The sequence below is a fragment of the Alosa pseudoharengus genome, unplaced genomic scaffold (genome assembly GCF_046254945.1).
Source record: "Alosa pseudoharengus isolate Yale_2024_CS ecotype anadromous, Long Island Sound unplaced genomic scaffold, YU_APseudo_1.1 YU_APseudo_1.1_scf_1, whole genome shotgun sequence".
Lineage (NCBI taxonomy): Eukaryota > Metazoa > Chordata > Actinopteri > Clupeiformes > Clupeidae > Alosa > Alosa pseudoharengus.
The window spans coordinates 39,120,642-39,178,095 of NW_027468564.1; the positions used below are offsets into that span (position 1 = coordinate 39,120,642).

A 57,454-nucleotide genomic window follows, 5' to 3' on the forward strand; every position below is an offset into this window, starting at 1 on the left:
TTCTGAATTACACAATCATTTTAGAAATAGCTATTCACTGGCCCTCTGCTGTGACTCACAATTGAGTAACAAAGGGAAGAACTAGCCTCTACTACTCCTCACTGTCCTCATCCGTTGTCCTGTCGCCATCTTCTCCAGACTCTTCATCCCTGTCCTTCTGCTGTTTTTGCTGTGTAAATATATTGCCACATGTAACATTACTGCCTTTGCAGAAACAATAATTAGTACAGGCCAGGCCTTCAGCTGCACAGCTGCACTTTCAGATACATGTATACACAGTTTTAACCCAGCTTTGCAGTTACAGCTGATAACATCTAACAAATCAGGAGGAGCAACAGGACAGGACAGAATCAAGGGTGGGCAAATTCCTCTCCTTTCTTCATACCTTTCTTCTTACTCCCTCCAAACGCGGTTATATCCACAGCCGGTGGATCAGTACGGTCTGCTTCTTTCCAAAGCAGCACCTGTAGATGGGCACGTTTTCCATGGAGGAGCAAGACCTCACCGCCAGGGATGAATTACTGCACGGGCCTACCGGGCCAGGCCCAGGGGCCCAAGGGGTCAGAGGACCCTGAAGCCCAAGCCTTTGCATGAAATCATTGCCTCAATATCAACACATCAGGATGTAGGCTATGAATCTGATTGAATTTAGAATTGGCCACCCCCAAAATGCACCAGAATACAGGAAATCACATCAAACAGATTAAAACATTTCTGAGGAAGGACCCCCAAAGCCCCTTTCAAATATGCGACAATTATGGGGGGCCCTTAATACATCTGGGCCCAGGGGCCCGAAAGTTCATAATCCGTCCATGCTCACCGCTAGGTGGAGGCCCAAGCAAAAGGATCCGAAGAGAACCCTTGTAAGGGGTACTGAAAAGCTTACAGAGGCCTTCAGACCTTGAGCCCCTGCCCCCGCCGGACAGCTTTAGGCTGGAGTTGGCGGTGGCCCTGGCTGCGGAGCAGAGCAGAGGTGGAGCGGCAAGGAGGTGGTGCCTTGAGGACGGACGGTTGGCGGAGCCTGTTCGAGTTGGCCTGTTCGCCGGTGCTTTTTAGAAAAATAAGGGGGAAAAAAGTTTGTTGTGTGAAATCCGATGGCACGAGCCAGAGAGAAGGTCTAGGCCTTGGCGCGATCGTGGCGGTGTGGAGCGGCCGGAACAGCGGAGGACAGCTCTGCGACAAGGCAGCAGAGGAGGGACGCCAACGTCGGTAGCTGTAGCCTGATTGCGCAGCGTGGTCCGGCTGCGATGGAACTGGAGTCTGCTGCCCCGACTGGCGAGACGACGGAGTGGAGCATCGGAGGTGCAGTGCCAGTTACGGTGCTCAGCGCCGGGGAGTCTGTGGCAGTGGAGGCTAGGCCCCGCCAGGTGTTGGAGGAACGTTGCGGTGGTGCACACTGCGAAAGTGCGACCTGAGGGCGTTCTCTGAAGGGAGCTGGGGACGAGAGGCGATAGACCAGGTGACTGCTAGCACGCCCCGCATTGGGCCGCTGGTGGTTGTGGTTCCCCAGGGTGAGTAGGGCTCTTGCGGTGTGTGCACCTCACCTGCTGTGTGACATTGAGCCCAGCCCCGATCTGCAAGCTGCAGCCAGGGGTACTTGTTTCTATGGAGTATTTTTTGAGTGCTGTGTCTCCTCATTAGAAAGTCTCTGGCACAGCCTACACGTTAAAATGAATATATGGGGGCCTGTGGTTGCCCTTTATAACTTTTGCAACGAACTGAGAACGTCGGACATCTAGGTGGAGAGGTTGCAGTCAGTCTTAGTTTTGTGAGGAAAACATGCAGACAATCATAGTAAAACCGTGCAATGCGTCGACAAAGAAGTGCCTTAGACCAAAACATGAGTCTCTGTCACTGCTTTAACGTGTTACAATGTGGTTTTTGCGAATGTGTACTTTCCAATCGGGAGCTTTTTGGACACTGCGAAACACAATTGACCAACACGAAACACACGGATACATACCACATTAAATACCACTAAATTATAGTACAAAGTTATGGGAGCATAAGTGGTGTGGCAATATTAGCTAAGGCTGCTTATGCAGACATATGACCAAGAATGAATTATAATATAATATATGTTTCTAACACACTGGCTGGCATAGACTATTCTTTGGACTGCCCATATGCTGTAAGTGATTGTGGGGAGGACATTACGCAGTTGCATTTTGCCTGCTCATTATGAGTAGGCAATCTATTTATCGGGTTTAGATAACATCTTGTACCATCTCTACTGGACCCAAAGTAACTCTTTCATTACTGAAGAACTCCTGATACAATATATGTGTGTGTGGGTGTGAGAGAGAGAATGTGTGTGAATGTACAGAAGCACAGATACTGTCCATCTGATCAATAGGTATGTGACTGGAGTCAATTATATACACTGACCAATTTCTCACCCATTAATTTCTAATGGCTGGCCATTTTTGGCCAGGAATATACATGGGTGTTCTGAACTTAAACAAAACACCAACATTGTTATTAAAATGATCAAAATTGTGTTGTGTGTTCAGATGCCCTGTGTTAACAGAGTCATGGAGCCTCATGATAGTCAGAATAAATTAACAATATTTCTGAGTATGAGTCTCTGGTCATTATGAGTAGGCAATCTATTTATCGGGTTTAGATAACATCTTGTACCATCTCTCCTGGACCCAAAGTAACTCTTTCATTACCGAAGAACTCCTAGCTGGTACAATATTTTCAATTTCAATTTCAATTTAATTTCACTTATAGAGCGCCAAAACATTACACATGTTTATGGCGCTTTACAGAGAGACTTTAGAGATACATATAGAAAGAAACCTCGAGGAGATCCACGACTCAAGGGCCTGACCCATCTGCCTATAGGTCAGTTACAGAACAGTAAGGTCTGTACACATGATAAATGCAAAAGTTAGTCAGATGTAGAGAATAGAACATGGTGTTTAAAGCCACCTGAGGTGTATGTTACAAGAGGTGGGATGGTTGCATATCCGGTATGATAATGCATGAATCCTATTTAGTGTCAAAGTTCAAATAGTCCATTGTAGGAAATGGAATTGTTCAGGGGGATTAGGAGTTGTTATAGGGCAAGTGGTGGGTCGCTAGGCTGTACAAGCCAGGAATCCGGGCAGGGTGGTCATAGGGCAAGTGGTGGGTCGTAAAAGTCATAAATGAGAGACTATGAACTCATTCCTGATGATTCATAAGATATAAAAGAATGAAGTAATGCACAAATCAAATTAATTCATGCATGAATTCATGATAATTCATGTACCGTTACCGTAAAGTGTTACCGAAGTCTGTTTAGAGGTTTCATTGTAATGTAAAGAACATAAAGAACAGTTGAATGAGTCTCACCTCCTGAGAACAACATACAACTATTTGGTGTTTGCATATTACATTTTGTTGTTATATATTCAGGTAAGATTGAGTTATGACTGAGATCTATGAAATATATCAGAAAAAAAGAAACTTGCAGCATACCTCTGTAATTGTTCACAGTTGCTCCAAAGATCACCATAGCATCAATCATTCCCACTTCTGAAGTGTCGGAGGGAAGTTTGGTGATTTTGACCTGCAGCAGTGATGCCAACCCACCTGTGCCTGTGAGGAATGAAGCTGGCTCTCAGAAATCGACGACAGTGGAATTAACTTGAGCAGGTTGGTCTAAATGGGAAGATGAGGTGGTTCTTACACCTTCCCATGTTTCCCTAATAGAACCATCCCGGTGGACCACAGGAGAACTCGCAGCGATTATAATTGTACCCGTATGGGCTCTCCTGGTTTTGGCAACTGTGGTCGTTATGTGCTGGTTGTGAGTGACAATCAGAATCACTTAATGCATTTGTCCACCTCAACAAAAATGAAAGTAACACATCCAAAATAAGTAGATTGTCTTCTATATCGAGTGATTTTAATGTCACCACCTCACACATTATTGCTGTCTTTTTGTGGGTTTCCTTAAACAGGAGGAAGAAGGCGATTGTAAATGAGGACCGTGTGATTAAAGAGGATGTCAAGGTATTTGAAATCATTTAGCATGTAACATGACAAATATGTATTTGATATGTCATATATTTCTATTATTCCTTTTATACATAAGCCTGTAAACCAGAGTTACTTATCTGTTCTATTGACATGTAGTGGTGGCTTTTATAGAGGTTATTCTAGTTCTATTTATTTGACTAGCCACTGTAATACTACTTTTTAAAGGTTTCACAGGATAGATGGCATGTTTTTTTTCCCTTTAATAATACTTTTAATAAAACAAAATTATAAGTGGTTGTCAACTCTTTATAAGGGAATCCACATTGTAAAGTAGTAGGCTACAATACCAATGAATTAATAAAAAAAGCATACACAGATATCAGAGTAACATATCCAAGGTAGAACCAGCAACAAATCAATCGAGTACAGGCCACACCTCACTTCAGACATATGTGATCTCCCCTCACCATCAATGCACTAGTAATGTTTACTGCAGCACTGTAGCAACCATCTCTGACCCTGCATGCTTCAAGATGACCCCTGACCCCCATGTCAGCGTTCAACATGACGAACACTACGCCACCCTTCACTTCACTCCCAGCTGGCAAGAGGCGTCTCTGAGCAGCAGCATAGTGAAGGAGCATCAGTTCAAATAGCCATAGGAGGAGTGGTTCGACACCTTTTCCAAACAACAATCATATCACTAGCAAAAAAATGAGCACTAATCACAAGCACGAGTGTGAATGTTTATTTGAAGTATATTTTATTAATGTGCAAGCAAATGCTACATGTACACCACCCGAGAAAAACACATGAAGAGTAGTCAACCAATTTTTAGTTTGTATGTATTTTTTTTATATAATGATACTGTAACATTGGTGTGTTGGACTAGCGCTATTGGTTCCCACAATGCATTGCGGCTGGGGTTCAGGGGGGGGTTATTGTGTGTGTGTCTTTACCTTTGTTTACTGATTATGGATGTGTTTTAGTGTAGCGTGTATCCCTCTTTAGTTTTGCCTCTTGTGTGACCCTTCTTGCTCGAGTCATTGCAATACATTTTCTGACACAATGGGGGGCAACATTCTAATTTCAAAGCCTTTCAGTAGAACAGACTGTTTTTCACTCACCCTGTCATGTAGTATTGTGTGAACTAAGTGTGAATCCTCTGTTTTTTTATTTTCTTTTTTCATATGCATGTACACGATAAACATGCTTGAATAAGTATATCACGATTATAAACATGCAATTAAAGTAAATGAGATACAGTATGCTTAACCCACCTTGGTCTCCATAAAAACATGCTTATCATTTTATATTCTCAGAGAGTATGTCTGGCTCCAAATAATCAAAATGAAAACAAAGAGGGATCCATTAAGGCAGTGATTCTTAAACTAGGGGTCGCGACCCCAAATGGGGTCGCCAAAAACTTCCGTGGGGTCGCCAATTATTTTCTGTATTCAGTCTGAAATTATTATTAGGTGAAACAAAGGAAAATAATATTGCCCTTTTCTGCCTTTTTCTTATTTACACGCAGTTAAGAGAAGAGAGAGATTTTTTTTCGTCTTTCAACGAGATCTGGTTCAGCCTATGGGCTACTGGTCCGCTGATAGAAACAATGTAACTATCTGCTCCCACTATGCAAACTCAACTTTTTTAAGTAAAACAAAACAAAAGACATAGGTAGCCTACTAGCCAAAATGGACAGGTGGCTGCTTAAAAAATTGAACAAAAGCTCGGAAGTGCCATCTACCAGTGCGTCTACTCCTCCGTGATCCTCAGATGGGACAAGTCTAACGGCCGGTGAGAATAAAAAAGAACAAACGGCGCGTCGGCTTTATCAGAAAGAATTTCTGAAATATGCATTCACTTGCCAAGTTAAAGATAACCTCAACCACCCACAATGTGTGATTTGCGTCGATGTTCTGGCGAATGAGATCTTAAAACCTGTCAAAATGAAACAACATCTCAAAATACAGATGTCGGCTCAGCACCGTGGAGGAAAATCTCCGCCCACCCTTCCCATTGAAATTGTTAAAGATAGTAAACCAGAAAAGGGAAATAAAAAAAATATTGTTATTGTTATCGCCATAAATATAATTAATGTAACGTGGTGGGCCTAATGCTGTATGTGTATGTGTGTGTGCGTGCTTGTGTGTGCGCGCGCTACGCACATAGCGCTCTGATCTGATATGGCGGCAGCCTACACTTGTTTAATCGTGATTGTTTGGTTTTCTCGGTTCTTGTTCACATGGAGTAAATAAAACAAATGACTTTGCTTTTTAGTTTTTGCTTGATTTAGTTGTTAACGTTTGAGGGGGGTATTTGAGTAAGGACTTAGAATGGGTTTGGGGAAAGTGGGGTCGCCAGACCTCGCCATACTTTTTTGTGGGGTCGCCAGACAAAAAGTTTAAGAACCACTGCATTAAGGGACAGGAGTGTTCGTCCTCGTGTTCGTCCTCGTCTTCGTGGACTCTCTCTCTCTCTAACGCCCGACGCAAAGCCGACAGGAGTGTGTCGCGGTTGTTCAGGATGTTGTAGTGCATGAGATCCATCAGCTTCTGGAAGTCCTCCGGCTGATAGGCCAGGTTGCTAGTGACGTACGGCGAGTCTTTGGTGCTGACATCCACGTCCCCTTGTTTCAGTTCCTCCACCCCCTCGCGCCTGACACCTTAGTGCAACAACAAACAGGAAGTATAGGGTTGATAACAATATGCGATTTTCACGGCAGGATTGTTGAGGCAAAAATAATTAAAATGAAATCACCACAATGTCTGTAAAACTTGATACTATATAATATATAATATCATTATAATTTGATTTATTATTAATAGTGAAATTAATTTATATTTGATTGCTTTGTGCTTTTTAACTAATTTGGGAAAATAAATTACACTCAAAATACGAGTAAAGTGGTGGTGAGTATGTAACCACACCCAAAAGCATTCAAATGGAACAATGGATGACTGAAAAGATGGTTAATATGTTTTATCAATATGACATTAATTATTGCATTTATAAACATCACAATATTGACAGTTAATGCCTGTATTCTGTGACACATCCTGGCCCCTGGGATTTGAAACGATGAAAGGACTGAGCTGAAATAATCACAAGCATGGCGTATTGTGGAGAATGAAAGATTTCTGAGGGGTCGGGGCTTGCACCTACTCACCTGGGGCTTTGAACTCCCTGAAGGTGAGATTGACCATGGGGAAGTGAACCACGATGGGTGCTTTGGGGTTCTCCTCGTCCTCGAAGACGTACACCTCTTTCATGGGCTCGTTCTCCACGTGGCAGAAATCGATGTGGGGGAACGGGATCGATCCTGTGGTCAGCACAGTGCTGCTGGGTTTCCTTTAACACCTGAGGAGTACATTGACAGGGCAAACAGGTCAAACGTGCCTCAGAGAAGATGAGTAATGTACCTGGCTTAGTGCTCAAGCTCAAGCATGACCATGATAAATGGATAGGTCGTGGTTTAGTGTCGTTAGGTAGGTCATTGTTTATCCACAACTACATTTATTGGGGTCAGAAGAGTGTCAAGAGAAAAGGCAGTTTGCTCTATTTTAATCAATAAGAAATGGTGTCAGGCATGACAGGTGCACGGTCCCTTCAAATTAAGAGCCTCAGATATGAGCACCATGCTGGCCAGGGTGTCACAACATGGCTGATTTGAGAATAACATACATTGCTCACACTGATGTACTACCTCATGTAAAACAATTATTAATACATAGCATAACATAACATAACATAACATAGTAAACCTTAAACTGATCCAAATCCCAGGAGTAGTTGAGGGACAGGACGAGGTCCATGCACCTGTGGGCTTGCAGCACTGGGATGAAACCTGTGTTACAGGCGAAGCCCGCGTCCACCAGGTTCAGGGTGGCGTCCGCTGGGGTCAGCTGGTTTGGGAACGCATCGGGGTGAGTGTCTGGACAGGAAGCCCAAAGGTTGGATTTATTATAACAATGGCAGCTGGTTCCAAATCGTGTCATATTTCACACACACACAGACACACACACACTCATACGGTTTTTCAGTATATAACCCATACTGTATATGACACACGTGTGTGACATATGTAATAAGCAGAACATATACAACATATATAATTGATTATGTAAATATATTAAGATATATAATACACATGTGATACAACAGCATAATATACAACAGCTGTAATAGGTAATATGTGACATGAAGTGGCATTATTCTTACCATTTCCCGCAATGAATCCACTTGTCTTGTTGTAGTCCCAGTGTAAATTTAGGCCTCGCATGAAGTTGTAAATGTGGCTGGAGATCGGTCGGCTGGTGAAGAAGTCGGTAATCCTTTGTGCCATGTCGGTGGCCGGCTTGATGATGACGGTGTCGAGCGTGGACGGCCTGTTGTCCGAGTCTGTGGGGGACAGAACACCTCACGAATCTCACAGGGTCCAACATGACAACACACACCAACAGCACAGTCATCAGACAGCTGGTTGAAGCTGCTGGGGCAAACTACTGGACTGATACTGTAGTTTGTCAAAATTGCTAAGAATGTGCCTACCCACTTTTAAGATGCTTGACTTCCACATTTCCCTGTGCTACCAATTACATACACGTTAGAAATCATAGGAAGAGTTTGGTTCCAAAAGGCTATATCCTCCATTTTAATGAATTTTCATTAATCTTACTTTTATTATTATTTTGTTTTACATGTAATTTTAGTAGAACTGTATTGGGTTATTGTTATTCAATTAATCTGTACTCAATCAAAACGACACATTTGCAATTTTGTTGATATTATCTGAAATACACAATGACGTAACATGACTTATTAATGTTTTTAAAAATGGAGATATAGTGTTTTGGAACCAAACTCTTCATATGCATGTACTGTATACAACATGTATGGATGCATTTATGTGTACAATATATAGCCTACATATTTATCATGTATGGATGCATTTATGTGTACAATATATAGCCTACATATTTAATCATGTATGGATGCATTTATGTGTACAATATATAGCCTACATATTTATCATGTATGGATGCATTTATGTGTACAATATATAGCCTACATATTTAATCATGTATGGATGCATTTATGTGTACAATATACAACCAGCCAGGTATTGAAAGCACAACTTTTAGGCTCCTGCAGTGTAGTGGTAACTTTCCTTACCACTACACTTACACAGTGCTGTCTTCAGAGCACCAATACCTGTCTTGATGACATCACCAGGAAGCCAGGCTGGTTTGTTGCCAGTGACATAGTTCCACACATCGTTAAGGCTGATGGACATGGCACTGCTCCAGATTCCTACAGAACACACACGATGGATGGATGGATGGATGGATGGATGGAAAGGTGGCTGTACTGCATGATCAGGGATCGCCTCACACATTCCCCCCCCCCCACACACACACACACTCACACACACACACACACACACACACAATCCTTCTCCCTTGCTTCCTTCATCTCTTACCTATCAGGAATGGCAGCCGAGCCTCTGGAAGGTTCTTGACCATGCACCCCAGGAAGTACTCGCTACCAAAGTTCTCCGTGGGGATGGACGCACCGTATTTTGGAATGCCCACCTCATAGGGGCTGAACTCACACCACTCTGCAAACACAACAAAGGAACAATCTGAAGCTATGACCCAAACATGCTTTAGTCTGTAGAATCACAACATCTTAGCTACACCGGATACAGTAACATTCACTGACTACAATTAGCAAATTCCACTTCAATCAGTAGAGCTGGACGAATGTGTATGCACTGCAGTGTGTATGCTCTATTTTTTTTTTTTTTTGCACAGCACTTGCCATGTGCTCCATTTTGTACGGGATTTGAGTTTAATATCTTAATTTAATTAATAGAAGAAGAAAGGGTTGTTTGGAATAAAACTGAAAACTCTTACCTGCATCAGTGACGTTGCCCTTCTGTCTGGTCTTCATGTTCACTGCTGTGTAGATGGGCAGAGGATTTTGTCCCTCAGATACTGCCCTCCTCTGGTCAGACAGGGTACTGTCCCATTTCTGCACAGGCAAAAGTGCACATTCAGCAATTGGCTCTGCAGAATCTATTGCTTACGTGTAATATGCAATCTGATTGCAGTTTGCAAATACATTTTGAACAAAGTTATGGGTGTGTGTATATGTATGGGTGTGTGTATATGTCTGTGTGTGTTGTATTGCTTGTGTGAGAGATGAACAAGAGAGAGATTAAGAGAAAGAGAGATGTGTGTGTGTGTGTGCGTGCGTGCGTGCGTGCATGTGTGTGTGTCTGTGTGTGTATGCATGTGTGTGTATGCATGTGTGTGTGTGTGTGTGTAATGTAAAACCGTGCCTTTTATGGTTTTGTTGCTTTCTGTTTCTGTGTCCATTTCTGTGCTTTTATGTACTATTTCTCTGGGCCATTGCTTATGCAGCACACTGAATGACCCCTGTGCTATTTAAATAAACTTGACTTGAATTGACTTGACTGTATTCAGCACCTTGCCATAGATGAGGTGTTCGATGGCCAGACCCCACTTGTCGATGTAGGTGACTGGGACCCCCTCCTTTTCCCTCAGATCCATCTCCTCCCTGTAGCCACGGAGCTGCTCAGTGGACATGATGTCCTGGTACCTCTTAATCATCTCAACCTTCATGGGCTCGGCGACCACACTTATGTCCTTTTGCGACCAATCGGAAGTATCGTAGAGTGTGGACATGGCCCTGTAACATGCAATAATGCCATGTTATATGAGACAGAACATTATATGGAAATATTACAGGTAAGACTGGTTATGATGTGGTATATTCACACTATATATTCTCTCTCTCTCTCTCTCTCTCTCTCTCTCTCTCTCTCACACACACACACACACAGAGCATTTCAGAAAAGGTCACACTGCACTGAAAGTCAGATGTGTGAGTGAGGTGTGTGTGTGTGTGTGTGTGTGTGTGTGTGTGTGTGTGTGTGTGTCGTCTAATCTTGTCTGAGGGGCTGGTCTCTCACCATGTGGCTCCTGAGACTCCCGTGATGTAGCTGACAGCATCCAGGATGCCCAGAGCTTGGAGACCCTTCAGACTCCCAAAGGTGCCAGTCATCGCCCTGGTCCCGCCCCCCGAGCAAACCACACCCACCAGCGGGACCTGGAAGGAGATGTGTCAATAGCAAAGATCCTAGAGCGGAGCTCTGTTCTAGAATCTTTGGTCAATAAGCTTCCAAAACGGTTCTAAATAGTACAGCCATTACCATGAAATAGGAACAGTGCAGCAAAATTACTTTTGTACTGTTCACACATTTTTGTCAGCATATTTGTACATCTGCCATTGTCAGTCCTGGAGACAAGTGTAATAACTACACACCTGTTGTTCTCTATCATCTCTCTATCTCTCTCTCTTTCTAGACCCTTTCAATCAGTTCCTAGATTGTTTCCGGTTTCTGTATTGAAACATTCAAAACCACATATACTTTGAAATTAAAATGTAAAATCTATTGGACTTTAGCGTAATGCTCTACAAATTGTTGATTTTAACTTTTTTGTGTCCCCAAGTTACTATAAAAACTACTAAATGTTGTTTTATGTGCCACCAGAAATGCCTTATGTTAGTTTATGCAGTTGAAATGGTCAATAATGAGTACAACTGTTTATGAACATTATGCCTTCAATAGGGAGTGATTCAGAATGTAGCATCATGTACGAGCATTCTGAGAAATGTAGGCAGTGGAGGTACTGTATGTATTGTGTTACTGTATGTCTGAGTGTGTCTGGCCCAGGCCTTCACTCTCTCTATTTGCATCCCAGGTCATTAGCCAAGGAGCTGGCCAATGTAGTGGAACACATATTTGGACCAAATTTGTACATTGAGGTGAGTCATCTCTCCGTGGGCATGTTTGTGTGTGTGCGTGTGTGTGTGTGCGTGCGTGCATGTGTGCGTGCGTGCCTTTCCCCCTTCCTTAGCCCCCAAAAGAGCATTCTTGTTTTTAATGTTCCACTTGGTTTGTAGAGTTGGAAAAATTAAAGCCTCTATCCACTGATGAACAAAAGGGATTATCAAGCAAAATGAAATACCATCTCTGGCTAATTTGATCTACACAAACAAGACAAATTCCTTGTATGCAAAAAACCTGCTTGGTAAGAAACCAAACTCTGATCTGTATCTTCCCTTCAATGCACCCCCCACCCCCCTATCCCTCTGGTTTACTCCCTTATCTATCTATTTCTCTCTCTCTCACACACACACACACACACACACACACACACACACCACACATACACACCACACATACACACCACACACACACACACACACACACACACACACACATACACACACACACACTACCTTATCTGTCTGAGGAGGTGAGCTGAGTCCTAGCAGCTTTTGCAGAGCATGCCCCACCACCGCCTTCCTCTTCTCCAGGAAGTCCCTCTCAGCCAACGGGATGTTAAAGTCCAGACGCAACGCCAGATTCTCCTCTGAGCTGCAGTGTCACAGTCACCAAACAACAGTGAAGAGGGCAACAGTAACAGCATATTTATGTCAGTTACACTTTGATCACGAAAAGGACCTCAAGAAATGTAATCGATCAAATAAAATAATAGAAACTATTACACAGAGCCTTACTCACCGTGGCGATATGGCTCATTTAAAATCATAATGTCGTACTGTGATGAATAGCTGGTGGTAATGGCACATGTGTTCATGTCTCCTTCACGTAACCATACACCATAGACATAATAGAAATCGTACACTACCAGAATTTGAAAATGATGACCAAAACATCTGTTGTCTCGTGTTATTACGATTTACGTCAGAGGTTGGATTTAGCCTAAATCATTTAGGTCAGAGGTCATGATGGTGTGTGTATGCGTTACCCCAACCAGAGTGTGCTTTGCAGTTCTAGTTTAAAACAAGACTATGAAACAATTTGCTACTCTCTTTGAGGTTTTTTTTTTATCAAGGAAGACATTTTGGTTATCATCTTCAAATTCTGGTTGTGTACGTTTACATGAAGGACAGATGAACACATGTGCCATTACCACCAGCCATTCATCACAGTACGACATTCCTGTCTTCAAAGGACACAGTTAGCATGTTAGCAAGCTTCTAGCAGTGCCAACAAGGCTCTGAATCAGGGCTGTATGTTAACTTTTTTTGCTGAGGTTGACTTTGTAACATCGGTATCTAGTTACAAACACCTCATTAAAATAATGTGTCACCGGTGCTAAGCTGGTAAATCATCCAAAACTGTTTTTTTTGTAGCATGTGCTACATTATATGTTGCACTGTGCACTCCTGCTCTGGGTGGTGACTGCAAGGTTTTGTATGTCTTTGGTTAGCTCACTAGGAAATGTTGAATAAGGAGTGGACCTACAATGTATGTCATGTTGTGACATGTTGTACATGTTGTGTATACAATGAAGCACATTACCAAGGTATGCCTGTGTGGAGAATTGAGAGTGTATTAAGTTTTTAGGTAGAGGGATGTTTTACCTTTCCCCTGTTTTCAGTTCCAGGTTAACAAAATCCTGTGGGAAATAAAATGGTGTTGTTTGATAACTGGGCATTTTCTTTTTTATTATTCAAATGTGTTCAAATTGAGCAATAGATGAATGTTAGAGTTTGTGTACTACCTCTCCAAGAGGCACTTTCATTTCCTGATTAGCAATAACTGGCCGCAAAGAATCTGGTGAAAGATTGATTGACTGAATGGCATCGTCAACCTGTTGACAGCAGATTATGAAATAATAAAATGAATGAAAAATAAATAGAAATAAAATGTATGGCATAGTCTCAAATTCTCAATAGTATAGTCTATTGGTTTGCAATGAGTATCTTCCTTTTTGTTACCTGAAAATTATTGTATTTTCTAAATGAATCAGTAGGTTTTAAAATGTCAAAAAAGGTGGAGGATGTCAATCTGTGCTTTTCCTGAGACAACAATGACATCTTCCAATGCTTTGCTTTGTCTACACCCAAAAGATTATTCAGAATGTGGTTTGACAATACTGAAGATTATAACAATTTCCTATCAAAATAGTTCACAATTAATTAATATATAAATTGCTGCAGTTCTAGTTGAGTCCACCACACCTAAAATGAGAACATGTTCCTTCAGGACTAAGTGTGTGTGTGTGTGTGTGTGTGTGTGTGTGTGTGTGTGTGTGTGTGTGTGTGTGTGTGTGTGTGTGCCTGCGTGTATGCATGCATGCATTTATGTGTGTGTGTGTGTGTGTGTGTGTGTGTGTGTGTGTGTGTGTGTGTGTTTATGTGTTGATGTGTGTGTGTGTACCTGCACAGAGAGTTCTGTCTCCAAGTCTCTGTTGATGTAGTAACGTAAAGAGTCCATCAGGTCCGAGGTGAGAACATGTTCCTCTCTATAAGCTCCTTTCAGCTTCAGTATTAAGCTCTGTATTTCTGCAACACACACACACACACACACACACACACACACACACACACACACACACACACACACACACAGAGAGAGAGAACATATACCTAAGTGAACTGAAAAAGTGTTTCCCCCCTGAACAAAAATTGACAGCTGTACTAAAGCTGGTGATTTATTTTCTTTCTTTGATCCTTCAATGTGTTCTACTGCTTACCTGGGTGTTTTACCGTGATGTCAAGAGTTGAGAATGGTGGTGCCTAGAAGCAGAAGAATCAGGACGAATGTGAGCCATAATTCATAATTTATCCTTTATCTCGACTGAAAGTGTTACGCTTTACTTGACGGTATCGATATAAGAGTGACATGACACTGTCATGAACGTGTCATAAACATTATAAACAACCCATAAAAGTTTATGACATAACGCTTCTGTTATTAAGTGTCATTAGGTTTTTGTCACGACAAGTTAGGGTTAGGTTTAGGGTAAGGGTTAGGGTCAGAGTTATGGTTCATGTGTCATGACAGTGTCATGTCACTCCTATGTAGATACCGTCAAGTATTACCAAAGTGATATTTTATTACATGTTTATGCTAACATTTTTTATAGAATTGACACTGCATATTTATAAATTGCAATTATTACGTATACTACATATTAATATCACTGCAATATGCACACTGCAAACAGAATTCTGTAACATCATACTCATATCAACAAATATTATTCTGAATCATTTAAGTAGACTACACAAAGTGACACCTACCACCAAGATTCCATTGGACAGGTAAGAACCTGGTGCTTCAGCGCTAAAAACAAGAAGGACAAGTGTGAGGCGTTTAATAGGCATCTGATGGTTATGCAGTCTATAGAGCTACTGTAACACTCTAAAAAACACAGATGAAAAAAAGGAGCATATGATAAAATATGCAGGGCAGCAATCAGCCTATTATAAATAATTGAAGCCAATGCTTTTTTCAACCTACAGTTGCTTTCACAGTCCTAACAGTTCAATGTTTCCAGGACAACAGTTTATCTTTTCCATTTCAGTGTTTTAATGCAATAAAAGTGTATGTATGTATGTACGTATGTATTCAGTTATGTATTTATTTATTAACTTGTCTGTTCTCTTACCTCTCAACCATCTCAAATTCGACCCATAACTTATCATTTGTCTGAGCATAGACAAAAAACAAAACAAAAAAAAGATGTCAGTTGACCACATTTTGTTATTAACATGGTAAAATGTCATAATGTCTCTTCAAGAGAGCTTTACCTGTGCATTTGTTATGAACACTTTGGTCTGTTTTTGGCCCATGGTGAGGTTACTTAGATCAAACAAGATAGCCGTGCAAATATCATCTCCAAAGAATGTGTCCTCATCGAACATTTGCAATTCTAGAACATTCTGTAAGAGAAGGATAGTTGTGTAAAAAAGGATAGATTGAGAAAGGAAAGCACTTTTAAAAGTTATTCAACTTTCAGTAGGTGGACCCTCAAACTGATGAATTTGAGACACACCAACCTGGTATCTTAACCAAGGGGGAGGCAATAAGTATAGTTGATAACATCAACAGTTAATAACAATTTGTCTGTAAAGTTTTACATCAGATGTTTGTAAATATGGTTTTAAAGGGTCTATAAGCAGGATCAGCACAACATTGAGACGTCTGTGTGGGTCAGACCTTGACATGGCTGTTCACGCGGAAGTGGAACGTTTCGTTCCACTCAGGGCTGTCGCTGTTGGAAACTGTCCTGGTGCGGTGCAGGCGGGCGGAAGACGTGGGGAGCTTCAGAGTCACATAGCAGTCCGACTTCGACCCTGAAGAGAACCACCAAGAGGGGGTTAGGGTAAGTACTAGCAATCAGGGGCCGGTTCCCCAAAACGTTCTTATCGCTAAGTAGTTCTTAACCTATTCCTTAACCTCTCTCTTAACGTTATGGCATGATTCCCGACACGTTCGTACGCTAAGTATATCTTCTGTAAGTCACACTTTCGTAAGGTTGGTCTGGACCATTCGTAGCTCTCTCTTAGCGTTGTTTGAGCTCTCAAGGCGCTAGTCGCCGCCACTGTGCAGCAGTCTTTAATCAGCGCAGCGCAGTACAAGTCAAACTATGGTACAGTATGTTGATGATGTTGTGGCTCAACGATGATTTTATGTTATGGACATTTAAGACTAATAATAAAATATGTTCGCAATGGATGCAGGCCTATTTATGAAGTTTACTTTATTTGGTATCAGAACTAATATGGTGGTAAGCCTAGGCTATTTCGTAACGTCATTAAAGCGTTCAAATTGGCAATCACTTTTGATAATTAAAAGCTGGCAAAGAATTTGCCTCTAAATGGCTAAGATCTATAAATGGGTAAGCATGGTGGTGTCCAGTAAGCGACCAACTAGGCCTATGGCAGCGATCCAACGTGTCCTTGTATTGAATCAAAAGCTCTTTTTTGTTGCTGTTGCACAAGTTATTCCGAAAGCTGGAAAACAGTGTCACCTTGTGCAAGCTCACCTCGTCCAGCACAATTTCAAGTTCCTCTGACGAGAAGCTTGGTGCCCTTTTTTTACGTTGCTTCCCCACCATACTGTAGGCTATCTAACTCTCTCTGTTCATTGTAGATAGGTTGCTTTTTATTGAAAACATTAACCAATGGCAATCAATACCGCATTAAACAGAAGTAACTGCAGCTGCTTGCCAATCAATTCTAATTGTAAGGTACCTTACCATTAATATAAAAGTGTATCACATAATTTTTAGAAGTCGTTAAACCCATCAAGAAGCGGCACAACGGGATAAGGGGGGGTGGATGATTAGTGAGGGATACCCGGTTAGTCTACCCGTCACAACATAGCCTATCGTGTGAACATATTAGGCTGCCAATTTGATAATTTAGTTAATAGTTTATATTTTACTGATAACTTAAACTATGTTCAAATAAATGTTACTGGAATAATTTGAGGAATGTTTTATTTGCATAGAACATGTTGTCTTTCTTAACGCCGTCATGCACCTTCGCGTGAAGTAGAAAATCGATTCCTGAGCAATCGATGCCAACTAATTCAGCACCTTCACTTGGGACAGCGCCTTTGTAACGTCGAACGTAAGAGGCAGCGTGTTAAGAAGCTTCCTAAGGGACACTTCAGGGAACACACTTAGGAACATAAACAACTTTGGAAAGGTATATCTTTTGAGTCTTCTTAGCGGGCTAAGAGTGAGCGTTATCGGGGAACCGGCCCCAGTTCAGTTCAATTCATTTCAGTTTCTCTGCCGCTATCTGGGAAAAAAGTTGTTTTATCTTCAAGAACAACTGTGTACACATTGAATTCATGCACATATTGTACAAAACTCCGCACATTATTTAATTAGTTAGAGGATTTCAATTCCATCCACATATTTTCTGCTATACCTAACAATAGTTGAAGCATGGCAATAGAAGACACTGAAATATCTTCCATATCTGGCAATCTATTGCGTTAGTAAAAAAAAACAGAAAAAAAAACAGGAAAAAAAACAGTGAAAAGAGACAATTAACAGTCAAGCGGACAGAACACAGATTGATTGACGGGACTTACAGTAGTCATGGGAGTGCTGAAGTTCTGCTCGCAGGACGGTAACAGAGAGCTTCCAATAGGGGACCAATTCCAGCTGAGAAAGATAAATAAACAAATAACGTTAATCACAGCAGCACCAGTCTCATCACCATTATTGTCAAATTATCTTCTCAGTATCTTCACATTATCTCCACAATATCTTCTCATTATCTTCACATTGTCTTCTCAAAATCTTCTCAATGTTTGATCAATATCTTCACATTATCTTCTCAATATCTTCTCAATGTTTTATCAATATCTTCACATTATCTTCACATTATCTTTAACCATCCTGCATATAACAGCTTGCTATAGTACACCATCCAGAGTGAGGTCTGTTTTTTTTCTGCTTTCATTTGAGCTTTGAGGTGTTTTCATAAAACAGAACATGGAATTCACCATGTAATTTATTCACACATTGTCCTGTAATATAAGGCACGCAATCTGATGAGACACAAGCATGAGTTGTAAACTTTTGACAGTTTTAAAATTGTGATGACCTAGAAAACAAGACTGGACAAAATTATGTTTTCAGAAAAAAATGGGTTAAAATAAGGACCAGCTGCATTAAAACTGAAGTAATACATTGCCCATATCGGACCAGACTGACCAGTGGTCCTGAGGAAATTATTTATACAACCCAACACATTTAGAACGTAACAGTTTGCTTACCTTGGCCATGGTTGTTTCTGCAGTGAGCTCAGCTCAGTCAACTTGAAGGCAAATATCTTGAGTGACTGAGGGCGGAGCAGTTTTTGCTTTTGTGGACTTTAGAATGGGTTCTGTTTTCATGCTGACCCATGGAACTGGACAGCACCAGGTAGGCCATTCCACTGTTCCAGTTCAACTGGTTATTGTAGGTCAGTTGGTTATTGGAGGAGTATCATGAAATCATTTGGTCTCACTTAGCACATGTCCTGCCAATTGCCTGAATGCTCCACCAAAGACAAACAAAAATAAAAATCACCAACAGCTTTCGTGCACCAATAACATCACCAACAAAACAGCCTTTGAGAGCATTTCATTATCACTGGTTAGCAGGCATCCGTCATGTCCCCCCACCCTACACACGCACACACACACAGACGCCACGTCGTCTTCAATGCGATGCAATCAAAAACATAATCAGACACACCACAAGCCCTTGATAAAGGCACCAACAAATACCAAGAACCAGCAACAAATTATTTGGTCATTCTTCTTAGTTTATGATCCGATCAGCAAAATATAACAATAGCAGTGCATGTGAGACATGCTAAGATTCTCACAGAGCTACAAACATGGGATGTTCGATATAAGCTCCACCATTGGTCCACAGAGCCATCTGAGTGGGATAACCGGAAGCAGTTGGACGTCTAATTATCCTCAAAACGGTTTTGACAAGACCAACAAGGGGCCTGCAGGGTATGGAACTGCCAGACTATAAAACCATGCAAATAAAGATTCTTTATACAAACGAACATCCTCTGTGCTCCTTCCAGCAAATTGCAAAATTCCTGTTGCACTTCCCTAATGACACATTTGAAAACAATCTTTTTGAGACTTCATTAAAACTGATGTTAAGGCAACTGGCCGATAATCATTTAAAACTGGGACGCCAGATACCTGTTGAGGTTTCTGGAGAAGCCGTGGGCCTATGAAACACCTGAAGGAAGGTGCCTGCCTGATAACTCCAGTGAAATGGTCTTAGAGGCTGTTCTGTTGGTGGGTTAGCTTGTTAAGTGCTTTGTGATTTGTTAGTGATTTTGGCTTTGATAGTAAATAGGCTTGGTTGTTGATTGGCCGCTGTGTGAAATCCCCTACCTATAGCACTTGGATTTAATATCTCTCCTGTGTATATGAAAAAAAAATAAAACAGTAGGCTACCCATACTGGTACTACGAGTGAGGGGTTTCAATGCCCTGGAAATATAATGTGTAGACTGCAGTGACATGAAACAAACAAACAAACAAACAAAAAAACTTTGCAACACAAAGACAAATCCTGGTATTGTTGCTTGGCCCTGGCTCTGTATAAGGGGCCGTGCACACGACGCCGGTTTTTGTGAAACCGGTGAGGTTTTGTTTACGGTTACGCCTTGCGTGTACAGGACGCCGGCAGTTTAGGAGACTGAAACCAAAGTCCTTTTAGTGCACACGACGCCGGTTTTTGTGAAACCGGTGAGGTTTTGTTTACGGTTACGCCTTGCATGTACACGACGCCGGCAGTTTAGGAGACTGAAACCGATAGGTTTTGAAACCAGCTTCCGAAGTGGGAACTTCTGAAACCGCCAGCTAGACCGTGCCGTGTAGACGTGTGAAGCCGGCAATCCTATGACGACATAGCCAGCCCCACCCCTAACCCAGCCAGGGCACTCGACCTGACATGTTGCTTGTCAAAACAAACCGAACCATTTATTTATCATATTAAAATGTTTTTCTTTCCCCTGTCATGATTTATATGCCTATCAGCCTTAAGTGGCTAAGTTAGAAGCACACGTTAGCTTAACCTTGTTAAACATTAGCTTACTGCATGTTAGTGTTTTCTCCAGTGGTGCTCAGACCTAATGCAATGCGTAGGCTAAGCATTTGAAATTTCACATAGCAGTCACATACCTTGAAAATTAACTTTATTAGTTTAACTTAATTAGTCTCCTTATTTCATGCAACTGCTTAACCAGAGCACTTATTAGACATTCTCTGGCTTAACAAACTGTTTCAACAATGTTTTCTTCTACGCGATTCAGCGAAACTATCGTGAAGCTTCTGCACAGCGGCGCCATCGACTGGTCTGGCATATGCACTACAGCACACTTAGCCGGTTACACCTCTGTGTGTACACGCAAGGTTTTTTCTTGCCGGAGTCGTTAAAGGTGTGAAAGCGGTAAGATAAAATCCACCCGGCGGTTTCGTGTAAACGGCCCCTAAGTATATTAACATAATGAGGGGGGTCTGGCTTGGCAAGATGGTACAAAGGCTCAATCCTGTTCAACCGGTTGAAGAACTGTCATGAAGTTGTATATTACGCAATCGTTGAGAGGTAGTTAGGCAGGTAGGTATGTGTGGCATCTGAGTATTTAAGAAGGAAAGCTACATGTGATTGTGCAGAGCTCTTCTCAGACGGCATCTCTTCCTCTTGGTCTGTGTGTACTCCACAACAGCACACATTATTTTTTAAAGGTAGGTGAGTCTTCCTCTGTCTCTGTCTGTCCACCTGCCTGCCTGTACTGAAACAAAGTCAAGACATGTAATTGCTTATCAAAATGCACACTAACATGAAGATAGTAACGTGAGTAGCCTACACTCTAAAATGAGATGTATTAATCACATCCACTTTGGATATGGGAGCTTACCGACTGTGCATATTCAGTTTTAAATTGACGTGAAGTCATAATCCCATAGCCTACTTCGAATCTGTCCATTTCTTGTCCGAAGTCATCCATACATTTGCAGAGACGTCTGCACTATTGTCGAGCAGCATGTATCATTCACCTTTTATCATATCAGTCTCTTGATTCATTTGTAACGGAGGCATTGTTATGCCAGTCCCTCTACTATATTAGAAACTGCAGGTGTCAATCTACAGCTTCGTTACCATAGATAAATTGATATTATGAGAAACTGCCTTTGAATCTTTCTTTCTCAACAGTGAGTTTTTAAATTATGAATCTACACACCTCAAGCACGTCTTGACTCTTTATAAACAAATACCGTAAACCTCAAAGCAAAAGTTACAAATTAACATTACAGTATCAAATTTGGTGGTTAATATGCTGATACGGGTTACGCGCGATTTATGCACGTATTTCCCCCAATGCCCATAATTCTGTGTGTGAATGCCGGTATGAGTGTAAACGTTGTAGTTATGTGTTGCTTAAAGAGTTTTCACTATTTCACAATATAGCCTCATATTGGGAAATATGCCACCGTGTGACACTGTAATGGGGAAAAAACATGAAGCCGTATCAGCATATTAAGCACCAAATTTGATACTGTAATTTGTGTAACCTAAATGTATTTAGAACTAGGCCTACTGCCGACATCAAGCAATATGCTGTTTCACCCAGTGCTCGCCTCGAAGTCGGCCGGTAGGCTACTCACCGGCACGCAGTACCCCGGCACTTCTACCTGCACTTTCCCTTGCGTACTTCATCTCGTACAGGAGTACACCAGAATGCTTTATTTACATGTTAAAATCACAAAATTTTCTTCTGGGGGAGATGCCCCCAGACCCCTCTACAGAGGTTTGTTTTGCAAATAGGTAACCTTTTTCAGCACTTCTCAATTTGCAGGTCTGCAATAGCACACTGTGATTCCTTACCAATATCTATTAGTATATTTTATTCACTGTAAAATTAAGAATATAATAGCCTATTTGATGTCTCGATACCAGTGTTCTTCGACATCAGAAAAAAATGCTGATATCGATACACCGTGGTATGATGCAAGTGAATGATGAGTACCGGCACCATTTTTCCCACTTCAAGCACTAGTTTCACTTTCACCTTGTAGTGGCGCTCGACCAACCTTAATACAGCCCTCTGGAGCGCGTAGCTGAAAAGGTGCTTAGTCCAGTGCTTAAGCCAGTGGCAGAATGCGCGCAAGAGTTGTATAGCCTACATAAGAATCAGCTAGATTGGGTTTGCACCTCCCAAAACGTGTAACTCCCTCTATCGAGCAAAAAATGCGTGAAGTTTGAAAAGCGCTTAGTTACACGTTTTTTTTTTTTTTACTTACATAGCTTACGCACATGGGAGAATTCCCCCCATTGTGCACACACAGCACAATACCGTCAGGATATCCATGGTGGGAAATCCTCCCATCCCATTGCAAATGTATTTTGTGAATGTGAGAAAATATTTGTTTTGGCAACCACAGATTACTCTTTCTTTACTGCTCAATTTAGCAACAAAGATCATCATGCATCTTACAACAGCAACATTGTGAAAGAATGAGAATAGACTCTCACACCAACACACAAACACAAATACTCACTCTCTCTCTCTCTCTCTATCTCTCTCTCTAATTCTCTTTGGACTTTAATGTGGGGTTCTGTTTGGTGTTTCCATCACATCTGTATTTTCTCTAAGTAGGCTAATCTGTGTCCACTCCTTTGCAGAATAGCCATGGCGAGCTACACAGTGACGACACACACAGGAACCCGCCTCTTTTCTGGCACCACAAGCTACATTTACATCCAGCTGCGTGGTGCTGATGCTGAGAGCCAGGAGGAGAATCTACACAAGCGCTTTTTCTCTCATGACTTTTGCAATGGATCGGTAAGTGCATTTAAAGCAACAGAAAAACAGAAAATCCAGAGGCATGATTTTAAAGATGTCCACATATAGTGTCACACTGTAGCTATCTGGATGCTAGCTGTTAGCCGCAACAACTAACTGGGTAGCACAGATTTTGTTTGTTCATTTTGAGAGAATGAAATAAATACATTTTCTGAAATATTTTTTTTTAAATTGTGAATTTCAAGCAATATCAACCAATGTGAAGTTATTATGACCGCCGTGCAGCGAAGCGGCGGTCATATAGGTTTAGTCAGAATTTTTTTATTTTTTTTTCGCATTCCCAAATTTCCGTCAATGATTCCCGGGACACTGAAAGACCGGGGTACACGAAACTTGGTGGGCATGTAACCCCACATGGATAGCATGGAACCATCGTTTTTCGTTTTGATCTGTAGCCCCCACCCCGCTGGACTGGACCCCCCAGAGGAGGGTAGGGAAGACATAGTTTTCTGTGAATATCTCGAGAACCGTAGGGTTTAGGAGGACCATTTTTTTTGTATGTTGATCTCAAGGGGCCATGTCAACCCATTCCATAACCACTCATTTCATGTATAGCGCCACCTAGTTAAACACAAAAAAGTAAAAATGAGGTGTTGTAATCGCAGGTATCTGTGACCTAACATAGTCAAAACTGCACGAAATTGGAAGTGTAGGATCATTATGACAAGTTTCGTGGAATTCCGTTCATGGGGGGCCAAATGTTACTATACACCAACTGGCCTGTAGGTGGCCGGAGACAGTTTTCTGTGAATATCTCGAGAACCGTAGGGCCTAGGAGGTCCACCTTTTTTATGTATGTTGGTCTTAAGGGGGCATGTCAACCCATCCCATTACCACTTATTTCATGTATAGCGCCACCTAGTTAAAAATGAAAAAGCAAAAAATTAGGTGTTTTCATCACAATATCTCTGGCTGACAAGGTCAAAACTGCACAAAATTAAAAGTGTAGGATCATTATGACACCCTCCGAATGCATGCCAAGTTTTGTGTACTTTCGTTCATGGGGGGCCTTACAATAAAATAATGTATGTGTACATTTAGTGACGTACACCAACAAGGATTCCCGGGACACTGAAAGACCGGGGTACACAAAACTGGGTGGGCATGCAACCCCACATGAATAGCATGGAACCGTAATTTTTCGTTTTGATCTGTAGCCCCCCCCCCCTGGACTGGACCCCCCGAAAGGAGGGTAGGGCAGACACAGTTCTCTGTGAATATCTTGAGAACTGTAGGGACTAGGATGACCATTTTTTTCCGTATGTTTGCCTCCAGGGGTCATGTTAACCCATTTCATGTGCACACATGTGCACAAACAGATCCACACACACACACATACATTCACAGTAATCATACGTATGACACATACTCACACAGTAGACATAGGTACGCTTGCATGCACAGGCACATACGCAGGCACACACACAAGCAGACACACACACACACACACACACACACACACACACACACACACACACACACATAACATAAACATGTACATGCACACATGCACACAATTCAAGAATTTCTCAGAATTATGAACAGGCAAGATGGAGGGGGGGTTGTATAAAATGAATTTTACATGTGAAATCTATGAACTAATCATGTTTTGGTGCTTGTTGTCTAGCAGATATCAGTGAGAATTGAGTGTGGATAATGCAATTTAGTGAGACAGTTAGAACCATATAGGCCTTTCAGCGTGATTTATTTTTGTGGAAAAAATGTGCTGGACTGGGCGGCGGTCATATTTTGATTTTGATCTAGTTTTGATTAGATTAATTCTGCCTAATCAAAAAATCCATGGTTTATTGTTTATCTGTATCTGTGTATGTGTTTTTGCAAGCAAACTCATAAATCAAACTTAATATATTTACTTCAAAACTCCATCTCCATATGTTTATACAGGAGCGGACATTTACATTGGAGTGTGAAGCGTCCCTAGGCGAACTCATCTATTTAAAGCTCCGCACCCAGGCATTTTTGGGCCTTGACAACCAATGGTTTTGTGATAAGATCACTGTGAAGACCCCTGAGGGGGATGCCATTTTGTTTCCTTGTTACCGCTGGCTTGGCAGCGGTGAGACTGTTGTGTTAAGACCTGCCAAAGGTAGGCACTCCTGTTTCAGGGCATGGCCTCAATTCACATATTACTGGTGCACCTGAAAGTTCAGTGGTGAAATCTTGGAAATGTTCTGTGTAAACACATTTTATATACTTTATTTGATTCCACTTTACTAGTCAAGTTACATTAGGAATCAAATCTTCGGAATAATCCAGTAGATTAAAGCAGTTCTATCTATCTATCATGAGTTTACAGATTCAGGGGTACACACACACACACACACACACACACACACACACACACACACACACAGACACACATTTTGTGTGTTACACACGTTGGTGTATTGTTTGGAAGAAAACAGACTTCTGTATAAAAACAAAAAGAAGGGGGGAAAAGCACAATAGTGAGTACTTACTCTTTCTGGCTCTAGTCTATGTCATTCACACACATGTAACACCTTCATTCAGTCAAAATTTGGACAAAGCAGTCAGTCAGTTAATATTGACCTGTATACTGAGATTACATTTCTATTTCAGCTTCGCTTGTGTTCCAGGACACCAACCCAGTTGCCCAAAAGACAAGGGAGAGTCAGCTAGAAGGACGACAGAAGTTAATTAGGTATGTGGGCAACACACCAAAACTAACTGTGTGTGACAGCAAAGTGTCTAAGTTAAAATACCCTTTGCATTTCTCCTGTATATTCTTTTTACAGGTGGAGTGTGTATGCTGAAAGCCTGCCCCGGATTAGCAATTATGAATCTGCCCTTCTTCTGCCAGAGGAACTCCAATTCTCTTTCTCGAAGGAAACAGAGTTATCTTATACAGCAGGAAAGCAGTAAGTGTCTAAGTGTTTTTTTTTACCTTTTCTATATTTTTATATTTTTCTTACATTCTGATTGTGGATGGGTGTGCTGCCTCCTTCAACATTAGTAATAATATATATTTTATAACTACAAAGACGCTCACAATTGTCAATTGTAATTATGGATCATTATTGTTTGTGTGTGTGTGTGTGTGTGTGTGTGTGTGTGTGTATGTATAGGTTAATTTATCTGAAGCTCAATGGATTAGCTGACAACAGAGAATCCTGGGAAAGCATCGACCAGCTGCATATGGTCCTTTGTGACATCACAAACAAAACCATTGGTACTCGTCGTTATTCAGAATTGCATAATGAGAACATAGCACTGGCTGTAGGCCTACCTGTTTCAAATGTTCTGACATGGAATGCATTGCAGAATACGTTGAGGACCACTGGGACGAGGACGAGTTCTTTGGCTACCAGTTCCTGAATGGCCTAAACCCCATGCTGATCGATCCAGCGCTGCTCAAAGCTACCCGAGAATTTCCTCGTCACAGAGGAGATGGTCAAAGGCCTTCTAGGAGAAACCACCTTGGAGGCGGAGATAGCGGTAGGCAACGCATTGGTCAACAGTCTTGCTTAGGAAAGAATCAGTAGATTTGAGCACAGTATAGCCTTGTGCAAATTAACTGAGAATACTATCTAATTACATTTAATTTGCTGAAAAGCCCATTGATAGGAAACATTTCTCTTTCTTTAAAATGTACAGGCCATGAATAAAAAGAACATTGGTCCAATATTCATTAAAGTTGGTGGAAAGGTAGCATGGCCCAATAAAGACCCCATTATACTTTGGACTGGACTGATTGAAGTGTAGCTTCAATCATGAATTGAAGATCAACACAAATATGTTTTTTTTTCATCTGTGTGAAGTTAGTTCATGTTATGTCTGATGCTAAACTCTTTTCTGTCTATGTATTGTTTGCCCTCCACTTCACCTAAACCACTCAGAAAGGGAACATCTTCCTGTGTGACTACAAGATCTTGGATGGGCTTGTGGGAAATGTAGTTGCTGGCAGGCAGCAGTACCTCACCGCTCCCCTGGTCCTGCTCTACTGCAACCCTCAGGGTCTGATGCTGCCCATAGCCATACAGGTAAACACATTACACTTTTGAAATGTAGCAAAATAAAAAGAAAATGTATCATTTAAAAATGTTGTGATGTTTTTCTAGTGACCAAAATGGAGGAATGCATACATGCACTAGAAATAGAAGTGGACACTGATTTAAATTGTTTAGGAGAAACTGAGCTCAGTTATATTTAGGCAAGACCAACAAAACATCTTATTTTTCAATTTATCTTTTCCTCTGGGACACACTTATGCTAGGGGGCCTGTCTCACACTTCAGGAGCCTAAATAACTAAACATGCCACAGTGATTATCATACACATCTGGCTTCATGACCTGAGGGGTATTTCACAAAGGCAGAAATCCAAGATAAGTGATAAAGCAAGGCTTGACATATACGTTGTCTAGTCATCCTATAGCTCAACTAATTTCATTAACACCAATCCAGGATGAGTAGGAGCGACTATGTTAAGCCAGGTGCCAAATAATTCAGATGCTAATTCAAGCGTCATTCAGACAAAGTGAACAACCGCTTTTGATATAGACTAACAAGTAAAGTTCTCCTTTTTTGAATGGGGAAACATGGCTTCATATTGTCATATTAAGGCATAATATTATCATATTAATTCATATTGTCTTAATAACCGAGTTTGTTGAAAAAATTGCCCTGCATTTGCAATCATCTACTACAGTAGGCTATATATCAAACGTATATCAACAAAAGAAGCAAACAATGAGTATGTTAATAATTATAAGGCTATCACAATTAAAGTAACTAGATGTACCGCAGAGCGGTACAAAATATGACCGCCGCCCAGTCCAGCACATTTTTTCCACAAAAATAAATCACGCTGAAAGGCCTATATGATTCTAACTGTCTCACTAAATTGCATTATCCACACTCAATTCTCACTCAAGTACCAAAACATGATTAGTTCATAGATTTCACATGTAAAATTCATTTTATACAACCCCACCTCCATCTTGCCTGTTCATAATTCTGAGAAATTCTTGAATTGTGTGCATGTGTGCATGTACATGTTTATGTTATGTGTGTGTGTGTGTGTGTGTGTGTGTGTGTGTGTGTGTGTGTGTGTGTGTGTGTGTGTGTGTGTGCTTGTGTGTGTGCCTGCGTATGTGCCTGTGCATGCAAGCGTACATATGTCTACTGTGTGAGTATGTGTCATACGTATGATTACTGTGAATGTATGTGTGTGTGTGTGTGTATCTGTTTGTGCACATGTGTGCACATGAAATGGGTTAACATGACCCCTTGAGATCAACATACAAAAAAAAAAATGGTCCTCCTAAACCCTACGGTTTTCGAGATATTCCCAGAAAACTGTGTCTGCCCTACCCTCCTTTCGGGGGGTCCAGTCCAGCGGGGGGGCTACAGATCAAAACGAAAAACGATGGTTCCATGCTATCCATGTGGGGTTACATGCCCACCAAGTTTCGTGTACCCCGGTCTTTCAGTGTCCCGGGACTCATTGACGGAAATTTGGGCATGCGAAAAAAAAAAAAAAAAAAAAAAAAAAATCTGACTAAACCTATATGACCGCCGCTTCGCTGCGCGGCGGTCATAATTACCATTAGAATTAACTTGCTGAACAGCTTGGCTGTTAGCCTAGTCGGGAGCAGGCTAGGTGCAGAGAATAAATCCCCATGGTAACTTATGTGCCACCTCTTGTCTTTTGTGAAACCAAGTCAATGCTAAATTCATCCAGGATAGTCAAAAATCCCAGCTTAATCCCTTTTCTAGGTTTTGTGAAATACCCCTGTTAGTTTAGAGTTTAAAACAGTTTTTTGCACTGTGTATAAATGTCAACCTGTTCTAGTTTCATGGATTTGTCATTTCTCCACAGTTAGGGCAAAACGCTGGACCCCATCAAAACCCCATCTTCCTGCCCACCGACCCCAAGCATGACTGGCTGCTGGCTAAGATCTTTGTGCGGGCCGCAGAGTTCAGCATGCAAGCGCTCGACTCTCACCTGCTGAGAACTCACATGCTGTCTGAGGTGTTTGCCATGGCAACGTTGCGGAACCTCCCATCCCCGCACCCTCTTTTCAAGGTATTGAATCTGCGGGTGTAATCTCACATGCATTAGCTGGTGTGAGGCCTATTACCAAACAATTCAGTGTTCCAGGAAGAACAAAAAATATCCAAGAATGATTAGAAAAATAGAGCATCACATGGGCTGATCATTTCAATTTGGAGATGCTGTCTATACTGTCTGAATCTATCTATCTAATTAGTTCCAAGTATATTATTATTTTAATTTGTCTTTAGGAACTGTCCGTATACCACATGCTGAATTTTCTCTTTACTGTTTTCCTTGTAGCTCCTCATTCCCCACACCCGCTACACACTCCACATCAACATCCTGGCAAGAAGTGGCTTGATTTCCGACGATGGATCCATTACCTTGGTACTCATACAGCTTTACATAATAAAACCGTAAAAAATGGATGTTGATATGGTCCCTACTGTCAGGTAATGAGTAAGGAGTTACTAGGTTTCCATCCGACAGCAGCAATATTATAGAGATATACTATACAAGTATATTTGTATACAAGGACCATTTTAATTTGATTATGATTTCAGATAAACTGTGGTATTTTATACTTTATCCTTATGAATTCATTATGTATAATCCTAGTATGCCGGCATTGGTGGAGAGTCATTGCCTGAGTTGCTGAAGCGTGGAACCTCCTCCCTGACCTACAGCTCCCTCTGTCTGCCTGAGAACATCTCTGAGAGAGGCCTGGAGGACGTCCCCAACTACTACTACAGAGATGATGGCACACAACTGTGGAACATCATCAACAAGTATGCTTACCGTTTGAGTCAGAGTAGGGTTGCCAATTGTACCCCCCCCCCCTCTTTATTTGTGTGTGTGTGTGCGTGTTTAACCCCACATATTTAAATATGATTTCACTGTTCACTTTCACAATGACTTCATGTATACAGACAACTATATAAGACACTGAATCATGTGGTCATTTGCAGGTATGTAACAGGAGTCTTGCAACATTACTACACATCTGATGAGCATGTGCAGAAGGACACAGAACTGCAGAGCTGGATCAGAGAGATCTTCACCAATGGATTCCTGGAAAGGAGCAGCACAGGTGTGTGCAGTAATACTGTCTTTTAGGAATAAAAAAAATAATTACCAATAAAAAAGACCAAACTCTAAAATATATTTTCAAATATATTTTAGTAAATGTCACCCAACACTTTCATGGGAAAAACTGGGGAATTTTTATGGTATTTCATGAGGAATTTAGAATGTCAGAACACACACGGATCAATGGCCGCCAGTTCCTTGTGCTGTCATGACTGCATGGTGTTCAGTTCATTTTGTCGTCATCTGATGTTTCACAGATGTGAATGCACTTTTATGCTGATGGAGTTGTTTTGTGTTTTGTGCAGATTTTTTATTTACATGTCGATGTCTTATTCCTCCACAGGCGTACCTGAGTCTTTTCAGACAGTGAGCGATCTCATCAAGTTTGTTACCATGGTGATCTTCACTGCATCCGCTCAACATGCTGCTGTCAACAATGGACAGGTAAACTTTTAAAAAAGGGTCTGTGTATCTATTTGGTTCAGATTCTAAAAAGAGATCCAGGGCAGGATTGTGACATTTAATGAATCAACATTATGCGAAGATGCTCTACACATAAGCTCAGAGGCCACAATGGAAATACTAAAACGGATTGTTCCGGTCCTTGATTATGATTGGCTGAATCGCGTTTGATGCCGTTGTAAAATCCAGCACCAACATACACCATGACCGAATTTTGTTCTATTCTTTCACACAAACTCGCGTCACAGACCTACGTCACCGTCCATTTGGAGGTGCAAACAATTTTTGGTTATTTAGCCATCAGTTAACTTTAGGAGTGATTAACGTCAAATAATGTAGACTGGAGTAACTCAACATTTGACATGTTTAGTGTTCTAAAGACGTCAAATAGCCCGTTATCGTTACCAAATTGATAGCCAAGGAGCCAAAAGTGAACACGCATGTATGGCTATAAAAACTGTGCCTTCATTTTCATTAGATAGATAGATAGATACTTTTTTGATCCCCAAGGGGAAATTCTAGAACAGCTTTATTAGAATATAATATATTAATTAGAACAGCTAAGGGGGGTTTTAGGCACTCTGCTTGCGTGTCGTGACTAACAACGCTACTACAGTAAGCTTTTCTAAAGTCAGTGTAACCTACGGCCTCTAGGGGCTTACTGCTGAAATGGAAAACCTCCCTTTATGCTTCCTGACCACTCTCCAAACCAAGCAATGTTATTTTATGAATCAACATTATGCAAAGATGATCGATCAACACCTTAGTCCATAACACATGAGCTCAGAGACCCCAATGGGCAAAGGAAAACCTTCCTACCATAAACACAGGCCATACACACTGTCCATGTTATAACTTAGGATAGTGGTGCACTGGACTTCCTTGTATAAATATCCTTAAATATCTGACCCAAATGTGACATGTACGCCTCATTTGGACTTTGGCGGACAGGTAATTTAACAACGTCCACATTCCATTTTTCTTTTTTTAACTCGTGTCTAAACGCTCTTGCGTCCAATTGCCCCATGCAGTTTGACTTTGGCGGCTGGATGCCCAACTACCCCACTGCCCTCAGAAAGCCCCCTCCCAAGGAGAAAGGCCAGACCACAATGGACACCATTCTGGAGACTTTACCTGATATAGGTACGACAGTGAATGCCATGGCTGGCCAGAGCCTGCTGAGCCAAACATTTTCAGATCAGGTGAGTTTTTGTTCATAATCAAACTGCATGTTTTCACTGAAACTGCAAATTCAATTTAACAAAAGTGAAAAAAATCCATCTTTTTAAAATTCTGAATATCTTTCTTGTGTGTTCCATTTTATTATACTGCTTGACGGTGTTTTCCATTGTCTTATTGTTACATGATAACAAAAACAAACTATGTTAATTATGTTCCAAGAAAATCTTTATTCATGTCAGACATTTTGCAAACTGTTGCCTTAGTGCCATATAGTGTTGCTGCTGGGACTGATATAATATTAACTATTGCCTACATTTTTATGTCTGTTGCTTTTTATGTCATACATGTCATTATCAACTTTTTTATTAGTAACTTTTTTTTTGTTTTACACCACACTCAGCACATATTGGGAAGTTTCCCAGAAGATCTGTTTGATGAAGAAGTCCCTTGCAAGATCATTGCAGATTTTCAGAAGGATCTGAGAGAGCTCTCTGATCTTATTGAGGAGCGGAACAAGAAGCAGGAGTTTCCGTACACCTCTCTGAGCCCCCGAAATGTGGAAAATAGTGTTGCCATTTAAAAAGATGTATTTTTTATAACTGTAATAGCCTTATCAATACATAGTAAGTGAATACCAAATCATAAGTACATATAACTGAAGACCAAAGTAAATATAACTGAAAGTGAGGTCATGGATAAAGCCGTTCAATGCCTTTCAAAATGAAAAGCTTGTATGCATAATATGCCTTATCATATAATGTGGTTACACATGAATATTGTGAAGAATTTTGGGAAGATGTCCTAGAGTGACTATGATTTGTCTTTGTGCTGCTTGTGTTGATACAAGTCACTGCGTAAGGATTGTGTAAAGTGATGCAAGTGGTGTGTGTGTAATGTACACCGTTGAAGTTGGTCAAGTAAAGGCGTGTGTGTGTGTGCTAACCTGAGAGTGGACATTCTTTATTATCCATGAGAAGGATTACTAATATGTGTGGAGAGATTATACTGAGATTCCGATGTATACTGTAAACTGTAAACTAGATGTACCGCAGAGCGGTACAAAATATGACCGCCGCCCAGTCCAGCACATTTTTTCCACAAAAAGAAATCACGCTGAAAGGCCTATATGATTCTAACTGTCTCACTAAATTGCATTATCCACACTCAATTCTCACTGGTATCTGCTAGACAACAAGTACCAAAACATGATTAGTTCATAGATTTCACATGTAAAATTCATTTTATACAACCCCACCTCCATCTTGCCTGTTCATAATTATGAGAAATTCTTGATTGTTTGTGTTATGTTTATGTTATGTGTGTGGGTGTGTGTGTGTGTGTGTGAGTGTGTGTGTGTGTGTGTGTGTGTGTGTGTGTGTGTGCGTGCCTGCGTATGTGCCTGTGCATGGAAGCGTACATATGTCTACTGTGTGAGTATGTGTCATGATTACTGTGAATGTGTGTGTGTGTATCTGTTTGTGCACATGTGTGCACATGAACTGGGCTAACATGACCCCTGGAGGCAAATATACGGAAAAAATGGTCATCCTAGGCCCTACAGTTCTCAAGATATTCACAGAGAACTGTGTCTGGCCTACCCTCCTTTCGGGGGGTCCAGTCCAGCGGGGGGGCTACAGATCAAAACGAAAAATGACAGTTCCATGCTATCCATGTGGGGGTACATGCCCACCAAGTTTTGTGTACCCCGGTCTTTCAGTGTCCCGGGAATCCTTGTTGGTGTACGTCACTAAATGTACACATAAATTGTTTTATTGTAAGGCCCCCCATGAACGAAAGTACACAAAACTTGGCATGCATTCGGAGGGTGTCATAATGATCCTACACTTTCAATTTCGTGCAGTTTTGACCATGTCAGCCAGAGATATTGTGATGAAAACACCTAATTTTTTGCTTTTTAATTTTTAACTAGGTGGCGCTATACATGAAATAAGTGGTAATGGGATGGGTTGACATGGCCCCTTGAGATCAACATACAAAAAAAAGGTGGACCTCCTAGGCCCTACGGTTCTCGAGATATTCACAGAAAACTGTCTCCGGCCACCTACAGGCCAGTTGGTGTATAGTAACATAAATGAATTTATTGTGTGGCCCCCCATGAACGGAATTCCACGAAACTTGGCGTGCATTCAGAGGGTGTCATAATGATCCTACACTTCCAATTTCGTGCAGTTTTGACTATGTTAGGTCACAGATACCTGCGATTACAACACCTCATTTTTACTTTTTTGTGTTTAACTAGGTGGCGCTATACATGAAATGAGTGGTTATGGAATGGGTTGACATGGCCCCTTGAGATCAACATACAAAAAAAAAATGGTCCTCCTAAACCTTACGGTTCTCGAGATATTCACAGAAAACTGTGTCTGCCCTACCCTCCTTTTAGGGGGTGCAGTCCAGCGGGGGGGCTACAGATCAAAACGAAAAACGATGGTTCCATGCTATCCATATGGGGTTACATGCCCACCAAGTTTCGTCTACCCCGGTCTTTCAGTGTCCCGGGAATCATTGACAGAAATTTGGACATGCGAAAAAGAAAAAAAAAAAAAAAAACAACAAATCTGACTAAACCTATATGACCGCCGCTTCGCTGCGCGGCGGTCATAATTATTCATATGCGATTGTAGCCGGGGGCTACGCCCCCAACTAGATTACGCAGCACTACTCAATCAACGTAATGCACTTCCGCATTTGAGCTTGGCTTTAAATAGCAGCCATTGTCGGCTTCTTTGCGGCCTGACTTCTTGGAGTGTACCCCCCCTATAGATCACTGGTTGTTGGCAGGTAAGCTTGGGTTTTTGGCCATATAATGGGTCCTTATTTAGCAGAATGTAATGTTTCATTGGTTTATGTAATAGGTTCCTATTGTCGGCGCTGAACCCCAGGCAAACATTCCGCCGCTTCCCCCTGTTTAAGCCTTGGTTGTCCTGATCAGGTGCGTTTTATCTTGCATGCACGCACTGCTTTCTTGTGTTTTGATGGTTTTAGTATTTTAATATGCCGGTCGTTAACAGGAAGGCTTGGTGCGACGATGACTGGGTGAAAGACGAGCTTTCTTAGAGTTGGTAGCCTACAAGGTAATATTCATCCATTGTTATGAAACGCACTGAATGACTGTTCTATGTATTTACTGCATGTCATGTTAATATTGGCTCCGTTTGCTTTTAGGAAGAACTCCTGTTAATGCCACTGCTGTTTTGCCATACGTATTTTGTTTTCTGTGATTGGTGTAACTTGTTTGTGTTGTCTGCGATAACCTGGCTGCCTGGTTAACGCTGTCGCTAGTTAGGCTACACGGTGTAGGCTACGCTTGGCTTGTCCTGTGGCCTATGAATGTATGTCCGTGTCCTTGGTTTTTTTGGGTACATGTGCTGTTTCTTTGTTTTGTTTGTCAAACCAACTGTGTTCGTTCAATCCCTCCTAAAAATAGTATTTAACAAGTCTCTTTCTCTCGTAGCCTATTAGTCCTGTTGTTGGAGAGGTTATACGCATCAGGCCCACGGATGGTGCAAGCCCTTCTTCCTCCCTTATGTTCACTGCATGCTTAGCGAGGCTTTCTGGTGTTCACCCATAAACGTGTGCCTGCACTATTTGCTTGCTGTGAGTGTAGATAACCGTGTGTTTGGTGTGTGTGTGAATATTTTCTCTTGCACAGGTGAGGGGTGTCTTGGGGTCCTCCTTCGCCCTCCAGTGGCTCACCTGATGCTCTCTCTCTCCACAGCGGTATTGACTAGAACATACATATTTACAACTAAGCTATCTAGTTTATTAGGTGTGATTGATATGATATCAGTAGCTCCATTTATTGTTACGTATTTATTGGACCTGTAATAAAATATATATTTTTACTTATTGGCTTCCTTCCCCAGCTTATTGTCCCACTAAAGGTCAATAAAGTACTGAACTTGAGAATCTGATCTCTGCTCTTTTCTGTTTTACTTACGAACTTGTTAAACTAGCTTAGAACTGTCAGGTGGGATTTCCTTCCCTCTTTTTGTCCCTCTGGGTGGCGTAGTCGGGTCATTGTAATTTCGGGGCTGGTGTTGGCCCCGGTCACAATCTGGCGTAGTCGGCAGGATCGTGTAAAGCAGAGATTTGATTCTTGAGTCTGGACTTTCACAGTTGGTTGGTTTTGGTTATTTTCTATGTGTGTTTATTGTAAAATTGTATTGCATTGTTTGTTTCTAAGGCAAAACAGCAGTTGGCAGCACAGCATCCCTGACGGATCCATCCTCCCTGCCAGGACTTTGCAAGCTGCGCCATTGGTTGAAGTGACTTTTAAACCTGTCTTGTAGATATGGAAACTGAACTGCAGGAGTTACAAGACCTGGTGACAAGGTTGCGAGCTGAAAATGAACAGTTTAAACGAGACCAAACGAGGGCAACACACCCCTCTGGTTCTGCATCTGTTAATCTCCCTGGTGGTCCTAGGTTAGTGACTGACAACCTAACGACCCCTGAACGTATTTTATATGTACCCAGGGAACGGAAATGTCCTGTGTTTCGGGGTAAGGGTGGCATGGGTGTTTTGGAGTGGATTGAGGAAGTCCAAGCCAGTATGAGGGTTCGACATTTGGCTCCTATAGATCAGGCTTATTTCATTTTTGACCATCTTGAAGGAGAAGCGAAGGATGAAATAAAGTATAGGCCTAGGGAGGATAGGGAAAATCCAACTAAAGTGCTATCTATTTTACAGGAGCTGTATGGCTGTGCTGAGTCCTATGTTGCCCTCCAAAAAGATTTCTTCTCTAGGAGACAGTTGGAGGGCGAGTCTCTCCAAGAATACTCACATGCGTTATTTGACTTGATGGAAAGAGTGCTGAAGGCTGCTCCTGATAATGTACCTAATTCTGCTATTTTATTAAGAGATCAGTTTGTGGAACATGTTTATGACCCAGATCTCCGCAGAGCATTGAAACAGTGGGGCCGCACCCAGCCAGATGCCACCCTGCTAGGCGTAAGGAGCGAAGCCATCAGGTGGGAGAGGGAAGGTAGGCCAGCTGAAGGTAGGGTAAGGAGTTTCTCAGTTCCATCTATTTGTGCTACCCAGATATCAAACGTCCCTAGAGAAGCAGGGGTCTTACCTAAACAAACTTCAGAGCTTACTGAGCTGAAAGTAATGCTAAAGAGGCAACAAGAACAGCTTGACAAACTTACGGAGAGTGTATCACTTTTGCAAAACCCTTCTAGACGACCTCAATCCATTCGTCCTGGTCCTGTTATCTGTAGGAGATGTCAACAACCTGGGCATTATGCACGCAACTGTGACAATGCACGGGTAACCCAGAGTACTGGTTCTCTGCCATATGATAGGTTGGGGGAGGGTGCCCAAAGGCAGCGTCCGGAAAACTAGCTCCCTCTGTGTTGATGAGCCACGACTCAGAAGGGGGCAGTATTGGCTCAGGTAATGGGGCTGAGGTGCTTAGACAAGAATTTTCACAAATTGTGGGGTCATGTCCTAACATCACTGTAAACATGGGAGGGGTAAATGTGAAATGTTTACTGGATACAGGGTCAATGGTTTCCACAGTCAGAGAGGACTTTTTCAATGCAAATTTTTGTGATTCTCCAAGAGAATGCCAATGGTTACAGCTCCGTGCAGCAAATGGGCTAGATATCCCATATTTAGGTTATGTGGAACTTGATGTTGATGTTTTGGGTACCTCTATCCCCAAGAGGGGTATCTTGGTGGTGAAGGGGTCGGGGTCTGGGGCTATGGCAGGGGTCCCTGGGGTGTTAGGCATGAATATCATACGTGCATGTTACGATAATTTGTTCCGACAGCACGGCCCCGCCCTTTTTGATCAGCCCTCTGTGCAACAGGCCCCGAGGGCTTTCCAGCATGCTCTACAATCATGCCATCAAGCTCAGCCAGGAGACCAGAGTCACCGACATGGTATTGCTAAGGTGAGGGGCAGGTATCCTGTCTACATACCAGGGGGAACTATTAAGCTGGTGGCTGCTACTTGCTCTCAGAAAATCCTCTCTCCATTTGGTACGGTAATGTTTGAACCATTTGCCAATCATGACTCCTTGCCTGCAGGCTTATTAGCCTCCCCATCCATGGTTAAAATATTTCGGGGTACGGTTTATGTCCCCATGGTAAATGTGGGGCAAGTAGATGTTAAATTGTACCCTCACTGTGCTCTAGGCACTCTGACGCCTGCTCAACTTATAACCTTGCCATCTGGGGTCACTGAGGTTCGAGGGGTTTTGGGGAGACCGGAAGCAGCCACCACCACTATTAATGTCCAGTCTGTTCAGGCCAGTACAGTGGTAGATCCGTTCAGGTCTTTGAATCTGGGTGCCCTTTCAGAGTCAGAACAAGCTAGCATTAAAAGTCTGTTACAGAAACACCAGGATGTTTTTTCAACTCACGAAGGGGACTTGGGGTGCACTGACCTCCTAGCACACGAGATTCCTTTAGTTGATGAGACCCCAGTAAGACAACGGTTTCGCCGTATTCCCCCATCCGACTATGAAGCCGTAAAAGCCCACATTAATCAACTTTTGGAGGCCCAGGTGATTCGCGAGAGCTGTAGCCCTTACGCATCCCCCATTGTCCTTGTACGCAAAAAGGATGGCAGCCTTCGAATGTGCGTCGACTATCGCCAGCTTAATGCAAAGACACGGCGCGATGCATTCCCACTACCCCGTATAGAAGAGTCATTGGATGCGTTATCGGGGGCTCACTGGTTTTCAACACTTGACTTGGCAAGTGGCTACAACCAGGTGCCGGTGGCCGAGAAGGATAAAGCGAAGACTGCTTTTTGTACTCCCTTTGGCCTTTTTGAGTTCAATCGTATGCCCTTTGGGCTCTGCAACGCGCCCAGTACCTTCCAGCGACTAATGGAGAGAATTTTTGGCGCTCAACACTTTCAGACCTTGCTGTTGTACTTGGATGATGTAATTGTTTTTTCATCCACAGTAGAAGACCACCTACAGCGGCTGGATTCGGTACTGGCCAGGTTGCATTATGAGGGCCTGAAGGTGAAACTTGAAAAGTGCTGTTTTTTTAGAACTGAGGTAAAGTACTTGGGCCATGTTATCTCCAAGGATGGGGTAGCTACAGACCCTGACAAAATAAACGCTGTTGCAAAGTGGGTTCGTCCTTCGACTGTGTCAGAACTACGGTCCTTCTTAGGCTTTGCAAGCTATTATCGGAGATTTGTGGGAGGGTTTTCCCAGATGGCTGCCCCCCTTCATCGCGTAGTGGCCGAACTGACAAAGACTCAGACTAAAAAGGGAGCAGGGAAGTTACTCGGAGATGCATGGACCAAGCAGTGTGAACAAAGCTTTCAGGATCTTAAATCTAGGCTTGTTACGGCTCCAGTGTTGGCATATGCTGATTTCTCTTTACCTTTTATTTTAGAAATTGACGCCAGCTTGAGCGGCTTGGGGGCCGTTTTGTCCCAAGATCAAGGAGGACAGGTGAGACCAGTGGCCTATGCTAGCCGGACATTGAGCAGGACAGAAAAGAACATGCCCAATTACAGCTCCATGAAATTGGAATTCTTGGCCCTGAAATGGGCCATGAGCGAAAAATTCAGAGAGTACCTGCTTGGCCAGAAGTGTATAGTGTGGACTGATAATAACCCCCTGAGTCACTTAAATACCGCAAAGTTGGGGGCAACAGAACAACGTTGGGCCGCTCAGTTAGCAGCATTTGATTTCACTATCAAGTATAGATCTGGCCGCTCCAATATTAACGCGGATGCCCTTTCGAGGCCACCTAGCATCAGACACCCTGTACTTGAATCTGCACTGCCGGGAACTTTGCTCCCTGAAGGTATACAACAACCAGCCGCCCTCTTGTCCTTTGAGGCAACTCAGTCCATTATTACTGCTCTGCCTACTTACTCCATGAATCAGCTTGCCACGTTGCAAAAGGAGGATGCTGTCATAGGTCCCTTCCTGTCATTCTGGCGACAGAAAAGAATCCCCACTCGCCCAGAGCGGGCTGCTCTTTCACGGCCCACACTCGAATTGGTCCGACAGTGGGGGCGGATCCTAGAACAGGATGGCCTCCTATACAGAAGGATGTTCCGATCGGATGGAGGGGAGGAAGTGATCGATCCAACTACTTCTCCCAACGGTATTACAGGAAGAGGTCCTTCAGCAGCTTCACCAAGGCCACGGGCATCAAGGTGTGGAAAGGACAACCGAATTGGTCAGACAACGTTGCTACTGGCCAGGGTTGTACGCAGATGTAAAAAGGTGGTGTCAGAAATGTGAGCGCTGTGTACTAGCCAAATCTGTGCAGCCTGCAGTGAAAACTGCTATGGGTCATCTGATTAGTTCCAGGCCCAATCATATTTTGGCTATTGACTTTACCTTACTAGAGCGCTCCCGAGGTGGTTTGGAAAATGTGTTAATTATGACTGATGTTTTTTCCAAGTTTACCCAGGCTGTACCAACAAGAGACCAACGGGCATCCACTGTTGCAGGCGTTCTGGTGAAGGAATGGTTCTACCGGTTTGGGGTCCCAGCGCGGATCCACTCCGATCAAGGACGGAACTTTGAAAGTGTTCTGATCCAGCAACTTTGCACGCTTTATGGAGTCCAGAAAACGCACACCACCCCTTACCATCCACAGGGAAATGGACAGTGTGAAAGATTCAATCGGACCCTACACAGCCTGCTTCAGACTCTTCCCCCTAATAAGAAATGTGATTGGCCAGCTTACTTGCCACAGGTCCTCTTCTCATACAATACCACAATCCACCAGACCACAGGGGAGTCCCCCTACCTCTTGATGTTCGGCCAGGAACCACGCCTGCCCATTGACTTCCTTCTCGGCAGAGTCCACGAACCACCTTCGGGCTCCGTTAATGACTGGTTGCGGGAACATCAGCAGCGACTCCAGACTGCCTTTGATGGTGCCAAAGAGCGGCTACGGGAAGCTGCCCGCATCCGGAAGGAACGGAACGATCAGCACCTGACCAGTGAGGACCTTCAAGAGGGGGACCTGGTGTATCTTCAGAATAAGGCATTTCAGGGGCGGGCCAAGATTCAAGATACATGGGGCCCCAGGAAGTATCAGATAATCAAGGCTCCGTCCAATGGTAGTGCAGTGTATTCCATTGCCCCAGTGGACGATGAGGGTAACCTAGGTCCTGTAAAGACTGTCCATCGAATGCTGCTTAGACCTGTCCCTATTAATCATGTTTGTTCTTCTAGGCCAAGGCGGGACCCACCCGTGGACATCCCTCCTGATGCAGACGACCCAGAGAGTGAGTTGTGGGTCATACTTCCGCCCCAACCTGAAGTATCCACCACTTCTTCACATGACTTATCAGATCTACCTCATTCGCTTGAACCTGTGGTGCCTGGTACATCTGCCGCCTCCTCTTTAAGGGGAATGGTTTCTACTAGTGACCAAGTGGACAACAGTACCACTACCTCCTGTGGTCAACCAACTCTCCTCCCTCCCTTGTTTGAGCCTATGGTACCTGATACGGCGGGAACCTCCTCACTACGGGAAATGGATTCTAGTAGTGAGGATTCGCAGGACAGTGAGATCTCCCTCCGAAGGACTCAACGGAAGACTGCTGGAAAGCATACCAATCCACATCATCTCCCCAAGCCAACGGGGACTGGGGGAGGTGGGGGTGCTGCAGCGTCTCAGTCACCTGGGTCCAGTAACGTAATTATTGCACTGTTTAGGCCCTGGAATTAATAGATTTCACTGTGTATCGTCGGGACGCCGATATCAAGTGGGGGGGGTAGATTGTAGCCGGGGGCTACGCCCCCAACTAGATTACGCAGCACTACTCAATCAACGTAATGCACTTCCGCATTTGAGCTTGGCTTTAAATAGCAGCCATTGTCGGCTTCTTTGCGGCCTGACTTCTTGGAGTGTACCCCCCCTATAGATCACTGGTTGTTGGCAGGTAAGCTTGGGTTTTTGGCCATATAATGGGTCCTTATTTAGCAGAATGTAATGTTTCATTGGTTTATGTAATAGGTTCCTATTGTCGGCGCTGAACCCCAGGCAAACATTCCGCCGCTTCCCCCTGTTTAAGCCTTGGTTGTCCTGATCAGGTGCGTTTTATCTTGCATGCACGCACTGCTTTCTTGTGTTTTGATGGTTTTAGTATTTTAATATGCCGGTCGTTAACAGGAAGGCTTGGTGCGACGATGACTGGGTGAAAGACGAGCTTTCTTAGAGTTGGTAGCCTACAAGGTAATATTCACCCATTGTTATGAAACGCACTGAATGACTGTTCTATGTATTTACTGCATGTCATGTTAATATTGGCTCCGTTTGCTTTTAGGAAGAACTCCTGTTAATGCCACTGCTGTTTTGCCATACGTATTTTGTTTTCTGTGATTGGTGTAACTTGTTTGTGTTGTCTGCGATAACCTGGCTGCCTGGTTAACGCTGTCGCTAGTTAGGCTACACGGTGTAGGCTACGCTTGGCTTGTCCTGTGGCCTATGAATGTATGTCCGTGTCCTTGGTTTTTTTGGGTACATGTGCTGTTTCTTTGTTTTGTTTGTCAAACCAACTGTGTTCGTTCAATCCCTCCTAAAAATAGTATTTAACAAGTCTCTTTCTCTCGTAGCCTATTAGTCCTGTTGTTGGAGAGGTTATACGCATCAGGCCCACGGATGGTGCAAGCCCTTCTTCCTCCCTTATGTTCACTGCATGCTTAGCGAGGCTTTCTGGTGTTCACCCATAAACGTGTGCCTGCACTATTTGCTTGCTGTGAGTGTAGATAACCGTGTGTTTGGTGTGTGTGTGAATATTTTCTCTTGCACAGGTGAGGGGTGTCTTGGGGTCCTCCTTCGCCCTCCAGTGGCTCACCTGATGCTCTCTCTCTCCACAGCGGTATTGACTAGAACATACATATTTACAACTAAGCTATCTAGTTTATTAGGTGTGATTGATATGATATCAGTAGCTCCATTTATTGTTACGTATTTATTGGACCTTTAATAAAATATATATTTTTACTAATTGGCTTCCTTCCCCAGCTTATTGTCCCACTAAAGGTCAATAAAGTACTGAACTTGAGAATCTGATCTCTGCTCTTTTCTGTTTTACTTACGAACTTGTTAAACTAGCTTAGAACTGTCAGGTGGGATTTCCTTCCCTCTTTTTGTCCCTCTGGGTGGCGTAGTCGGGTCATTGTAATTTCGGGGCTGGTGTTGGCCCCGGTCACAATCTGGCGTAGTCGGCAGGATTTACTGTTAAAAGCAGACGTGTGTTTACATTCTTTCGTTTTTTTTCCCTCATATTTGTTTGGTGTTTTGTACTGTTAATTGTTATTTTGCTTGCAGTGTGTAACATGTTTAAAAAGGCAAAGCAGCAGCGGGCGACTGGATGTTTAACAATTGGGTGAGCAGTTTTATTTTTATTTTTCTCCTGATCCCGAAGGATGAAAGGCAGCTCTCGTAGGAACCAGTAACCAGTCATGAAGAGGGCAGCGTTATTACCTGTGTTTGTTAACTGTTTTTATGTTCAGGCGAGATAGGGCCTTCCTTTTACAGTTGTTTGGGGCCATGATCAGACTCAGTCCCGTCAAGGACCTCAGCTACTGGGTTTACTACCCATACATCTGCTGCTGGCGGTGGATGTGGAGGTGATCTCCCATCAAGGGACCCAGAGAGTGAGGGACCCTTCATGTGTTTTCTTTCCCTGGCAACTTTGTGGCAAGTGTAATTCTTATGAGAAGACTGTTAAACACTGGATCCATGGTGTTCATCAGTAAGTGAGGGCTGTTTAGAAATGTCTGACCCCCTTTTCCTGTGGCTTGCCTCTGCAGGCTTCAGGCAGCAGAGTCTGGCCTACTGACCACTCTGCTGGTAGTCGTCCATCTGGCCTGTTCCACTGGCCAGGCTGTCAACCTCCTTGTGTTTGTCCTGGTAGCAGCGTTGGTATAGAGACCAAACTGCACGCCCTCCCTGTGTTTGTCCTGGTAGCAGCGTTGGTATAGAGACCAAACTGCACGCCCTCCCTGTGTTTGTCCTGGTAGCAGCGTTGGTATAGAGACCAAACTGCACGCCCTCCCTGTGTTTGTCTTAGTAGCAGCGTTGGTATAGAGACCAAACTGCACGCCCTCCTTGTGTTTGTCCTGGTAGCAGCGTTGGTATAGAGACCAAACTGCACGCCCTCCCTGTGTTTGTCTTGGTAGCAGCGTTGGTATAGAGACCAAACTGCACGCCCTCCTTGTGTTTGTCCTGGTAGCAGCGTTGGTATAGAGACCAAACTGCACGCCCTCCCTGTGTTTGTCCTGGTAGCAGCGTTGGTATAGAGACCAAACTGCACGCCCTCCCTGTGTTTGTCCTGGTAGCAGCGTTGGTATAGAGACCAAACTGCACGCCCTCCCTGTGTTTGTCTTAGTAGCAGCGTTGGTATAGAGACCAAACTGCACGCCCTCCTTGTGTTTGTCCTGGTAGCAGCGTTGGTATAGAGACCAAACTGCACGCCCTCCCTGTGTTTGTCTTGGTAGCAGCGTTGGTATAGAGACCAAACTGCACGCCCTCCTTGTGTTTGTCCTGGTAGCAGCGTTGGTATAGAGACCAAACTGCACGCCCTCCCTGTGTTTGTCCTGGTAGCAGTGTAGGCCTATTAGCCAAACTGCAAGCCCTTGTGAGGCCTGGCCCATTGGCAGGGTTGGGTGCCTAAACCCACCTCTGCTCTTTTGGGTAGTAGAGTTTATGTATGCCTAGTCCAGTTAAATCCATCGTCGGGGCGACGATGCAAGAAGCCTGGGTAGAATGTAGCAGAATGGAATATTTCCGCCCACTTAGGGCTCCCACCAAAGCCAGCAGATAATTGGCCAGCCAATTAATGGTTTTTGTACATAAGCTTGGTGACCGCCTTTCTGACTAGCTGGTTCCTGCTCACCTGATTTCCGCCACTCACGCAGCTTGCCTGTGGATTTTCCCCCTTTGTCTGCCCAACGCTTGTTGATGGTAGCAGCTGCTATGTCCTCAGCGTTTGTCTGGATAGTAGGAGGCAACTTCTATCTACTGAGACTGTAGTTGATTGCAGCTAACAGCTGGACGGGGAACAACTACAGCTTCTGTGTGAACGCTGCTGCTTTGCCTACCGAAGTTTGCCTGTATTGGGCCTGTAACTGCCCTCACGTCTCACCAACACAAGTTCCTTATTGCTGCTAGTCTTTTATTGTTTCGCCTGTAGCGCTAGCTTACTGCTTGTACTGTTTGAGTTGCTTTAACGGCGCATATGAAGATGATCGATCTGAACGGATATAAAGTGACCATAAAAGCTAGCCAGCTGTACTCCTAGCTGGCTAACCTGTACAAGCAAAAGGTCTGTGACGAGCGCTCTTGTTTTTGTCTGTGTCGGATGAATGAGAGTCGAGTGATTCATTTCTTTTCAGCTGTTTACCCATCCCCTGTTAGTCGTGTTTTGTCGATTTCTGTCCTGATTTGTCACTGGCAGGAGGCCCTTCTTAGGGCTGTGGATAACCAGTGCCCTGTATTTGTTACTGTCATTTGTTATTTGTTTAGTTTGACTGTGGTGTTGTTAACCCTCCCTGTACAAATTTCCTTGTCCCTTCCAGGAGCTGAGTGCCTATGGTGGAGGGGCTGCTCTCTTCGGGTGCTGTGTCTTGTGCGGCGTGCCGCTTTACAACACGGGTGCTGTGTGTGAACCATTTTGTGTGCGTGTGGACACGTGCTGTGGTGTGACCTCTCTATACCTCTCCATAGGTAGGCCTCAGCTCCAGTGGACCCTGTCCTCCTCCTTCCCTTATTGTATGTCAAGTGTGAATGGGAACTGTGTTGATTGTTTTTATCTTTTGTTAATAAATTAATTTTAACGAATGAAACCACGTCTCTTGCCATCAGTCAACGAACTTGAGTGCTTTATGTCTGAATCTGGTACTCATATTTCCCTGGGTGAAATCCCCAGGGTGGCGTAGTCGCAACGTCCATGGGTTTATACCCCCTATTCGTTCCATCATGCCACACATACAATCCCCAATATGCGTGAATTAGGCCATTAGAAGAAGGCCATCTTACGAGCCTTTCGTTGTGCAAAATCGTCAACGATGTTCCCAATATTTAATGCTCTGGCTCTCGTATTTTCAATGGACAGGATAGCTAACCCACGGAGCCTCTCCTGCCCCATGCTGCTCTTTAGGTATAGGTCTTAATAAATTTGAGTTTGGAAAAAGATCGCTTAGCTGTTGCCACAGTCACAGGCAATGTCAGAAACAACATGAGTAGGCTACACACTTCCCCGAATGTGGATGTTACACTGTCATAATCTACCACCAGCATTTTGGCAAGTTGAAAAATAGATGACATCTGTGAAATCTCTGCTTTAAAGCAAGACCTGAATGAGAGGAGTTGTGTTGGGAATGTCGGTGCAATGCCCCTAATGGTCTGACAAACGTCTTGCCTTTTCAAGCAGTTCATCATCACCTGCGAGTTGAAGGGTCATACGTAAAGACTCAAACACATGACAAGTTTCCCGCATACTTGCAAATCTTTGGGAGAGCTGACTGATTATGATGTCCAGAGTTGCATAAAATACCTGCACTTTGACTCTCTGCATCGGTTAAGCGCTCATCTTCCGATAGATCGTCAAAGTGACGCTTCACTCTCCGTGCTCTAAAGTTCTAAAAAAAAAAAAAAAAAGGAGGCAGGGCGGGGGTAGCGACGGGCCCCGGGAGGTCACGGGTCCTGGTGCGACTGCACTTGCTGCACCTACTATAGTTACGCCACTGGTGTTAGTGCATTCTGACATTGTAAACGTTATTGATGAAGAGTGAAACGCAGTTTGCAGTAAAGCTACTATTCATTGGTTACATTTGGGTGCCCCCTCTGTCCTTTGGTGCCCTACGCAGTGCGTGATGCGGGGGGTGGGAGCGGTGGCACTGCCAGGCTACACAATCTTTTTCTGCATTTCTATCCCTTTATTCTCTTTAATTCAAGTTCACAGCTCAAAGCTGTCATGCACTAGAAGAACATAGTTTGTGTTTTATCAAGAATAAAAAAGATTAGCGTGGCACCACTTTAGATGTTTCATTAAATGACTTGTGCTATTTCGCGAGGCATAGTGAGATCTTTTGGTTTCGCACACAAAGTGCACTAACTATTATGTTCTTCATATTCTTCATATCCTTGTCTCTGACAAGCTAAAAATAATGAGCGTAGGCTTATGTCCATCCCGCAAATAGAGTCCGACTTTGAGTCTGCTGCAGCCACAGTCATCTTCAACCAGTATCAGGAGATACGTTCTACTATTTTTCGCGGATTTTTTCTCCTCTGTTGTTCTCGCGGTGGTGTTTGCTAATATGTATCAAAACAAAACAAGCGCTTAATTTTGGGTTAAATGCATTGTAACGCGCGTTACTGAAGTTTGTACCGAGTAAATATTACCCAATTTTTTTTTGTAATGCCTTACATTACCGCGTTACCGCAAACAGCAATACATTACAGTAATTACATTACTTTTGTAACGCATTACTCCCAACACTGCGTATGACATATACTCACACAGTAGACATATGTACGCTTCCATGCACAGGCACATACGCAGGCACACACACAAGCACGCACACACACACACACACACACACACTCACACACACCCACACACATAACATAAACATAACACAAACAATCAAGAATTTCTCTGAATTATGAACAGGCAAGATGGAGGTGGGGTTGTATAAAATGAATTTTACATGTGAACTAATCATGTTTTGGGACTTGTTGTCTAGCAGATACCAGTGAGAATTGAGTGTGGATAATGCAATTTAGTGAGACAGTTAGAATCATATAGGCCTTTCAGCGTGATTTCTTTTTGTGGAAAAAATGTGCTGGACTGGGCGGCGGTCATATTTTGTACCACTCTGCGGTACATCTAGTTCAATCTGTATTAGAAGTGGCCCGCTGCATAGTTTATACAGCGCATCCATATCTGAGCTGGCCCGAGAGTATTCTCTTAAGCGCATCCGCGTTAGAGCTGGCCCAGCACGCTATTCTATTCAGCGCATGAGCGCAGCCCAGGGCAACGCAGCCCATCAAGTTGCTACATACTGTACAGTGTATCATACACCGATAACACTTCATATCCCAAAATGCGTTGCATCGTTAATGCCGCCTTTTCTGTTCATAAACAAAACATGTATCTATGCAACCAGATAGGGTGACCACCCGTCCCGCGTAGTGCGTGCGCGCACAGCGTTTGAAGCCCCGCAAATTGAGACTGTGTCACGCACAATCAATGCTTACTCAAAAAAAAGTTGGTCGCTCTATATCCTGCAGCCGGTTGCACCAGTTGAACGTAAGTTCCATCTTAGCTTAGTTCTAACGTAACTTAGAACTCTAGCTTAGTTCAACGCACTACGTTGAAGTTTACGAGCTACTAAAATGTATCGGGTTGCATCAAACTGAATAGTTTCAACGTAACACCAGAGAATCGGTAGACGGGCTCTGGTAACACAAGTTATGACTTAAATTACACCCCCCTCTCCCTAGGTGTAAGGTCCGTCGTAGGTAATTTGTTAACATGGTTTTCTCATTTATATTGTGGGGATGTTAAATTTAACAAAGTACAAGTTGAGAAGAGTTACATACGCGACCGATTACACACATTTAATTTAGCTACTTGAGCAGTGTTTGAATGTTTGTATTCACTGGAAATCATATGGACCTAGCAGTATACAAATAGGCTACCAAACATCTATCATTACCACACAAAGCATACATTTCATTGCTGTGGATTGAGCTGTTATCAGAGATTTCATTAGCCATAGGCCTACTTGAAAGAGTGTTAACGTTACCATTACCTTCACTAACGTTAACGTTATCCACTGCGGTAGCCTATACGTTTAGGCCAAGTGGTGGCTGAAATATTCCCAAAGCACATATAGGCCTACAACAAAATAAAGTCTGTTATTTTCAAATACAGTGTTATTTTATTCCATACAACAAAGTAATTGCGGAGGAAGTCAAACCCAATGTGGCTTTATCATACAACATTACAGTGAACGTTAGGCTACCCAGAATACTGAACAGTTTTTTTCCCCCTGCGCCTGAATTACTAACACGCAAGTTCACCATCCTTCCTCCCCCTTCTTGTTCCGTGAACCTCTGGAGTTGTGAGTTAAGACTTTTTTTTAACTGTTCCTGTGGTGTTGAGCAACTATAATTCCTGTTAATCCTACAATTTTACAATATAATTTATGTAAAGTGAATAAATAATGAAAAATAAATAAAATGAAATAGCTAAAGTAAATCATAAGTGGAAGTGCTTCTGTCAATTCATTGAATGTTCAAAGTATTATGAATCTTTATTTAGAAAAAAAAAACTGAACTGTCATGAGTTCATGACGTGACCTGTCATGAACTGTTAATAGTTACAATTACAATTTTGATAGTTGTTAAATGTTTTATAGTTCACCTGCAAAAATAGGCCAATATATTTTTTCTATTCAGATATTCAATATATTTTTTCTATTAGGCTATATTCAGAAATGCCTGCATTCTATTTTTTCTTGTGTGTGTATACAGTTTTAATTCAATAAAAACATCGGTTATTCAATGTTGAGCTTGGCCCGCGACATACTCCCAGTTCTTAATTTTGGCCCCCTGTGAATTTGAGTTTGACACCCCTGGCATAGAGCATTTCTGGCACATTTCCTGCTTGGCCAGAAGGTGGCGCTATGTTAGGCCTGTGAATTACGCATGTAAATATCATCACAATAATGATATCCGATATTTTATAAAGTTTCAGATCAATCACTTAAGGCATTGTCCATTTCACATTTCACATTTCCTGCTTGGCCAGGTGGTGGCGCTATGTCAGGCACCATGGGGTGTCTGGATATCATCATAATTCCATCTATTAACCTGAGAAGTTTCAGACCATTCATTCAATGCACTGTGATTTATGACACATTTCCTGTTTATCTGGTGAGATATTAAAATCATATCAAATATATGAGTTATCAAAAATCCCTTTACAATTTAACATCAGCGACATCTTGGCATAATATTTGCCAAATTTCAGATGAATCTGACAAACCGTCTAGGTTTGTTCAAATTGATCATATGGCATCAGTATAATTGTCATTCTTTCTGTTGCCAGTTGGTGGCGCTATGCCAAACATGCATTATGGGCATGTGAATATTATCATTAACATGGTCTTCAATGACCTGTGAAATTTAAAACATTTCAAGCCATGCATGGTGAATTATGACACATTTATTGTTTATGTGGAAGGGTATTAAAATTAATAATTTCGCCATTTCGTCAAATTACAACATATCAAAAAAAAGCTTCACAATTTATAATCAGGAACATCTCGGCGTCATGTATACCAACTTTGACATGAATCGGATCAACCGTCTAGGAGGAGTACGTTAAAATTGATCATGTCCACAACGCACAAAATCTCAATTACCTCACTTCCTGTGGGCGTGGCTAATGGCATGTTAATACAAAAGTTGTTTGTTTTTGGGAGTTACATACACCCACCAAATTTGGTGTGTGTATCTAAAACTATATGCCAACCACAAGTCACAGTGACATAAGGGGGCGCTATGGAGTTCCTGGGCAACGCCCGGTGCCAAGCTTTTATCCCTGTCTATTCACTGTATCACTTAATATGTGTGCCAAATTTCATGCGTTTTCACCCATGGGAAGAACCTCTTTTGGCATCATGATTCATCACATATTTCATCACATATTAGTCTGCACAAAATCCCAAATACCTCACTTCCTGTTGGGCATGCATTGTACATACGAAAGTCGTTCATCTTAGGGAGATACAGACACCTACCAAATTTGGTGTGTGTAGCTGAAAGTATATGCCCACCACGGGATCAGTCATCTAAGGGGGCGTAAGGGGGCGCTAGCGAGTCTCTGGGCCATACCCGGGGCCAAGCTTTTTTACCTAGCTGCTTTGTGTGACACCTGATGTGTGTGCCAAATTTCCAGACTTTTCGATTATGTTAACCACCTCAAAATATTTGCCAACAACGGGATCAAGTTCAAGTTCAAGTTCAATTTATTTCTTTGTCCCAAATGGGCAATTTGATTGCAGACAGGATCACATACCACACGACAAGACACAACACGATACAATACAGACAGATATGCACAAAATAATAATTTAGTTGTGATAAATAGGTCTGACAATGCCTAAAAAGTCAGTAAAACCAAGATAAAAACTTCAATAAATAAACTAAACTAAATGGACAAATCTATTTTTTCCTGCTGTGTGCATTCAGTACTTGGATAGAGAAGGGGATGAAGGGATTTTTGTACCTCTGTTTAAAAGCAATAGGAGTTTTAAAACGCAAGCCAGATGGCAGCAGCACGTATTCAGAATACAGGGGATGGCTTGTGTCTTGATATATTTGTATCGCTTTGTTGAACACCTGCTTATTAAAATATTCGGTGAGACTAACAAACTTCACTCCCACTATCTTACTGGCCATATTTACAATCTTGGAAAGTGCATTTTTGTCTCTGATGGTGACATTTCCATACCAGCAGATAATGGAGAATGTGAGGAGTGACTCAATAAAAGCTTTGTAAAACAATGCCATCAATGTTTTGTCCACCTGAAACTTAGCCAGTTTCCTAAGTGCAGAGAGTCTTTGTTGCCCTCTCTTGCACACCGAGGTGGTGTTCAGGTCAAATTTAAGCCGGTCATCAACAGAGATGGCAAAAGTACTCACTTCCCATACTCAAGTAGAAGTATAAATATTTGTGTTAAAAAATACTCTGGTAAAAGTAAAAGTACTGATTTAACTTCTTTACTCAAGTAAAAGTAACAAAGTATAGGCTTAGAAATGTACATAAAGTATAAAAGTAAAAGTAGTCTTGTGAATAACAGCCATTTTATTTTTTATGCAACGGTACCTAGACCATACAAATGTTACTACAGTGCAAGAGTGCCAGTGTCTCTTTTTAAATCTTCCCGTAACATGTTGGGGCATTTCTGGGTTTTGCCAGACAAATAGGTCCAACACCACAGTATGAGAAACATCCCAATAACATGCACCACCATGCTTTACTGTCTTCAGTGTACTGTGGCTTGAATACAGTGCATGTGCAAGGGTCCGGTGCCATGTGATCCTTTGTTTGTTCCCCATGTGCTTTGTGTTTACCTGCCTGTCACCTGTCTTTGTCTCCGCCCCATCTCCTTATTTGGTCTGTGCTTAGTTTTCCCTCCTTTTCTGTTTCCACACCTGTTTTCTGTTATTGTCTTGTTGGTCTCGTCCAGTCCTCTGTCTTTCTGTTAATTAGTCTGTTAGTTTAATTATGGTTTCCACCTGTCTTGTTTTACCCTGATCATTGTCCTGTGCCCTGTTACCCCTGTGTATGTAAACCCTCTGTCTCCTCTCAGTCTCAGTCTTTGTCGGTTATTAGTCTTATTGTGTTGTATTACACACGGTTTGTCCAAGTACAGAATAAAGAATCTTGTAAATTCTAAGGTTGTGGTGCCTTGCATTGCATTTCGGCTCAGCTCTCCCCAGCTTACCGTGACAGCATGCGGGTCGTTGGACAAACTGTCTGCGGCCAGAACGCTATACAGTTGAGAAGAGAGAGAGAGAGAGAGAGGAGAGGAGGGGTTGTATGGTGTGGCAGATGAAAAGTCCATGACAGCACTATGCTATAGCATAAGGCATGGTGAAGGGTAGTCAACACTAGCACAGGTATGGTCAGTGACCACCGTCGCACGCATGACTGGGGTGCCAGTCACAAGAGGACACAGCAGGGTGGTACATTCCAAAAATGCCTGAGGTGGTTGAAGTTTTTGAGATTCTTGGGATTACAAGAAGTCCAATATTCTGTGATCGTAGCGGTCTAGGTGGGTTGTATGGGACTAGGAGACCTTTAATATATTCAGGTGTCCGGCCATTCGTGGCTTTGTATATTGAAAGTAATATTTTTAAGTCAATGTGACTTTTAACAGGTAGCCAGTGTAAAGATGCTAGGATGGGGGAAGTATGTTGTAATATGTCTAATCATGCAGGTGACTCCATGTCATATCCATTGCACTGCTTCACTGGGGGACCTTGTCATGGTGGAAGTGCACTCTGACGACAGGCTCTTTGAAGACCAGAGGGTGAAGAACTTCTGTTCCCGTGTTACCGCTGGCTTAGCTCCAAGGCAGGGCTGAGACCCATGTTTATTCTTTATTGCCATGTTATCATGTTATGGTATTTTGTTGCACTATAGAATATAGTGCTGAATCACTGCTGAATGTTCCCCCCCCCCAACACATATTACATATGAGGTCAGGTCTGCAAGTGTAATAATTGTAGGTGCTATCTTAATTGTGTCCTCATCCTAACTGGGCCTGGTATGTGTGTGTCTGTGTGCGGAAGTGTTCTCTTTCTGCACCTGCTATTCCCACACAAAGTCACAAAATTGTTACATTTAAACCACTTTCACCTGTTCTGATTAAGTTCTAAGAAATAGTCACCCATAATTATCAATCAAGTTTTCTATTTTTTCACCTTTTTATAATGGAATTTCCTAATTGTCTCTCAAAAAACAAAAATGATCATATGATAATAAATGTGATTATTACCATATGTAAATGGCAAATACGAACCATAAATGATGTCTATATCATTGGTAATTGAGGTAAAGTAAACATATGTTAAGTATTTTTACATGCATTCTTATCCACCAGACGTGGGAACATGTGCTGTGTAACAAAAATAATATTTTATAACATGTTATGAACACCATACAAGGGTTAAAGTTCTACCTGGCACAGAACACATTTCTTTTCATCACCATCATTTTATTGCATTCTACCTTGAGAAAGCGTCTCGCAAACACATTTCTGGCTATGTCCTTTCATAACCAGTAAAAAACAGCATGATTTCTAAAATCATCCCTGTGTCTTTGACCTTCAAGGCAAATTGCCATTCCAGGATACTCACCCGATAGCCTATAAACAGAGGCAGAGACAACTGGACGAGGCTCACAACAACTTCAGGTCAGTCTATTGAGAGATCTCTTTAATAAATGGAAAAGGCTTGCTCTCTGAAGTGCTAAACCAACATATACTTTGCACACTGTTCTTTAAATGGTGAAATCTATTTAGTGAAGGGAAAGGGCTGTGATTGTTCTCTGTTTCCCTGAGTACAGAACACTCACAGAGCTCATGTCTCTATTAGAATTGGAAACGGTCAAGGCCGTTGAGGCCAGGTATAGACTGCGGACCCAAAAGAAGACTCAGAGACAGAGGGTAGATTAAATGTAGACAAACACAAACTCTGCAGATCAGGGAGAATCATTTGGTAACAGAAAAGACAAATAGGCAACTCAAAAAATGTCAAAAACCACAGCGGAGGTACAGGCAGGGTCCAGTCAGACCGCCAAAGACAGAGAGGCAGAGAGGTCTGTGTATAGTTAGGCAGATAAATACACAGGTACCTGTAGCCTTTGGCCAGAAAAACAGTTACTCCAACAGGAGCAGGACCATTTGCAAGAATCCGCTCTGAAAGCCACAATAATCTGGCAAAGGGTAGGTTGCACCAACATGGATCAAGTTTTAACCTGGATTAAATCAAGGTTTTTCCATTAATGAAGTTTAAAGGTAATTAGGTTTACATTTAAAGCTTGGTTGATGCAACCCACCGGTCAAGGAGGGGTATATTTCCTCAGCATATTAGGTCATATCATAGATTATTATGAACATTATTTGAACAGTGAAAATAATAATAAAAGAGTTTTTGAACTTTAATGTCACTAATGCTGATTATTCAATTATTCATTTGAATTTAAATATTTAAAATACTTTCACAGCAAAAATGATATATGTGATTAATTTAGATTAATTAATCACAGAGTATGTAATTAATTTGATTACAATTTTTAATCGATTGACAGCCCTAGTTTATACACAGTGCAAACAAACTGTTTTAAACTCTAAAAGATTAGATGTTTTTTTGGTCTTGCCTATTTCTCCTAAACATACTTGAGGTCAATTTCTCCTAAACAATTGAGCTCAGCTAGGCTTTGACTGTAACATGAATTAAAATGAATAACAATTTAAATTAGTGTCCACTTCTATTTCTCGTGCATGTATGCATTCCTCCATTTTGTTCACTAGAAAAACATCTCAACATTTTGAAATACTACATTTTCTTTTTATTTTGCTACATTTCAAAATTGTAATGTGTTTACCTGTATGGCGATGGGCAGCATCAGACCCTGAGGGTTGCAGTAGAGCAGGACCAGGGGAGCGGTGAGGTACTGCTGCCTGCCAGCAACTACATTTCCCACAAGCCCATCCAACATCTTGTAGTCACACAGGAAGATGTTCCCTTTCTGAGTGGTTTAGTGTAGTGGAGGGCAAACAATACATAGACAGTAAATATAGAAAAGAGTTTAGCGTCAGACATAACATGAACTAGCTTCACACAGATGAAAAAAACAACATATTTGTGTTGGTCTCTTTTTTCTACAAACATTCATGATTGAAGCTACACTTCAATCAGTCCAGTCAAAGGGGCCTTTGTTGGCCATGCTACCTTTCCAGCAACTTAAATTAATCATTGGATTATTGGATTCATGCTTTTTATGCTTATGCTTTTATGCTTAAAAAAAGAGAAATATGTCTTATCAAAAAGCCTTTTAGCAAATTAAATGTAATTAGATATTTTCAGTTTATTTGCATAATGCTATATACTGTGCTCAAATCTACTGATTTTTTCCCCAAGCTAGACTGTTGACCAATGCGTTGCCTACCGCTATCTCTGCCTTCAAGGTGGTTTCTCCTAGAAGGCCTTTGACCATCTCCTCTGTGACGAGGAAGTTCTCGGGCACCTTTGAGCAGCGCTGGATCAGCATGGGGTTTAGGCCATTCAGGAACTGGTAGCCAAAGAACTCGTCCTTGTCCCAGTGGTCCTCAACGTATTCTGCAAAGCATTCCATGTAAGAACATTTGCGACAGATACAGCCAGTGCTATGTTCTCATTATGCAATTATGCACATCCAAGTACGATGATTACCAATGGTTTTGTTTGTGATGTCACAATCAGGCCCGTCTTGAAGGGGGGGGCGAATTGGGCGGTCGCGTGTGTGTGTGTGTGTGTGTGTGTGTGTGTGTGTGCTTGTGTGTGTGCCTGCGTATGTGCCTGTGCATGCAAGCGTACATATGTCTACTGTGTGAGTATGTGTCATACGTATGATTACTGTGAATGTATGTGTGTGTGTGTGTATCTGTTTGTGCACATGTGTGCACATGAAATGGGTTAATGACCCCTGGAGGCAAACATACGGAAAAAAATGGTCATCCTAGTCCATACAGTTCTCAAGATATTCACAGAGAACTGTGTCTGCCCTACCCTCCTTTCGGGGGGTCCAGTCCAGCGGGGGGGCTACAGATCAAAACGAAAAACGATGGTTCCATGCTATCCATGTGGGGTTACATGCCCACCAAGTTTCATGTACCCCGGTCTTTCAGTGTCCCGGGAATCATTGACGGAAATTTGGGCATGCGAAAAAGAAAAGAAAAAAAATTCTGACTAAACCTATATGACTGCCGCTTCGCTGCGCGGTGGTCATAATAACTTCACATTGGTTGATATTGCTTTGTTATTGAAATGTATTTATTTCATTCTCTCAAAATGAACAAACAAAATCTGTGCTACCCAGTTAGTTGTTGCGGCTAACAGCTAGCATCCAGATAGCTACAGTGTGACACTATATGGGGACATCTTTAAAATCATGCCTCTGGATTTTCTGTTTTTCTGTTGCTTTAAATGCACTTACCGATCCATTGCAAAAGTCATGAGAGAAAAAGCGTTTGTGTAGATTCTCCTCCTGGCTCTCAGCATCAGCACCACGCAGCTGGATGTAAATGTAGCTTGTGGTGCCAGAAAAGAGGCGGGTTCCTGTGTGTGTCGTCACTGTGTAGCTCGCCATGGCTATTCTGCAAAGGAGTGGACACAGATTAGCCTACTTAGAGAAAATACAGATGTGATGGAAACACCAAACAGAACCCCACATTAAAGTCCAAAGAGAATTAGAGAGAGAGATAGAGAGAGAGAGAGAGAGAGTGAGTATTTATGTTTGTGTGTGTGTGTTGGTGTGAGAGTCTCTATTCTCATTCTTTCACAATGTTGCTGTTGTAAAATGCATGATGATCTTTGTTGCTAAATTGAGCAGTAAAGAAAGAGTAATCTGTGGTTGCCAAAACAAATATTTTCTCACATTTACAAAATACATTTGCAATGGGATGGGAGGATTTCCCACCATGGATATCCTGACGGTATTGTGCTGTGCACAATGGGGGGAATTCTCCCATGTGCGTAAGCTGTGTAAGTAAAAAAAAAAAAACGTGTAACTAAGCGCTTTTCAAACTTCACGCATTTTTTGCTCGATAGAGGGAGTTACACGTTTTGGGAGGTGCAAACCCAATCTAGGTGTTTCTTATGTAGGCTATACAACTCTTGCGCGCATTCTGCCA

General features: G+C 42.4%; 1 protein-coding gene, 2 long non-coding RNA genes and 2 pseudogenes across 3 annotated transcripts; 2 read left to right on the top strand and 3 right to left on the bottom strand.

The window, feature by feature from the left end:
• The first annotated feature begins 3,491 nt into the window (after positions 1 to 3,491).
• LOC143138638 (uncharacterized) lies at positions 3,492 to 4,797 on the top strand. The gene is made up of 3 exons (XR_012990278.1): positions 3,492 to 3,645; positions 3,954 to 4,005; positions 4,469 to 4,797. It is a non-coding gene; the product is annotated as an uncharacterized LOC143138638 (long non-coding RNA).
• A 218-nt stretch (positions 4,798 to 5,015) lies between these two features.
• On the bottom strand, positions 5,016 to 18,634 carry LOC143118812 (cytosolic phospholipase A2 zeta-like; annotated as a pseudogene).
• On the bottom strand, positions 14,279 to 15,167 carry LOC143138705 (uncharacterized). Its single transcript, XR_012990289.1, has 3 exons — positions 15,127 to 15,167; positions 14,577 to 14,619; positions 14,279 to 14,385 (listed from the first exon to the last, which is right to left on the bottom strand). It is a non-coding gene; the product is annotated as an uncharacterized LOC143138705 (long non-coding RNA).
• A 6,490-nt stretch (positions 18,635 to 25,124) lies between the features above and the next one.
• LOC143118820 (polyunsaturated fatty acid lipoxygenase ALOX15B-like) lies at positions 25,125 to 32,944 on the top strand (annotated as a pseudogene).
• Positions 32,945 to 54,988: 22,044 nt separating this feature from the next.
• On the bottom strand, positions 54,989 to 56,014 carry LOC143118828 (arachidonate 12-lipoxygenase, 12R-type-like). The gene is made up of 4 exons (XM_076279944.1): positions 55,995 to 56,014; positions 55,732 to 55,901; positions 55,168 to 55,311; positions 54,989 to 55,003 (listed from the first exon to the last, which is right to left on the bottom strand). Exons 2-4 carry the CDS (start codon positions 55,831 to 55,833, stop codon positions 54,989 to 54,991), a joined length of 261 nt encoding a protein of 86 aa, XP_076136059.1. The 5' UTR covers positions 55,834 to 55,901; positions 55,995 to 56,014.
• Between the last annotated feature and the right edge of the window lie 1,440 nt (positions 56,015 to 57,454).

What these genes read in the sequence shown, in the direction of transcription:
- LOC143118828 (XM_076279944.1), bottom strand. Translation starts at nt 55,833, where the DNA reads ATGCTGATCCAGCGCTGCTCAAAGGTGCCCGAGAACTTCCTCGTCACA. An exon ending in CCTTGAAGGCAGAGATAGCG is followed by an intron (nt 55,312 to 55,731) that starts GTAGGCAACGCA and finishes TAAACCACTCAG; the next exon opens with AAAGGGAACATCTTCCTGTG.